At 42.8% G+C, this 72,089-nt stretch overlaps 3 protein-coding genes across 6 annotated transcripts in view; 1 reads left to right on the forward strand and 2 right to left on the reverse strand.

The window, feature by feature from the left end:
- The window catches only part of LOC147869188 (uncharacterized), a 9,527-nt gene extending 4,735 nt beyond the window's left edge, over positions 1-4,792 (forward strand). Inside the window, exons 8-11 of one of the 2 annotated variants that reach the window (XM_087327132.1) lie at positions 1-432; positions 463-957; positions 1,032-1,669; positions 4,176-4,792. The exon at positions 1-432 is cut by the window's left edge and continues 98 nt beyond it. In XM_087327132.1, coding sequence (XP_087183258.1) covers positions 1-432; positions 463-957; positions 1,032-1,669; positions 4,176-4,308 — 1,698 coding nt within the window. In that variant the 3' untranslated portion in view covers positions 4,309-4,792. Of the gene's footprint in view, positions 958-1,031; positions 1,670-4,175 lie in introns of both variants that reach the window. The other variant, XM_087327125.1, reaches the window with a different exon arrangement.
- A 2,291-nt stretch (positions 4,793-7,083) lies between these two features.
- LOC147869189 (transferring glycosyl group transferase) lies at positions 7,084-11,142 on the reverse strand. The gene is made up of 3 exons (XM_087327143.1): positions 10,743-11,142; positions 8,276-9,057; positions 7,084-7,616 (listed from the first exon to the last, which is right to left on the reverse strand). Exons 1-3 carry the CDS (start codon positions 10,917-10,919, stop codon positions 7,370-7,372), a joined length of 1,206 nt encoding a protein of 401 aa, XP_087183269.1. The 5' UTR covers positions 10,920-11,142; the 3' UTR covers positions 7,084-7,369.
- Positions 11,143-40,319: 29,177 nt separating this feature from the next.
- Positions 40,320-44,582, reverse strand: LOC147869190 (rab GTPase-activating protein 22-like). 3 transcript variants are annotated; one of them, XM_087327156.1, is made up of 5 exons: positions 44,307-44,582; positions 43,155-43,281; positions 42,184-42,233; positions 42,037-42,090; positions 40,320-41,878 (listed from the first exon to the last, which is right to left on the reverse strand). In XM_087327156.1, the coding sequence occupies exons 1-5, from the start codon at positions 44,456-44,458 to the stop codon at positions 40,777-40,779; spliced, it is 1,485 nt and encodes a 494-aa protein (XP_087183282.1). In that variant the 5' UTR covers positions 44,459-44,582; the 3' UTR covers positions 40,320-40,776. The 3 variants fall into 3 exon arrangements, with proteins under 3 accessions (XP_087183282.1, XP_087183290.1, XP_087183299.1); XM_087327164.1 differs by lacking the exon at positions 43,155-43,281 and having other exon boundaries at positions 44,307-44,557; XM_087327173.1 differs by lacking the exons at positions 42,184-42,233; positions 43,155-43,281.
- Between the last annotated feature and the right edge of the window lie 27,507 nt (positions 44,583-72,089).

Genomic DNA, 72,089 nt, shown 5'->3' on the forward strand with positions numbered 1-72,089 from the left:
AGTTTTTTCCGTAACACGAAAGGGCATTGTCGAGCACATCGTCTTGATGCTAGCAGTGTATGTTCTCAGATCAGTGCCTCTTTGTGCAGCTGCAGAACTAGAAATGAAGATGCCACAAGCACTATGTCAGAAAAAGGGGAGACTGTGGATATGGGTTCTTCGCGTCGAGAGCCAGAAAATGCATCAGAGCTGAGCCATAAATCATTTCATTATGATGATGGGTATAGGAATACAACAGATAATATTAACCTGGAAATAAGGCCAGCCAATGGCAGTCCTGTGGATTTAACAGTTGTCTTACCAGATTTGCATAAAAAAGAAGTTCAAGAGATATCTGATAGTGATGTCACATTAAAGAATGATGCACCCATCGATGTTGTTAAGTTTCAGAATCAGGATAGCATCTCTTTTATTAAGGACTCTTTAGATGTTCTAAACAATAGAACCCAGTTAGTGGAGAACACTAGCAGCGAGTACCGGAATAATACGGGCACAGTATCTTTGCCTTTCTCTAGAGAAAGAATCATCAACCTAGAAGAGCATAATCATCAACAAAGTCAAGAAGCAGGTCAAAGCAATAAATTGGAAACTGATGCTTTGCGTGGTGGTGAAATTACAAGTCAATTTCAACCCTCTGAAATTCGAGATACTGATGCAGACATATTGGAAGGGGATTATGCAATTCATTTGCATAATCTAGAAGCTGGACGATTATATCAGATCTCCCATATGCATGGGAACCTTCCTTATATGTATAATATGTATCACCCTAAGCATGTTCAACGAGGTTCTATGTGGGAAGGCCCGGGAAGACCTCTTCCAATGAATCTGGACCATTTCCCCCAGAATACCAGTGGCAGAAATAGTATTCCCGATAGATATATTTTGCCAAACAATATGTTTTTAGACGGGTTTCCAAAATACCAAAAAGGAACAGGGACTTTCTTTCCCAACTTGGTAAGCGTATTCTAATTTAATACATTGCTTTAGACATAGTTTTGTGTCGTGAATATCATTTCATTTTATTGTAGAAACCAAATTTTGAGAGGGACAGATATTTATCAGCAAATGGTAATAGAACTTCACGAAGATCAGTTGGTGGTGTAGATTCCTTTACTTCAGCTAATCAGAATGGAGCTTTAGCTTTTAGATCAAGGGGTCATTTTCCCAAAAAACGTGATGGATTAAATAAGACCAGAACCAAAATAAGTACAGATCTCAAAATTGGGGAGGAGTGGGAATCATTAACAGATGACTCAAGTGTTGGAAGTGTACTGCCTAGCCCAACTACCAATGCTGTAGAAGCTGTAGATAATTTCTCCCTGACATTCCAGAAGCAGATGGACCTCATTGATGCAAAGGGCTCGAGTGATAGATCAATTGGCATTGTTTCACCGTCAAGCAATAGTAAGGATCTACCTTTAGAGGAATTGGAATTTGGATCATTTGGGCCAGGGTTTTTGGCGAAAGGTTTACATGATGCCAATATTAACAAAGATGGGCAGTTTGTATTCCAATCTCAGCCACAACTCTTGCATAGTGATTCGTCAGTGCCTACAGAAGGTATTTCGATATTCCAAGCTCAGCTGCATCCTGTTAATTCTAGTACATCAGGGTCCAGTTCCAGAGAGGTTACGTCAAAAGGACATCATACTGATGAACCTCAAAGGTATGTTACACACTATCTTTACTTACAAATACTGACAAATAATAAATGTAACTTTGGCAGTAAGCCATAATCAAGGTATAAAATTTTCACCACCAAGACATCATTTTCAACGCATGCATGGTTTTATTTATTTCATATGCAAAGCATTTTCTAACATCATACATCCTTGTTCTCAGCAAGGTCCAATCCTAGATTCTAACTGTGTTTTTGTTTCAAATTTAGTATAACTTATAACTAAACTAACATCTAATGTAGTAAAGTGTCAAGATTTGTGTATTGCCCATTTATAGAATCCAAACGTTAAGTTAAAGGCTGAGGTTGACATCCTAATATCCTCATCTTCTTTACTATCTTCATCAGGATTAGCTGTGTTGTCATTTTTATCCAGCATAATTGGAAACGTTGAAAGTCTTTGCAAGCTCCACTGAAGTAATTTCTCCAAGGATCACCTCCTTTCTCAATCATTACATGGTTGCCTCCATTTTCTGGAACACGTTTTGTCTTGATTCTATCTGAAAGCCAAAAGTGTATAGTGAGCATTAAGAAACTTTTTTAATTGGGATTCAATCCTGTCTTATATTTATCTGAACCAAAGAGATGTTGAGGTCAAAACATATTTCTTTGAAAAAGCGCCCTTTTTGGGTATGCATATGAAGGTGGTATCCATCACGAATTGATCTCAGATTTTCATGAAATATGTGTAGTATTTGAGAGTTAGAAATATGACACACCATATGGATGATACCAATTGGAACTTAGAAGTGGCTCACGGTGGAAAACCCACATATTTAAGCGTGTATTATATTGTACTTAATCAAGAATTGGTCTCGATCAATGTGAAATAATTAAAATGACATCTGAGAATGAGAAACATGGCTCACTATGATGAAAAATACTTACGAACTCTCAATCAAGAATTGGCTTCAATCTCCTCAAATTGATGTAAAATGCATTATGGAGTAAGAAATAGGGCTCCCTATACTGCTATCCCCTCTCCTATGAGGCCCCTCTTTGTCTTTGTATATGCTGAAGGAAGAGCTCTAAGCATCATTGATCTGTGTAATCTATCAGGAGAGGTCTAAAAACCCTTTTTGTAACTAAATAATGATATCTTCCTCTGATCTCAGAATATAGTGGGCAATTGAATATATAATGCTTCTCAGATTCAACCTCCTGACGTGGTTCCCTCAACCTATGTGTACTTTGTCTTGTCTTGATCCTCTGCTGATGACATCACGTCCAGATCTGCACTATCACTGAGTAAAGAGTATGCTAAGATGTGATCAACACTGTCTTGGTTCCTCTGAAATAGTATATTAACATGGAGTTTAGATTGGAATAGAAATCCGATGTTACGCAGGCATCCCATCTTGAAGTACAAAATGACCATGCCTTGTGGCTAAGCATTTTGTCTAGTATGTGTCTTGCTTCAGACAGCATTACAGTGAAAAGCAGTGGACAATGGGCAGTAGGAGTTGGCAACAGCCTGGCTCAAGCCTGAACCGAACCGTTAAACCATTTATAAACAGTTTGGAAGTTTGGAGGTTCGGTTTCGTTCAGTTCAGGCTTGAGCCAAGTTAATCGGTTTGAGCTCGGTTTGGCAAGGCTCAAGCCGAAGCGAACCGTTTAAGGCCTAACCAGTTCCTAAACTGGTTAAGACCTAAATGGTTTTTGACCAAACCAGTTATAAAACTGGTTTAACGTTAACCAGTTTGGCGAAACCGATTCGGTTCAAGTTTGAAAACTCTCAAATTGGTTAAGGCTTAACCGGTTTGGTTTGGACAAGGCCAAACTGGTTAACTTGAAACTGAACCGTGGCTGATTCCTAATGGGCAGGCCAACTGTGCATGTAAATGATGAATAGGAATGGGATTGTGCCTGAATATTTAAATGAGCTTCATTCGCCCCAAGATTATACCAGACTTTGTACATGCATCTTGGAATGATAGTTAGGGTTGCACTGTACAATGATGAGGAATTGGATTTGGCTTCAGGTCTAATATGACCTTCTCAGGTAATTTTACTTCTCTTTAGTTGCATAGTTATCGAAATACAAAGGTACGTTGACAAGCCTCCGAGGTATCCATGCAAAAGATAAATGTGTATTTGATGTAGAATCTGTAACCATTGGGCCTCTCTTAAATGTCTGACTTCTTTTCTAGTGTTGCTATGCTACCACATCTCACCATAGACAGTAGTACTGTTCGCAACCAGTGTAAATTGTTTATTCATTATGCTTTGAGGATGTCATAGAGAAAGAAGGAAAGACCTATGTGACACAAGCGTTTTATACATAACTTAATCATATCTCACGTATCTGCAGATTCTTCAACAGTTCCCTTAATGCTGAATCAAAATCTACTTGTGATGCTAAATGGAATGTTTCTTGTGAAAAAACTTTATCTCCAAATCTTTCAAAGACTTTGAGAAATAAATGTACTAGTGTGTGTGTGGTGTCTTAAGAAGTAGTAGTTGGTGTCTGAAGCAGTGGACATGTGTTTTGCAGTGAACAATACACTTATGAGCTGAAGGAGGAAGATTTTCCTCCCCTTGCATTCCTTAGTCCGAGGGAATCATCAAATACACCAGTAAATCGGAGGTCATATCATGAAGCTTGTCTTATTGAGCATTCACCTTAGATGTGTGACTGAAATCTCTTTGGTGATCACTCTCACGTGTGTACTGTGCTCCAGACTTAATGTTCTCGATGAAGGTGATGACTGGAATATTGTATAGTATTTGCTCTCAGCAGTATGTGAAAGCTATGATGTTTGTATAGCCATTTTTAATATTTTGTGATGGCAAAGGTGCTGAACCCAGATTACATACATAGGCTTAAAAAAAGCTGTTGAAGCATTTAGATGGTAATAGTTGCAGCAAAGATTTTGTGTGAGGCTCTTTGTCTCACTGACCTGCCTTTACTGTGGAAAAAGCTCTGGTGAACATCTGGATTCATGTGTTAAAAGGAGCAATGTCAACACACATGCAGTCCAGCATAGATAAACAAAACATGCATATAAGTATTCAATTTGTGTATAGACAAATGTATGATCTTTTACAATGATCCATTATGTATGCATTATGATAATATTCTCCAAGTTTCCAATCTTGGTCTTTTGCAAACGTGGTCCATAATTTCATCATAGTGTCCATAGAAATCCACTGCTTTTGGCATTAAATCAAAGTTACAATTATTCTCTGTTGCACCTGACACATAGTCCACGCCACTGATCTATATAGAGAGCTCATATCTTGGAGTCTGAATTGTTGGTAATTTCATTGAATGAAGTTGTTAAGTCTCATCATAAAGCTTGCAAATTTGAGAGCAGAATATGGATTGTAGTATTCCCTTTGAAATGCATAAGGCATTATCCATCCATGTCGTTATTTAGGTACACTCTAATACTTCTAATTCATTATATCATCTCTTTTTAATCAAGTCTACTCATGAATTATATCATGAATTAGTTCCCTTGTACAACTGATGTATGCAGTGACAGTCCTGTGTAGCCTAATTTTTTAGGTTTGGTGGAGACAAGGGCATGTGGTCAGCCCAGCCTCTTACGTTGACAGTGGTGTTCAGTATAGTGTGCATATAATGAGAACTGTACACAAAAGCATTTAGTAAAGTAGCATTGATATGCTTGTATTAGTAGTAGCAAATAGGCCTCTCAATGAGGCTCCGTGAAAATACATGTCGCTCAGCCAGAATGTTCTTAGCAATCAGCAACGTTTGCTTTGAACTGAACTGAATAGCAAAACTGTGGTTTAATGGCTTTAACAGTTTAAATGCTTTGGTTTGGTTTAGGTTCAAGTTTTTGAAATCGGTTTGGGGGTTGAACAATTCGGTTTTGTTCAATCTTATCCTTTATCGGTTAGGGTTGACACCTGATTAAGTTTTTAGATATTTTTTAACATTTTTTTACCAACCTTTTCATTTTTAAGCCTACTTTTGACATTTTAGGGAAACAAAAAATTTTAATATAAAATTGAAAATTGAAATTTTTATATTGACCTAAAACCGAAACTGAATTGTGAAACTTGAGTCTTTATAGGTTAACGATTTAAACAGATTGAAAATCTCTAAAACCATTTGGTTTGAGCTTGGATTTTTTGTAATAGTTTGGTTTAAATGGTTTCGTGGTTTGGTTTGAGTTCCAATTTTTTAAACGGTTAGTTTCATACTCTTGAACCTAATCGAAGCGAACTATTGCTGATTGCTATGTATTTAGTAACGCTAGATTTCAAATATCTTGATGGATAGATTTTCAATTTGAAGTCATGCATCGCTTAGAAAGTTGGTGTTCAATGGTCTTGGATGAGCTTAGATTCAATCCATATAGTGATATGCCCCTATTGATGTTTTGCTTTGTGTTGCACTCAATTTCATTCAAGGTATAGTAAGGCCATGGAACCATCACATCATTCCACTTGTGGTTTCAAGTTTGGAAGGAAGCTCTTCACAACTTTGAGACAAACATAAGTCCTCTAACCAAAGCATTTTAATTGCCATAAATTTCAGCATTTTTATAATAATAATGCAATTGATTTCGTGCATCTTCTAAAATAAATTATGTAAGATTAGACCATCCAAGTAAAGCATAACCAATCATTTCTATACCATGTCTATACATGTATTTGTGCTTGTCTACATGTGGTTGTGCATCTATTAGAGAGAACTATATAAGTTCCTTTCCAAAGGATCTAAACGAAATAGTGCACATGGATAAGACCCTCGGATTTCCTGATCACTATGGTTTTGTGGATACACGTTTACTTCAGTAATACATGGCTTTTTTTGACACCATTTCCATACAGACAGTAATACACTACTCGCTACCTCTTTCTTTGTGCTCCTGCCTATCTTTCATTGATTTCCTGATTATTATGGGTTTTGTGGATACACGTTTACTTCACTAATACATGGGTTTTTTTGACACCATTTTCACACACAGTAATACACTACTCTCTACCTCTTTCTTTATGCTCCTGCCAATCTTTCATTGATATCCTGATGATTATGGTTTAGTGGACACATGTTCTACTTCAGTCATACATGGGTTTCTTTGACACCATTGTCATACAGAAAATCCATATCTTTCTTTGCACTCCTGCCTATTAGGTCTTTCATTTCTATGATAATTGCAACTTCAAAATTTTCATAATCTTATGACCATTTCACTGGAGTAATGAATGCATAAAGAATTGACAACAATATTGCAATTGCATGAATAGACGGACATGAATGACAGAATTCACCAAAACATTTCTGGCTTGTATTTAATATTCACATACTTTGGTTTATCCTTCCATCTAACATTGTAGATGTCTTTAAGTTCTTTGTCATATGGCAGAATAAAGATGTGCACATTTTGCATTCCCACTGATTACCTAATGTATCCTTGAAATCAAAATCCTTCTCAAAATTAGAATCCTTTAATGAATCCAAGTTATTTGACATGAGCGCATCCATTCATCTACTTTGATCTAATTTACCATCAAATCTGACAAGATGCTACCAGGGCTTGGTGATTACAACTAAATGGCTATAGCCAACAATGTGAAAAAAACTACATCACAATGTGAATCATTGCCTGTACATTGTTGACTTCAAATGGACGAATATTCATTGATAAATAAAAGTCAAAAAAATCGACTCAGCTAAAAATACATCAATTTGTTTTCACCAATTGGTTCTCTTCAGAAGCCAAATTTGAAAACACCAACATTCACATCAGTAGCAGTCTCCCAAAATGACACAGCTTTAGCTTTGCTCTTCCTTACTTTCTCCTCGGCTTTCCTCTGAAGTTCCTCAATAGATCCAGGAAAAGCTTTCTCGTATAAGCTTCTGAATTTGTCATGCAAATTCACACGATCTCTCGTCCCTGATACTAGTTGAGCTGAATTTGGTCGGTTAAGAAAATCTAATACATTGATTAGATTACACCTGGCATTAGTTCATTTCATGAAACAGGAGAAAGATGGAAAATTAGTCTGGATAAAGAAAGATTGCTGTTACACAGTCACTAACCAGAAGAACATGTTAAGACATACACATTGATTAGATTACACATGGCATTAGTTTATTTCATGAAACAGGAAAGAAGAACATGTTAACACATACACATGGCATTAGTTCATTTCATGAAACAGGAAAAAGATGGGAAATTTAAGTCTGGAAAAAGAAGATTAAAGATTGTTGTAATACACTAGTACATATTCATCCATGCATAGCTACTCCAATTAGAAATTCAGTTTTCTGGAAACAAGAAAGGAGAGATTATATTTCTCATTATCATGAACTAGCAAGCATTCATCAAACTCAAATGAGTGGATACTCCATTTAGAAAGGTTCCTTGGTTGCAGCAAATAAGTTTATCATGTAAAACATCCAAAAATATTAAATAATAACATCACGTCACACGTTTCATTTCGGTACGCATATTTTACATTTTCTATGTTCTTGGTTGCAGCAAAATAAGTTTATCATGGAAAACATCCAAAAGAATTATATAATAACAGCGAGTCACACATTTAGGTACAGATATCCACAGAGGGTAAAATAATCTATTTTATTCTGTATAAAAAAATCATCATATTCAGTACCTGCTGACATAATTCTGTGTGATTGCAATAGAATCTTCAAGATTGACCACCAAATGCCACCATCCATTTGGCACAAAGAGAACCTCTCCAGCTCTGCATATGCATTCTACTGGCCTTTTCTTCCAATGTTTAGTCTGAGCATAGAAATTCATAAACCACTCTGTGATGGAGACAGGAGAAGCCACCTCAGAACCATCTGAACTTGGATGCACACCTGGTGGATTCACATCAGGAGGAAAAAGAATCCATTTTTTGGCACCTTTTACCACGGCATTCCATGCAGATGTGCTGTTCGGATCAATGTGAAAAGATGATCCTGATCGCATTGGTCCAATAATAAGCCAGCGATAATCTGGTCTTTCTGTTCCCAAAATGGAAAACAAATCTTCCCGAAAGTAGATTGGAACTTTGTAGTCATCATTCAACATGGGTATTCTTTCTCCAAATTTCGAATCAAATAGGTATAATGGACGCTCTTCAGAAACAGTATCTGAATAAAGAAAATAATCATCCATTTTCATGTCCACAGGACCAACAGCTAGCTTGACATCACCAGATATTTTTATCAGATAATTTCTCGTCCATTTCTCTAATGCTGACCAGTTGGACAAAGCATCAGTAATTATTACTGGTTTATTTGGCTCTTCATACTCATCAACGAATTCTTGTATGGAAAGATTACTTCGTCTGTCTATGTTGTCAACCATTAGCCACTCATCTTTCATCTTCAAGTTGCTGCAAAGCCAGCTTTGAAAGAGATAATCTGAGAAAAATCCTGTCACCTGTTTTGATGCCATATGAATTTCCGATTGACAATTGAAACAATTAGCTATGAATTAGAGACTAAATGCAAAATGAGAATGTTCAAACTTTGATGAATGTTCAAAAATACAATACATTATTATCTTGGAATTAGTTCATTGAACTTAATTAGCACCAACAAAAAGAGAGTTTCTAAAAAAGTTCAAGGACCAAACACAACATCAAATGTATGAGCTCTATATGAGGCCTCTCACACTGGAACAAATTTATATGTTTAATAGTCCCGGATAGCCATGGCCCTGATTTAAGCTCAAACCAAACTGTGTTGTTAAGTCATTGAGGTTTGAGGTTTGGTTTGGTTTTCAAATATCATTAAACAATCTGGTTTGGTTTTAATTATCATTAACCGCTTGTTTTTGGTTTGGTTCAGTTCTAAATCTCAGGTTTATTGGTTTAAGTAGATTGGTTAATGGTTTATCTGATTCTTGCTAAGCCTTTTTTTTATTTTCCTAATGGTTTAATAGTTTGATTAATATTTTCTTGTTTAACAATTTAATTATTGTTTTCTTGTTTAACTTATTATTGTTTAATTGAAATTAATTTGACTTAAATGATTTGGTTCAGATTTGTGATTTCTCGGTCTTGAAACCCAAACCGAACCATTTATACATAACAAAAACCTCGCGGTTCAAAGATTAAGCATAAACGAGATGAGCTCAAAGGTAATGTAGTCTCAAGTCTCAAAGATTAACAGTAAATGACCAAACTGAAAATGTGGCATCTAGTTTCATTGGTTAATATTAGATGAACTAAACTCAAAGACAAGGACCAACTCAGAAGCAAGAGTTACCTCGAGCTTCAAGTATTCAGTTTAGGTTAACTAAACTCTAGGTCATGAATAAACTCAGAGGAAAATGACACCTTGAGCTTCAACGATTACGAGAAAATGAAATATTCTCAAAGCCAAATGTGGCCAACAGTTAACAGTAAATAACAAAACTCAAAGAAAATGCAATATCAAGCTTTATAGGTCGACACCAAGGGAAAGAAATGTTATGTATAAATGGTTCGTTTTGATTTTAAGTGCAAGAAATCCAAGTCAAAACTGAACAAGGGCCATCCATACCTAGCTCCACTTTAAAAGATTTCAAATAATCCCAACTAGTCAACTAAACTAACTGTTTTGACAAACAACATTACAAGCAATAGAAGAAAGAAGCAAAAACCGTCAATTGAGAGATCGATAATAAAGAAGCTAAATAGATCAATTTAACGAGAGAGAGAGAGAGAGAGAGAGATAGATATATTGATTATATTATCGTCTTCGGAGGTCTAATATGACCTATGATACAAAAAATATTATATTTCACGTAATACGTGTGAAAATCAATAGCGACTCTCAATGTTCAAGAACTATATTAATGAACGTTGCAATCCAGAGTGCACATTGTGGTTGTGAGAAAAATTCGTGCAAGGATTGGCTTGGTCGAAGATATTTGGAAAGCATGGACAAACATGATCAAAGATATAGCATTGTATCAAAGTATGATACGCAAACTCTCGAACTTGTTTAGGGCAAATTGTGTATAGTCGACCCCCACTCTCATCACTTGTGGCCCAATGCCCTGTCTCATATTGCAATGCATGTGAGCTACACTACTTAAAACAACATAAAACGAAAGGAGGAAACAAACAAAGATCTTACTTTGATAGGAGGCCATGGTAATGGAGCACAAGGAGAAGCAGAGGAAGCATAAGTACATCTCCAATCTCGTTGAAACCTGAAATCTCCTCCAAATTTCTCCAACACAAGGTTTCTCCACAAGAAATCCTGATGAGAGAAAACGTAGAAAGCTTTGCTAACACGGGAGAGCGAGACCATGTCGGACGCCTCCAGAAGTCCTAAGATGTCACAAAGCAACTCATCTCCCAGCAAAGAGAAAAACGACCCGAGTCCTGAATCTCTGATGTTGTGAGAAGAGGAGGAGGAGGAGGAGAAGAGAAGGTTTCCAAGAGGTTGGACCGTGCAATAGCTATGGAGATCCTTTCTATCCAGCTGCAGGATTTCTTCGACTTCACACGCCGCCGCCGCTTCCGCTTCCGCTTCTTCGTCGTCTGTTCCTTCTTCTTCTTCTTCTGTCGCATTCGATTCTGCTCTAGCGGTTTCTTCCTTCTTCCTCTTTTTCCTCGCCTGTTCTCTGCGTAGTGCATTCTTCTTCTTCGTCGCCGTCTTCATCCCGCTTCTGAATTTCTCCTCCATTTTGCAATTTGCGAGCGAGCGATGGAGCGAAGAAAGAATGAAAGGAAGCCTTCCTTCCTTGTTTCTTGTTGCCTTCTTTTTTCCTGCGTCTTCTGCTGATTTGATTCATTTTGTGTGTGGAAGAAGAAGGTTTCCCAAAAATTACAGAAGTAACCACGCTGTCATTTTTAAGCTACCTCTCCTCTTCATTCATATTTGTCCTACTACGCTCTGGTGACTGCTCTCTCTCCTCTTTTCCTTTCCATCATTGTTCGGGTTCCTCCAAGAGTTCTTAGGTTTCCAAACCCACGTCGCATTATCATGTTGCCATTGATTGACATGTGGGCGTGAAACCACATCCAAACCAGCATACATACAGGTAAGCTTGATTTGTGTGTGTGTGTGTGTGTGTGTGTCTCTCTCTCTCTCAACGATCAAGCTTACATACAAGTAAGCTTAATTTATGTGCATATATGTGTTGAAGTAGGTGGGATAAGCGAATTAGGAGAATGAAGGTGACATACTGGGAAATTCCCCAACCGAATCTCATATGAGACAACTGGAGTAAGCTTGCTTGCTGCTTCGGGGCTACCTACTTCTATAGCCAAGGAACTGGTGAATGATGGAACCTCAGCAAATTGAATCGGTGAACTGGAGGATTATTGTATAATAGTCTATGCGGGCTTCTTTTTGTCTCAGTTTTAAGCAATCATAACTTGATTTGCGATTGCAGAACACTCATTAAGATTTTGTACAATCAAGCTTACATACATGTAAGCTTGATTTGTGTGTGTGTGTGTCTCAACAATATTCTTCTTTTTATCTTCTCTTTTCTATCCTCGAGATCCTCAACGTCGCGCTACCTATGGATAGAGACTTGGTGCCTCTATGTGACACATGCAATGTGATCTTCCCAACAATGTTGGCACTATGTGAATCCCTCACGTTCGAAGTCTTTTATATAACTTTCACTTTCTGTCTTCCTAATCCACCATGCTCATTCCTTCCACATAGACCCATGTGGAGCATCTGATCCTCCACGTTCTTTTTCTCTAGAATTATAGTGATCCCTACTATCTTTGAGGGCATGTCCACCTCCCCACTTGAATACAACATCCCTTCATGCAAAATGTTTGGGCCTCCTTGGCTCTTCCATTATTCGGACTGGCATTATGATGACTAGACCTTTTGTCAGTCTTTATTCCTCCTTTCACCTCCAATGGCCGAACAAGTGATCTTCATTTCGCTTCTTTAGTACTATTTTCCTCACTATTTTTCTCTCTAGGGCTCATGGTATGGTTTGGGGTTAGAGTGTTGTTTATGTCTAGTGTGACGTCGAATCGATTGTCCTAACTCATCTGATGTCATGAAAATTTGCGAGAAGGGTTTGAAAGTTATGTTGAGAGATCAAGCTCAACTTAGTTTAGTTATTTAGTCAACCATGTAACTTACACCTTAAATAGAACCTTGTAATTAAGTGGGATACCCTAGATCCTCCACTCCTAAGTACATTTAATATAGGACTTACACCTTAGTACCTATATTCTACTCACACATGTGCACCTTTGCACATGAGATGTATATATACCTCATTGTGGGTATTTTTGTATTTGATGATGATAATCGATGATGCTAATTTAATATAGAGTTAATCATCCCCCATCTCGTGTTGTTCATAATTGTATCTTCCTCGTTCTCTTCCTCTCTCTCTTCCTCTCTCTCTCACACACACATATATCACTTAATCTTTCGCTTATCTTAATCACATAATTAGGTACTAATTAACCCATAGTTAATTACCTCATTCTTAACAAGTTACAATAGAATCATGAAGGTCTTGGATCAAGAAAGATTATGTGTTAGCATAAGCATCTAAGTGTCGTAAACGAACCTTTGTATTTGAGAGCCCTCGTCAATTGAGGCTCCTTTTATGGATAGAAGCTCTCTTCATTGATAGAGATCTCTTTTCATTAATAGACCTCTCATTGTTAATAGATAAGTCACTTCATCATTAGAGTTCTCTTCATGGGCAACAACTCTTTTTAACAATATCTCTATATTGGTGATAGGACCTTTGTAAGTAGGCTACTCAAGTCTTATCGTACTTCATTTTCATAGTTAGCCTTCATTTGGTGCAATGCCACCTGAAAATGAAAATTTGTATAATCCCACCCAAATCTAATGACGTCAATTAGACAAACTATTATGGATCATACTAATGATGAGCAAAAAATTAGAGATTAACGAAAATAATTTAGGGAAAAGTACCAAGATACCCCTGGAAGTTCGACTATTTACCAGAATGCCCCTGGAAGTTCCAAATTTACCAAACTGCCCCTATGTCCAAAAAAATACACTTTATAAAGTAATTATACACTCAAATCTACAAGCCCTATTTACCACAATACCCTTCAAACACAAATTTCTTTACTTAAAGGGATTCTTCCGAGGGTATCCTGGTACTTATTCTTGGAACTCATCTGCTCATCATAATCATCATCCTTTCCTTCCATAATTACCTCCTCAGTACTTCTGCCTCCACGTTCTCTGCACCTCTGAGGATCCATGGGAACGATTTCTGCACACAAGAGATGATGTTCCAAAGTATATAGAATGATATACAATTACCTGCAAGAACCGATGCCAATCTTCGAGAGTTTCTTGACGAGAGGGGCGATGAGGCTGGCAGTAGAGAAAGGAGAGAGGGGAGTGACAGACAGTACAACGGTGAAGAGGAAATAGAGGTTTGCAATTGGCCTGAATTGCTCGAACAGAGCTTTGGGAAGGAACGTCACCAGGTTATACTTTGTCGTAGACACCCAGTTTGAAGGATAAATAGGAGATTATTCCCACATTTTGAACTGTCCTTACCACCATAACGCTTCACAGGTTTTCGAACATTCTGTTCTGATAATTTCCCATCTGGTGATGGGAATTTCCCGATCGATACTAGCCTCGAGAATCCTTCTGTTTTCCTACTGATTTGATGGAGCCTCCCTTGTCATCTGTAATGGAGAATGGTCTCGCACACGAGAATTTATGGAGTTTGCTCCAACTCAGTTTCTTGCTGGGCTCAGTACTTTTAGTAATTGATTGTAACGATGGTGATTCTTTGATTTGTTGGTCTTGATCTTCAACCAATTCTGTAGCAGCAACACTAGTATCGATGGCGATCAAATCTTCGAACTTGATTAGCAACGATGAATTAATGAAGGCCGATCAGGTCGCAGATGATGTTCAGAGTTACTGCAATGCTCTATGCTTATAAAATGAGGAAAGCTTGACTCCTCTCTGAAACAAAATCCGACAGAAAGAAAGGGAGAAGGTAGGTCGGGGTTTGTGTAAGCAGGATGAAGTGGCCATAGCCGAGAGAGAGAGAGAGAGAGAGAGAGAGAGAGAGAGAGTGCAAAGGTAGGTTACTTTGGGGGGGACAGTTATGACGATCATAATGTAGAAAGAAATTGTATGCATCATCATCATTATCACTCTGAATCGAAGGAGGAGGAGCAGCAGCAACAGAAGAAGAAGAAGAAGAAGAAGAAGAAGAAGAAGGAGAAGTATGGTTTGCTCTGTTTTATTCTGCTTTTGTGTTTGTGTTTGTGTGTGGCGTGTGTATGTTTGTGTGTACGTGAGACTTGTTTTCGTGAAGGCAATACAAACAAATGGCCCTGCGCGCGCAATAGTAATAGGGGTATTCTGGTAAATAGGGCTTGTAGATTTCACTCTATAATTATTTTATAAAAGTGTTTTTTTTTGGACATAGGGGCATCCAGGTAAATTTGGAACTTGCAAGGGCATTATGGTAAATAAACGAACTTCCAGGGGTATCCTGCTACTTTTCCCAATAATTTATTAAGGGTGCTTAACTACACTGACCACCATGAAGTGAAGGACATGAGACAAACATAAAATACCATCGATGTTCAATGTCATCAAATATTGCCTTAAGTTATACATTGAATGTTGAGTAACAAATATGAACAAGTGAGTTTGGCCTCCCAAATATTACCACTACTGCCCCTACAAACCTAAAGCTTTCTACCCAAACAAAAGAAGGGAACTTTAAGTTCCACAAATACCCTTAAAATACCAATAAAATATAAGCCTACATACTTAGGTTTCCTAAAGTATATTCCCCTTCTAAATTATGAATAAAGAATACACACACATAAGACACACCCTTACACATAAGCACATGCACAAAATTACACATAACCATAGACATGCACATATAATTACAAAATTGCACATAAACAATTTCGCACGTTGCCGTAAAGATTGTGGTTGTGTGTTGCAACCACCAGGGTTCTGTGACTCGGGGATGATTGGTATGACAAGGTGTAATCGTTGATGATGCGATGGCAAGAAGGCAAGATAGATGTGACGTTATCGCAAAAGAAATTTATTTGTAAAAAAAAGACCACTTACAATATTTGTTTGCCAAAAGTCATTTTGCAAGACTCAAACTTAACTCCTCTTTTGGAAGAAAGGGTTATGAGGTAAACCACTTCAACCCTTCTATTTCTCTATTGATTTAACTTTCTTTCACTTTATATTTACTATTTTTATTTTACAAAACTTGCTTACAAAAAATAATTTGCCTTGGCAAAACTTGAACTCACAACCTTTATTTGAACTCTGCAACCCGCCCATTCTTTACCCTCGCAAACTTCTTCACTCGTTTCTCGTTTTCTCCTCCTCCTTCACCCACCATGGGAGGGGCTTTTATACGGGGTCAACCACCTTCCCACCCTCCTTGAGGCGATTTGTAAACCACCTCACATGAGTGGTTCCCTTTTTTTTCTTAAATAATTTTTTATAAATTCAAATTACAAAAATACAAAATGGTTCTTATTTTATTCTGAACTCCCCTTTTTGATATAATTATATTTTTGTCTACAGTAATCTTGAAACTAGCATTGATTCTGATGAATATGGAAGATGTTATGTTGCGGAAGATGAGGACATGTAGGTTAGTGTCAAGCAAACAAAACAGTAAACTAGATGAGCAAATATGCACAATAGACAAGAAACAAGAATCAAGAGCAGTTGCACTTAGTTAAGCTCAAAGCAAACTCCTATTATTCCCTCCAAACTCTCTCTCTCTCTCTCTCTCTCTCTTGGTGAAAACACACAATTATATTAATAAATGTGTGTGAAAAACACTACTTACAATACGTGTGACAATGGAGTATGGTCACACACTAACCACACTACACTACATGGGTAGTGGAACATGTTGAATTGCCAATAGGCAAGACGAACACTCCACCGAGGAAAGAATTTCCACTTGTTCCAATAAAGAAAATTGCCACATTAGTACTCCCTTCAACTTTCGTAGATATGCTTTCACTCCATGTCTACCATCGAATACAAAATTGTTGCGCATGTTCCAATTATGACGCAATCCCCAATATCTCAGAAATAGGAAAACAATCTCCATCTCTGATTTTGGGCCAGCCTGTGTAAATTGTGCAAACACCCATTGTCTAGGTGTCAAATAACTCCGTGATAAAACTTGCCAAATTTGAGAAATGTAACTCCAAATTTGACAAGCAATTGGACATTGTATAAATCAACGAGTACTATCTTCTATCTGAACTGTGCAAAAGAAGCAGGTACCCGTTGCTAGTCCACGACGCTTTAAAGCTAATCCCAAAGGCAATCCTCCGATCAAAACTCTCCAAATGAATACCTTTGCAACAAGTGGCAATTTAGAATGGCAACTACGTTGTAAGATCTGCCACCACCCATGATCAGATTTGTGTATTTTCCATTCTTCTTCAACCTTAGATGATAACCATCCAAGAGACTCAACGGAACAATGATACAAAAGATTAGTAGTCACTTGTAACAATGGTGTTTGACCCCTTAAACTCCAATCAATCCACAATTGTTCTCCTGTTTCTAGAGGTAAGGAACCTTGCATCAATGCAATATTCTGTAGTTGTTGCCAAATAAACCCATAATTAGGCGGGATGCGTAATAATTGTTGTGCTTCAGTAAACTCCAAAATTCTTTGAGATGGAACCTCAACTATATCTCCCACCTCTTTGACCCCCAAACGAAACAAACGATTAAATTGAGAACGCAATCTCTCCTTTCCTGGCCAACATAATAACCGAGAAGACACAAGTAACTCTTTTTGCAAAGAGTTACAATGCTCTCTACTAGATGATGGTTTCCATATACATAACAAGAGTGCTTCTTGCCATAAGGTAACTAAGTGTTGAATACATGAAGAACCCGGAATCCTAAGTGAAATACATCCATTCAGTAATTGCCACCATGAAGCCTTAATCGTTGTCCTCCCATGTGTTAAACCCTTGTTCTCAATGAAATATCGAACAATAGATATCCATGGTTGTGAGTTTGAACACATGTCTTGTAATAATGAAAATCTACGAGCCATCATATGCATAGATAAGTTCAATATTCCAACCCCCCCCCAATCGCTTAGGGGTTGCTAGATGATTCCAAGCAATCCATGCGATTCCCATCTTATCCCTCTTCTTCCACAACAAATATCGAAGAGGTTGCAAAACAGAATTCAATGTCTTCTTTGTCCATGGCAATAATCGCAAGTAATATAATATCATGGGTTCCATAATACATTGTACAACCTTCAAGCGAACATAAAATAACCAGGATTGTGGCTTCGAATACATGAACTTATCCCTCAACTTACTAGACATCCATTCAATCAATTGACCATTTGTAGCATTCATTCCTAATGGATAGCCCAAGTGTCGAAAAATAGAGCCTTTCTTCACCACGGATCCTTGCCATCCTAAACATTCCAAATCCCTTTCAGTGCATGATATGAGACTAAACTCTCTCTCTCTCTCTCTCTCTCTCTCTCTCTCTCTCACTTACAACAACTTAGTTTGACTTTCTATAGTTAAGCCCTAACTAGGTCGTGTGTTCACACCAGAGATACAAATGGGTAGAGTCAGCCTTTTATGCCAACATATTCTTCCTTTCCAAACTCCGATTTACGAACCAAAAAATCGTACACGCCCCTTATTGAAAGTTCCAGATGGAAAATGTCTTTCCCAAGATTTTTAACATTGTTTTGATATCGTGAAACCTCAGCTTCACGACAATGGCACAAACACAAATAATTTCATGCACATAAGCATATCAACGCGCACTTACGAATTTTCACATGCACACATAATTAAACACAAAGAGGTGGATAATTAAACATGTACACACACTCACACTCACCTACCCTAGTGGTAAGTTGTAAGCCTATTAATACTAAGCCTTGGGTTAAAAGGCCCAAATTTCTATACCTTTCTATTATACCACTTATGATCAAACTTGATCCACCATGTTGAAGCTTCACACTTGCATGTCTTATGATCTGAGTGCAAATAGGATGAAATCTTTACATTAAGGTGGAGATGTAAATAATGTAAACAATAATTATTGGTTGGCTCGCTTATGGCGAAACTAGTTCGATGTATACAATATCAAAGGTATGTGCATGGATTGGAAAAAATGGTAAGAGAGCTAAAGGACAAACTTGCTTTTGAAAACACTACATTGCACCTCAACACCTTGATATTACTTGAGTATTAATGGAGGAAAGTCACTTGAGAGCCAAGGGTTCATATTGAATCTCCTGAGCATTTCAAAATTGTTTTCATATATGGTACCTCCCAAGCATATTCAAAGGTGCACGAAGAACTCGGGGTGCAAAGTAAATATATGCTTCCAATTTCCCAAATCCATGAGAAGGTTATAATCATAAAACATAATAAACATGTTCGTGGAAGCATTCAAACGTTTGGAAACAAACATGTTTGAAAAGGGAAAAATGCATGTTCCTTTTTGTAAGGAATCGACGCTTCGATTAACCTTCACCACTCGGCCACAACCGAGTAAGCGCGAATCGATGCAGCAGAAAATAGGAACCACAGAGAGAAACACACGAATACACAGGGATTAACGTGGAAAACCCTAGACGGGAAAAACCACGGGAGTACAAGACTCCAAACCAACACTATACAAAGAGAAGTATACAATGGCGAGCTGCAAGGCGACGACCTTGAGCTCGCTGTCCTCGCCACAGGCGGCGGAAATACACAGAGGCGTCGTCCTCTTCCTCTCTCGCGCTCTATCTCTCTCTCTCTCTCTCTCACGGCTGCTCCCTCTTCACTCCTCTTGAGTGGAAAAACAGAAAAAAAGATCAGCAACAATAAAACAGTTTGCCCTAAGTCATATTTATACATATATGACTTTGGGGCTATTTACAACTATAGCCTCAGGGGCCCATAGCAAACATATTCACGGATATGTCCCTGCATCCGGATCGCTCTCCGGGTACATTCGTCATCCGGCTCCGAAGCCGGGGTCTTCATCATCCGGTTCCGAAACCGAAACCGGGCTCGTCGGCATTCATCTCCGACATCCGACCATCCCATCCGAAGGGACCGTAATCCCAACAAACTCCCCCTTCACTTCGGCATGGGATGTCTTTCCAATCCGATCCTCTTCCGGCATGCTTCCAGCTTGTCGGGTGTGAGCACCTTGGTCAGCATATCCGACCCGTTCTCGTCCGTGTGGATCTTTGTCAGCACGAACTCCTTGTCTTCTATCCTTTCCCGGATCCAGTGATATCTTCGCTGGATGTGCTTCGTCCGGGAGTGATAGGCCGCGTTCTTCGCAAGGTGGATTGCACTCTGACTGTCGCAGTAGAGTCGGTACTCCTCCTACCGGATACCGAGCTCTCTAATGAAGTCCTTCATCCGTATTATTTCCTTGCCGGCTTCAACAGCTGCCATGTACTCCGTGGTTGACAACGCAACCGTCTTCTGCAGCCTCGACTGCCACGAAACGGCTCCCCCTGCATACGTCATCACATACCCTGATGTGGACCGGCTGGTATCTGCGTCAGCCGACATATCCGAATCGGTGAAGCCGTCGAGTTCGGGCTTACCGGATCCGAATCGGAGGCACACGTTTGCCGTGCCCTTCAGGTATCGGAGTATCCACTTGGCCGCGTTCCAATGCTCTTTGCCGGGATTGCTCATGTACCGGCTCACCACTCCGACTGCATATCCTATGTCCGGTCTCGTACACACCATGGCGTACATCAAGCTCCCGACGGCTGAGGCATACGGCACTTTCATCATATCCTCCTTTTCAGCCTTTGTCTTGGGACTTTGCTTGCTGGACAGCTTGCAGTTTGCCGGGAGGGTCGATCCGACCGGTCTTGCTTCCGACATGTTGAACCGGTGAAGCACCTTCGTCACGTACTTCTCCTGTGACAGCCACAACTGCTTCTTCTTCCGGTCCCGGATGATGTGCATCCCTAGTATTTGCCTCGCCGGACCCAGGTCCTTCATTGAGAAGGTTCGGTGAAGAGCCTTCTTCAGCATCCGTATCTTGACCTGGTCCCGTCCGACGATCAGCATGTCGTCCACGTACAGGAGGAGTATTAGAAAGTCTCCTCCTTCGAACTTCTTCACAAACACGCAGTGGTCGGACTGCGTTTTGAGGTACCCTTCGTCGGTCATGAAGGAGTCGAACTTCCGGTACCATTGCCGGGGAGCCTGCTTCAGTCCGTAAAGGCTCTTCTTCAACCGGCATACCAGGTGCTCCTTCCCTTTCTTCTCGAATCCTTCCAGTTGCTGCATGTAGATCTCTTCATCGAGGTCACCGTGAAGGAATGCCGTCTTCACGTCCATCTGTTCTACCTCGAGGTCCATGCTTGCCGCTATGCTCAGCACCGTCCGGATGGAGGTCATCTTCACTACCGGGGCAAATATCTCGTCGAAGTCGACGCCCTTCTTCTGCTGAAACCCCTTCACCACGATCCTGGCTTTGTATCTCGGGGGGTTTCCGGCATCTCCCGGTTTCAGCTTGAACACCCACTTGTTTCGAAGTGCCCGCTTTCCTTTCGGCAACTCCACAAGTTCATATGTGTGGTTCTCATGCAGGGAATCCATCTCGTCCTGCATGGCACTCAACCACCTGCGGCTCTGGGTGTCATGTTTTGCTTCTTCAAAGCTCTCCGGCTCCCCCTCGTCGGTTAGCAGCACGTGCTCTGGTTCCGGAAATCTCCGGGGGGCCCTTCTCTCTCTTAGAGGATATCTCCGTTCCGGAGCTTCGGTAACCGGTTCTTCCGATTCTTCTTCATCCGAATCCATTTCGGGATCGGGGCCGGTTCCGGTATCATTTTCATCTTCTTCGGCCGGTTCTGTTTCTTCACCGTCTTCGGCCGGATCCTCGAGTGCTAACCGGTCCCTTGCCGGTCGGGACTGCTCCTCGTAGAGTTGATCCTCACCGGTCGACTTGGAGCTCTTCATCTTCTTCTCCGACTCCCAGTCGGCGAGTGTCTTGTCCTCCATGAAGATGATGTCTCGACTCCTGAATATCTTCTTGTCGATCGGGTCCCATACTCGGTAGCCGAACTCGTCGTCGCCGTAACCGAGGAATATGCATGGCCGGGTCTTTGGATCTAGCTTTCCTCTCCGGTCCTTTGCCACATGCACGTATGCGAGACACCCGAACACCTTCAGATGCCGGTAGGACACTTCCTTACCGGTCCACACTTTCTGCGGCGTGTCTCCGTCCAAAGGTACTGAGGGTGATCTGTTTATCACGTATGTCGCCGTCGACATTGCCTCAGCCCAAAACCCCTTGGGTAATTTCGCATGTGCCAGCATACTCCGGACCCTCTCCATTATGGTCCGGTACATCCTCTCGGCCAGCCCGTTTAGTTCCGGCGTCTTCGGCACAGTAAACTCGAGCCGGATTCCCTTCGAGCGACAGTACTCCTGGAACTGCCCCCGGTATTCCCCTCCGTTATCCGCTCGTATCGCTTTCAGCTTCTTGCCGGATTCCCTTTCCACTCTCGCGTGGAGTTCTTTGAAGACGCACAACACTTGGTCCTTTGTCTTCAGCGGTGCCGTCCACAGCTTCCGGCTGTGATCATCAATGAATGTTACGAAGTACTGGGCTCCGCCATGTGACTTCGTTTCTACCTGACACACATCAGTGTGCACCAACTCCAATGGTGCGCTACGTCTCGTCGGTGGCCTTGAGTGGAAGGAGGTTCGGTTCTGCTTACCGGCCAGGCAATCGGTGCACTTCTCCAGGTGCACATGCTTCACTGGAATAAGGTTGTCTTCTGCAAGCCTCTTCATCCCCTTCTCACTCATGTGGCACAGTCTTTTGTGCCACAGCTCATCGGCAGTGTCGGCTGCCACATTCAGCTCTTCCGGACATAACCGGGCATTCATCAGGTACAGTGTGTTGTCTTTCCGGGCCCGAGCCACTATCAGGCTCCCCTTGCTGAACTTCATTACGCCGTTCCGGATGCTACCTGTGTAGCCTTCATCGTCTAGCCTCCCGGCCGAAATCAGGTTCAATCGAACCTCCGGAACGTGTCGGACATCCTTCAGCAGCATTTTGCATCCGGTCGGGGTTGTCAACCACACGTCTCCTATGCCGGCAATCCGGCACGTACCTTCATTTCCCATCCGAACACAGCCATGCTCACCGGCTGTGTAGGATGAGAAGTATCTTCTCTCCGGGGTCAGGTGGAACGATGCTCCGGAATCGACCACCCAGGTCGTCTCATCGCCGGCAATGTTTAGTTCACCTTCTTCGGTGATGAGCATGATTTCTTCCTCACTTGCCGCGAGTGCCGTTGTTCCTTTCCGGTCCTGCCCTCGCCGATCCGAACCTCTCCGATCCGTGGCTCCCCGGTATGCACCGTTTCTCTCCGGTGACTTCTTTGAATCGGTGTCGTCGGCTCCGTTGTCTTTTCGGTAATGCCGACAATTCTTTCGGAAGTGCCCCGGCTTCCCACAGTGGAAGCATGTGGGCCTTCCTCTTGACTGCGACCGGGTCCCCGACTTCTCCCGTCTTTGCGGACTCCGGTTCCATTGTCTTCCCCGATCCGATTCGGTAAGCAGCGCCTTCGAGTCGGAGGCCGGTTCTTTATCTCTCCGACGCGCTTCTTCGTTCAAAATACTTGTCTTTACCGTTTGTAAGGACAAGTTATCTTCGGTGCAGGAGGTGCTGAGAGTCACCACCAAGTTCTCCCAGCTTTCCGGCAATGTACACATAAGGATGATGGCTTGCATTGCATCCTCCAACGGGAACTTGATCGCCGCAAGCTGATTCACGAATCCCATGAACGTGCTTACGTGTTCCACCATACTCTCGCCGTCCCGGTACTTGAGTCGCCGTCCCGGTACTTGAGATTCACTATCTTCCTCATCAGGGAGGTCCGGTTCAACGCATTCTTCCTCTCATAGAGGCCCGACAGCTTCCGCCACATCTCATATGCGTTGGTGTCGTTCGCCACATGTTGTAGAACGCTCACGTCGACGTATTGCCGAATGGTTGCAACGGCTTTCCGGTTCAGAAGCCTCCATTCCGACTCAAGTACCCCCTTCGGTATTTCCGACCTGTCAATCGGTTCGTACAGGTCCCGAACAATCAGAAGATCCTCCATCTTGATCTTCCAGTCGGCGTAATTTTGCGCATTCAGCACCATCATCCCCGGCTGCCCGCTGCCGCCGCCTTCCATTTTCTGCAGCAGCTCGCTCTGATACCAGTTTGTAAGGAATCGACGCTTCGATTAACCTTCACCACTCGGCCACAACCGAGTAAGCGCGAATCGATGCAGCAGAAAATAGGAACCACAGAGAGAAACACACGAATACACAGGGATTAACGTGGAAAACCCTAGACGGGAAAAACCACGGGAGTACAAGACTCCAAACCAACACTATACAAAGAGAAGTATACAATGGCGAGCTACAAGGCGACGACCTTGAGCTCGCTGTCCTCGCCACAGGCGGCGGAAATACACAGAGGCGTCGTCCTCTCCCTCTCTCGCGCTCTATCTCTCTCTCTCTCTCTCTCACGGCTGCTCCCTCTTCACTCCTCTTGAGTGGAAAAACAGAAAAAAAGATCGGCAGCAATAAAACAGTTTGCCCTAAGTCATATTTATACATATATGACTTTGGGGCTATTTACAACTATAGCCTCAGGGGCCCATAGCAAACATATTCACGGATATGTCCCTGCATCCGGATCGCTCTCCGGGTACATTCGTCATCCGGCTCCGAAGCCGGGGTCTTCATCATCCGGTTCCGAAACCGAAACCGGGCTCGTCGGCATTCATCTCCGACATCCGACCATCCCATCCGAAGGGACCGTAATCCCAACACTTTTTTTTCCTTTTTTGTACTTTAATTTCAAGAGTCTCTCTCTCTCTCTCTCTCTCTCTCTCTCTCTCCCATGAATTGTGTTGACATGTGAATAGAAGGAATGGTGGGGATGTGATGGATTCTTCTTCTCCGGCGGTTACTTCTTCGTATCAGAACATGACCAATAACGTTATTCATTCGCCATATCGTGGCAACCATGATTTCTCCAACCATTCTATTGTGCTTCTTGATCCTCCTTCTTCCCACAAGGTCTACGACTATGGCTATGGCAATATTATTGACCATGATTCAATGTTCCAAGGCTTTTGCTACATCTCAGCCTCCTCCGTATAATAACACCGCCAAGAAGTAGGCGGTGTAGAAGGAGAAGGTGAAGAAGAAGCATGCGGGGATGAATCAGAAGAGCAATAATGGGGGATCTATGGGGAACTCTAGGTAGTAGGTGTGGCTCATGATCGTGGAGAGGATGAGGGAGGAGTTCCTCAGAGCCAAGGACGTGCACAAAGCTAACATTAATCTCAAGAACATCATGGTGATGAGCAAGAAGAGTAGAAGCTTGATCCGCCATGTCGACGAGAATCAAATGCCAGAATAAGATGAATCATAGTCATGGTGATCCTCATAATCAGATGAATCATAGTCATGAACCATGGTGATCCTCATAATCAGATGAATCATAGTCATGGACCATGGTGATCCTCAGAATCAGAATCAGAGTCATCACGATGATGGCGGTGATCAAAACAATAGGAAGAATCTGAGGAGGACAAAGAGAACAAAGGTGAATGGTTTTGGGAATATTGCCATAGAAGCTGAAGCTTTAGCTCATAACACTTCCTGCCACTCTCACACGCTCTCTGTCTCACACTCTCTCATATGACACAACTAGGAAGAGAGCCTTAGTCCTTCAGATTAAAGACTTAGAATCTCAAATCACATTATTTAAGAAGAGACCGATTCTTCGAGGATTAGGTGGAACCCTATTTATCTAGATAAAGACCTCACTAAGATGCAAATTGAGCGCTGCAAAAGTTGTATGCCATGAGTCAAGCAAGCTCGTAAAGAAGGACATCGCGCTTTTTATTGGGACGGGCGAGGGATAATAAATGATCACGCTACTAATTGATGGTGTCCGGCCCATGTGACAAAAAACACTCTGGACACACCCCGACCGCCGAGAGGAGATATTAAAGGTATCATATATACTTTTCTTGGTAGAAACACACCAAAGCCCAAATAGAAAACTCCCACAAGTCGAAGGATTTCATTGGGAGTCCGTATTTAGAAAAACCTCACGTCGACGCACTACCAGAGGATCTGGAGGTGTTGCAATATTGTTTCGGAGAGAGCTGCATAATAGGATAGAAATGCTAAGGACAGACCCAGATGCTTGTTTTATGTGGGTGAAAGTCTTCACTAACAAGGACCAGGTAGTATTTTTCGCCATTTGTTACTTTCCTCCAAAAGGATCCCGTTATAATATGGTTGGAGAGGCGAGGTTAGTTGATGAAGGAGTGCACATGGTCTTTCTCCATACGAATCTTTATTGGATGACACAATCCGATATTCTTCCCACTGAGAAATCTTCCTTGTAGAAGATTTCAATGTGAGAACCCAATCCTGACAATGCACAATATTTTAGATGAATAGTGTCGAGAGAGATCGAGAGAGAGAGAGAGAGAGAGAGAGAGCCCAAATGGATGTAGCTTAGTTGGTAAGGTTGCCCAATGGAGACCAGGTGGTCATGGGTTCAACCCCTACATTCCACAGTGGCATCTAGTGAAATAGAGATATATATGAAGTATATAATAGAGAGGTGAGGAAAGTGGGTTTCGAACCCAAGACACAGTGCTTGTAGTGTGTTATAGGCAAATTAAACACTTGCCCCTTCCTTACCAGTTTACGTTGCATTAACTCTCTTTGTATCTTATTCTGCTCGGATGACAACACACTCGATGCAAGCTCAGCTCCTGGCGTCCCCTTAATGTCCTCATCTTCGTTTGAGCTTGATGAGTCAGAGTCTGACATTTTAGTCATCTTCTTTTTTGTTGGCCTTGATTGTACTTTAGATGCCCTTTTCGAGGCCTTTATTGGGGAGGGCAATGACTCCCTTAGAGTTACATGGCCTTGTATATAAGGCCTCAAGGTAACAATAAGGTTTTGTGAGCTTTCTAGATCTTTTTTAAATGCTTCTGGCCCACAAGATTTCTTTACTAGAAGATCTTCAAAAAGGAACACTTTACGTACCCCCTTAGAGCACTCTATCATTACAAGTATGTTGGCCGAATCTGAATCTTCGTAGTCAAATCGTAGAATACGGCCATACATAAACGCGGTTTCATTTTCAAGTTGCCCCTCACCCTTCTTCTTTGTTGTATACAACACGACTTTTTTCTTTGAGTCGACGTATTGCATACACCATTCCTTGTCCATTAGATCACGGTCAGGAAGGTCTTCACCACCAGTAGCTGCTAATAGTTTTTTTTGGTTGACCTCATTGGGTGGTTGAGATTTTGTCTCCTCGTTAAAGATAAGCTTTTTTCCTCTCTTCATGTTCTCGGGAGCTATTAGGGTCTGTGTTTCAATTGGAGAGCCCTGTATGCGGAGCTTTATCTTCTTCATAGGTCGGCCTGACAAGTTCTCAAACGACCTATTTAAGAAAGGACATGTGAAAACATAAGTTAGGTGGTCATGTAGATTAAGGTTGTATATTAAAATACAAATAATTAGACGAAGACAAAAACTAGCAGGCAATTTGTGGTAAAACTATAAATATCAATCATGCATTGAGTGAACATGGTAGTCCTTTATTTAGAAATCCATTCTAGTAAGGGCTATTCAACTTAGAAAATATATATCTTAATAAGTATACAAGGATATATATTATCTTGAAGGGTAGGTATGGATTATATTGATTCCATATCCATATTCTAGAGAATTTGCATATCATAGACTTGATTTTGGTATCGTAAACGTAATTTGTGGGTTATTTTCTACTATTTTAAGCTATACTAGGTCATAAAACCTCTATAATTAAGGCCCCTATTTGTTACAAAATATGACAAATCTCCATAAAAAAAGTCTGATTTTGACAGAAAGTTTGATATCTTTTCACACAATACTAAATTGTTGCCCCAAAGACACAATATTCCTCTTTGAATTGTGTGTTTTATACAGGAACTCGATACGCCGTATCGTGTTCCTGTATATAGTTCGTGTCTATACATGAACTCGATGCATGGTATCGAGTTCATGTATCAAACACATACTTTACACAGGAACTCGATACGGTGTATCGAGTTCCTGTATAAAACGAGAACTTTATACAGGAACTCGATACGCCGTATCGAGTTCCTGTATAATGTTTGTGTTTTATACAGGAACTCGATACGGCATATCTAGTTCCTGTTTAAAACGTATAATATATACAAGAAAACACAAACTGTATACAAGAACTCGTTATGTCGTATCGAGTGCTTACAGTATAAACACGAACATAATACAGGAACTCAATACGGCGTATTGAGTTCCTCTTTAAAATACAAATTGTGTATAGGAACTCGATACGCCGTATTGAGTTCCTGTATAAAACACAAACATTATACAGGAACTTGATACGTCGTATCGAGTTCCTGTTTAAAACGCAAACATAATACAGGATCTCGATACGGCGTATCGAGTTCCTCTTTAAAACAAAAACTTTAAACAGGAACTCGATACGCTGTATCGAGTTCCTGTATAAAACACAAACATAATACAAGAACTCTATACAACGTATCGAGTTCCTGTATAAAACCTAAACTTCAAACAAGAACTCGATATGCCGTATCGAGTTCCTGAGTGCTAAAACGTATTTACAAAAATGTCCACAGTGTCAGAGGCTTACCTGGAGTCCTGGCGCTCGATTTTCTTTGAAGACATGGTTGATCTTGTTGATGTTTAGGCTGAGATCTCGCTTTCGTGCTTCATGCTCTATGTGCTCTGTTTGCTCTTGTGCTTCGTGTGACTGAAATATGACGAGGTTTTCCTATTTATAGGGATTGACCACAATCGTTAAAGTAACCATAGTCACTTTAACCAAGGTTGGCAAGCTTGAGGTTAGTTAGTTAGTAACCATAGTCACTTTGACCAGAGTTACTTATGATTGCATCAATGATTACAAAGTCAAACTAACATATTGATGATTATTTTATAGTCAAAATAACATACAATGACTTTGAAGGTCATGAAGGAAACAATGATAGAGGTTCATGAATGAACCAATGATTGATTACTCAAAGCAACATTTTTATGACTCTTAATTGCTTTGTATTAAAGATGTCGGCATGAATGAACCAATGATTGAAAATTCTTATATTTAAATTGGTGGGCATGAATGAACCAATGATTGAGAAGTTCTATATTAAATATGGGTGCCATTAATTAACTTTAATCCAACATATATATGGCTTCATAATGATTGTAATTATATTATACTTGATTTAACTTTGTACAGACTAGTTTAAGTAATTATTAATATGTTGAATACAATTATATCTTTATGCGTTTAATATTAATATGTTGAATAATGTCTTTATGTATTGTATTAATATAATATTAAATAATATAGACATTATATTGAGGGAGCTTCTGTTTAGAGAGGAGTTTATATTTAGAGAGGAGTATATGTTTAGAGAGGAGCTTATCAGTTTTTTGCCTTAGCCTAAGCACATAACTTAAAGAGCTTTGTGTGGACCTTAAGCCACGAGTGAAGACTCACCATTCTCGATTGAAGAATATTGTTTGTCATCAGACTCTTCGTTTTCTACCGAAGAGTATTGTTTGTCGACACACTCACCATTTTCTATTGAAGAATATTGTCTGTCGACAGACTCACCATATTCTTTCGAAGAGTATTGCTTGAGCTCATCTTCACCTACAACGAATGTGAATATTGACACGTGTGAAGAGTTCTCTATTGAAGAATACGATATTAATAAAGATACGGAGAATGAAGGTAGTGCCAATGAAACATCGAATATCATGGGCGATGGTCACAACAAAGAATTGGATAGTAACAAGGTTACACCAACTTCTATGCAGGAAGAGAAATCTGGAAGCCCTATGCATATTAGAAGAATCCCACGAAGAATTCGTCTGGCTAGATTTAACTTGGTGACATCAGATAAACAGATTGGATTTGATGTCAAAAAAACATGTTGTGCCCGTGGTTGTATGTCTATGATTGGAAAATCAAAGTTGCGAGAATTAAGGCGATACTATTTTTCGATGACTGGTGATGAGCAAGACACTTACCTCGGGTCACATATGTAACTAGTGTCTGACAAATGTACGGGGATCAAAGTATCATTCAAGTATTATATCTTCCATGCGCAACAGATATGTAGAGTTGCATTCAAAATTGCGTTATGTGTTAGTAACATGCGGCTACATAGAGTACAACAACGTCTACTTAGCGGGAATCAGATGCTCAATTGTAAAGAGGTTCCAAGTATGAAAGGTGCAATTGGAAGACATGCTATTGGTTGGATGAAAAGTTACGTTCAGTTAAATTGTGAAGTAATGCCCACTATAGGTAGGATACACCTCTGTGATAATTACACACGTCGGGAAGTTTATGATGTCTATCGATTTGATATGGTGGGCTCACGTAATAAGTTTTTCACATACAACCAATTCACAAGATTATGGAGAGCTTGGTTTTCAAATGTTAATCATTCCACATAAAGTACGCATGGGGTATTGCTCCATTTGTGCAAATATTAAAAGTTTGGCTAAAGGTGCAAAGACATCAATGGAAAAGGATACGAGTAAGAAGTTACTACAAGAGCATCGTGATGCACAATCGTTAGAACGAAAGAAGGCGATGCATCATAGAGAGAAGTGTTTGAAGAGGCCCGAACAATACATGTGCTTAATGATAGATGGCATGGACCAGAAGAAGACGTCCTTGCCACATATGCGGAGGCTCCCCAAAGACGTCAAGTATGTTGGTCAACCAATGATTGTTTAGAAAAATGAAAGTCAATTTTCTTTTGGTTGGCCACACACATGATCATATAGATCAGATGTTTAGCACATTCTCGAGACAGTTGTCTCGGCATGATGCTTTCACATTACCTAAACTATTTGATGTCATTTGTGATGCATATACACCACGCCCAAAAGTGTTACACTAGAAGGAGGTATATGACTTTAAGAGATATATATCAGATGGGGGTGTTGGGAATGTTAAAGTGCTTGCCCAGTTAAACAATATAAGCTTCAATCACATTTTTATGATAAAGAAAAATGAAATAAGTGGTTCTACACTTTTGTATGCTAAACAATATTCATCTTCTACAACATGGGAACTTGAAGGTGGTTGCCAGATATTACTCTGTATGCCGAGTACAATTGTCCATGGAGCTAAGCAAATGCCAATTGAGAAGAAAGGACAGTTGCAAAGTGACTTGGTATCGGAACAAAAACGGTTATGGCTCCAAGCCTTAGAAGAAAAAAGAAAGCATATTGAGGTTGCCAAGAAATATGGCGCACAACAAGACACGTCATGGTGGGATGTATTTTATAGTGATAAGAAAGGAATTATAGACAATTGTGTATTTGGTCATAATTGGAATTTGGAAACGCCATTCACATGGTCGCTGCAACATGATCATGTAAATAAAACTCCGGAGCAACCAACAAATGCGATTAATGAAAGTTTGGTCCATCCACAACAAAGAGACATTTATGTGGGACCAAGGATGACCAAAGCAGTTAAAGCTAGATGGCAAGGCAATTTGCAAGACCTCACGGCGGGGATGTTGATTGCAACGCCAGTTGATGAGAACTCACATGGCCACCAATTTTGGGTTGGTAAAATTCTAGAAGTGCTAATGCATGAAATAGAAAACACGATCAAGTCTATAAACGTTCATTGGTACAACACTAGAAGTGCAAATGCTTTTATAGGTAAGTATACATTGGAGATGATTGAATGCCCAACAAGAAGGGGAGGTAGGAAGAGGAAGCGAAACATTCGTAACACCTCGACCCTTGATATCTCTAATGTGGATATCATTGTGTACGACTTCACGCTTACAAAAGCCGAACGATTAAGGAAGTCAACAATAGATATAATAAAAGAAAAATTACCAGGTCTACAAGGTGGCTCAAGTCAAAGGCAAACGAGATCTGCTACATATAATCTAGAGTCAAACCATTTGGTTTATGGCGAAGATAATGCACTGATTGGTACATCCGAGGATGACGAGGAGGAATCGTCATTGTATATTAGTTATAGTAGTGATTCTCTGTAAAGGAGTGATCATGAATGTATTTTTGGCTATTAAGTGTAACTACATTCCGCTTGTAACAAATCAAGTAATATAAAAGCATGTGTTTTGAATTCTTATGATTTCTAATAAATCGTTTCTTATAAAATAACATTGGTTGTAAAGTTTGTGATATAAATTGAGAATGTAACTTTTTGAAATTCCTCTTTTTTTAGTTACTTCTAAATCACGAAAATAGTGGATTTTTAACCTTTTTCATAGTATGTTTGAACATGTATGATACTGGTATCAATGTGTTTTGTAAAATCATTGAAAAAGACCTAAAATCAACCAAAATTTTCCATATCCTTCCATTTATGCGCGATCCTTCCACTTGTGAACGCGAACGTGTTACTATTCTAATTTTGCGTAGAGACCATATTCTCAAAGTCGACGTAGTACCTGACGAACATGTTCATCATGCTCCTCTTAGGTCTTCGAGTAGATTAAAATATCATCCAAGTAAACTATAGTGAAGATATCGAGAAAATCTTGAAAAATATTATTCGCCATATTATGTTGGAAAACTGCAGGTGCATTCGTGAGACTGAATGACATCACAGTATACTCAAAATGTCCATAGTGAGTGCGAAAAGTAGTCTTCCATTCATCGCTCGGACGAATCCAAACTAGATTATATGCACCGCGACAGTCCAACTTCGTGAAATATTTTGCTCCACTGAGACGTTCCAAAAGATTCAAGATTAACGGTAGAGCATATCTATTCCGGATAGTCACTTTGTTTAGCCCTCAATAATCCACGACCAACTGAAGAGTCCCATTCTTTTTCTTAACGAAGAAGATAGGTGCACCAGAAGGGGATCTAGAATGCCGAATGAATCCGTTTGCGATATTCTCATCAATATATTCCCGCAAAGTCTCTAGCTCTACATGGGAGAGATTATAAATTGGGTCTCATGGAGGTTCTTTCCCTGGTTGTAAGTCAATAGGGCAGACGTATGGTCGATGCTCCGGCAATGTATTGGTCTTCACCTTATCAAAGACGTCTGAGAACTCTTTGTATTTCTCTTGTAGTTTAATGTCCGCTTCATGTAAAGTGGATGATGGAGTTGCTACTATTGCGAAGACGAACATGGCCTCGTTCCCCCCTTCCTCACGCAACTATCGTAGAGAGATGGTCGATAACTTAGGGGATCTAGTATCACATGTCAGAGATTTGAGGGATGTGGGGTTTGTGCTTTTTTCCCTGGTCTCCTCAATTGTTCTTTTCATGCAATCAATCTTCGGGTTATGGAGTTCAAACCAAGGGAGACCTAGAACTATTGGGTGTTCCGGACTGCGAATAATGTTGAAAGAGAGCTCCTATTTTGGCCGAACTTACTCGTTTAACACATCCTCTAATTGGCTCAATCCATCGAATCTATTCTCATGGCATGGACTATGAGGCTTAAGTCTTATGTTATTAGAAGTAACAATGGAACTCGAAGTAGGGTTGTCATGTGCATTTACTTTGTATACTTGACGTCTAGGTTTATGTGGGTAATTATGGCTATATGTCCTGGACCGCCACAATACAAGCATAGGCGATGCAATCAAAGGCGTTCCTTCTCAGCATTTGATAAAGGCCCATGATGTTGTGTTGACTTTATTTCCATCGGAGTTGGGCCATTCCTTGTAATGGGTCTAGAAACTAGTGGAGGTGTTGCGACTATGGAAGCGTAAGTTTGTTTTGGTTGGCGGAGTAATATTTGTTGGCGCTCAGAACATACCTCAGATAGGCGATTATCACATCGCACGACTCGACTAATGGTCTCTGTAAATGGCTTTGGATCTTTAGGGAAAGTAAGAAGAAGATCTTTGACATCATTACGCAAACCTTGACGGAATTGATCCATTAAGGCCGCCTCATCCCAAGGGATCTTGCATGCCAAGAGACAGAAATCAGTTGCGTAAGCCGGCGCGGGACGATCTCCTTGTCAGAGCCTTCGAATCTTGTTTATCATTGTCCTAGTGTCGTCGGTGTCTCCGAAACTAGCTTGAAACTCCTTAACAACTGCCTCGAAATCCTCCAACAACGGCGATTTCTTCTCGAGAAGTGGTGCGAACCATGCTAATGTTGTACTGCATAGCAAAGTTCCCACTAATCACACGCGAGCAACGTCAGTTGGATACGGATTGGGATGTAGCTGAATAACCAGACGAACTTGATTCAAAAAGCCTCGAAATAAAGACCTCGTACCATCAAACTTGGCGGGGAGGCTAATCTTTGATTCTTTAGGGGAGTTCTGAGCCCCCGACGCTTGTTCTCGTAATGATAATATAGTCACCTCGAGTTGGTGAACCCGTTGTGATAACTCTTCATATTGTTGAGCTTTTTCAGTGCTCACTTGTTGTAGGTCCCCAAGTAGTCTTTGATTTTCATGCTCTAATGCCACAAATTTATTCGCGTGCATGTCGAGCTCAGAAAGAACACGCATATACTCCTATTTGCTCAAGGACTCCATAGCTTACGAGGGGATAGGAGAAGGAAGAAGAGAACTTGTTAGGGTTTGTGGAAGAGGAAGAAATGAAAAAATTGTTTCAAACTATCAAGAGAGAGAGAGAAAGAAAGAAAAGAAAGAAATATTAACATCTTCTTAAGGCCAAAATTGGCCCATGAGACAGTTGGTTTACAACAAAATGGGTATTTATCCAATCGTCAGAACTAAAATATTATATTGTAGAGAGAGAGAGAGAGAGAGAGAGAGAGAGAGAGAGAGAGAGAGAGAGAGAGAAGTATAGTGCTAAGACAAAGAAAGAGAGAGAATTGAAAGGGAAATATTATATTGCAAAGTAAAACGGATTACAAGGAGTGGGCAACAAAGTGCTATAGAATAGCATTGAACCAATTTAGTTTTCCGATGATTGATAGATCCCTATTTATAAGTAATATAGAACACTCTAGAATATTCTAGGTCATCCTAGAATGTAGAGTAATCTAGAAGGTTTTTAGAGTATTCTAGAATATTCTAGTGTATAGAACACTCTAGAATATTCTAGGTCATTCTAGAATGTAGAGCAATATAGAATATTCCTATGATATTAGATTATATATTCTAAAAACTATACATATAAGAATATTAATACAATGGTTAAGGATTTGACATGTGTATAACAAAGTCGTGGGTTCAAATCCTTTCGAGGCATGATGTGAGTGTAATGATCCTTTTGAGGCATGATGTGAGTTTTATCATGACAAATAGAAGCCTAGAAATGGTGTACGTTAGGCACCACACGTAGATCAAAAGATCAAGGTGCGGGCACCACGACCTTTGGCCATCATCTTCTCGAACTTGGCAGCCAACATCAGATGATCATATATAATGGTTTAGCCAATTGGCCAGGCTCACAAGAGCTCACATGTTTCCCACATGGAGGAGGGGAAATCATAGTTGATTATCTAATAGGACGCCCTGAAGCTATCCACATGATTAACTCCTTCCGGGTGGCCCCATGTCCTATTGGTGCAAACCGTAGTTTCTTATACTTTGAGCTAAAATGTGATATCTGCAATGTCACCAACTCTAGTCGACCAAGCCATCACACCACAATATATTTCACACATGAGATCCTTGACATATACTCCCGACATGTTCAGGCCCATCTCTCCTCTCTTGATTCCTCCTTGCCTTTAGAAGGTCTTACTACGGAACTCACACACATCCTTCACTCCACAACAATTAGCAGTTCCCCATATATGAAACACTTCAATCATGGTAGAGAAGGGTCTATGCCACATAATAGATGGTATGATGAGGATTGTAGGGACTTACATAGACAATTGAAAGTATCACAACTCAGTGGTACTATCACCTCAGTACAAGCCCGCAAAGAAATGTGCAAGATGACACGTTGTAAGAGATGAGTGTGGGAAGCATCCCAATATTGGGAACTCTACCATATGCTCATGAGTAGCGATTGCGCCATTATGTGGAAGAGACTACGAGAACCAAAACCACAAACACTAATCGAGGATCCCAACACTTGGCACACATATACAGAGAGACTTTACCAAGTTCCAAACCAGCCTCCCATTTCAATGCCTTCTACACCCCGGCCTACCATGGGGACACTTTTCACAACCTCTAGGGTCATGAAGGTCACAAAGAAATTACAACATAGGAAGTCCATGGACCACACAAGATTGCGAGCAAAACACATCATATATGCGTGAGAGTGGCTAGATCCCTTTCTAACTCTAATCTTCAATCGAGCCCTCACCAAGGGTTTTTCCACCATAGTGGACTATGAACACAGTGGCCCCCATACATAAAGGAGGGGACCCCAAGGACCCAAATACATATAGGACCATTATGATAGGCCATACAGTCGCTAAATTATACGGTGCAGTAATGGAAGCAAAGCTTAACGATTATATGGAGACCTTAAATGTTCGAGCACCTGAACAGGTTGGCTTTAGACGAACCTTCTCTACAATTGATCATATATTCACACTTAGATGCTTAATTGACCAGACAAAGGCTCGTAAAAAGAAATTATATTGTTGTTTTGTGTACTTCCACAAAGCCTTTGACACAGACCCTAGAGAACGGTAGTTTGATAGGCTTAAAAGCTTGAAGATACCTGATGTCATGATTTGGGCCATCTACTCACTATATGAGCAAGTCTCAGGGTGCGTACGATGCCTAGGTGGCCTATCCGATTGCTTCACTAGCACTATTGGTGTAAAGCAACCCCTATCACCGACTTTTTTGGGATCTACATTGAATCTACATTGATGAGATCACAGATGTTATTGCTCGTAATGGAGGCAACGAAGTAGTCCTTGGGGGTACATAGGTTCGTATCTTGATCAATGCATATGACATAGGTTTGCTCTCTAAGTCCGAACACAACCTACAAAGGCACATTAATGCCTTAGGTGACCTTTGCACACAAAGAGGATTGGTAGTGAACCTAGGGAAAACTAAAGTCCTTATCTTCCACATATTGGTTCAAGTTAGAACTAAGTGTTAGTTAACCATCTCCCATATGCTAGTTGAGGTGGTTGGTTCATATGTATACCTCGGAGTGACTTTCTATGCCCGCTCAGGTAAGGTTTTGATGGACATGCACCCCTCTCACTCTTAGAGAGACAATGCCACCATGCATACTTTCAAGAGGCACGGACTAAGGGGTGGCTCTTCGACTCATTAGTGACCCCCTCCCTCATGTATGCATCAGTGGTTTGGGCTCTAGGGCTACCATCTTTCATGTGGATGCAATTGGAGAGACCATTGGTGATGATGCTATCACGCCAACTCCGAAACAAATCGACAGTACCACATGGCATTATACTTAGAGTTGAGTTCACTTTACCCCCGATTTTAGTAGAAGCACTCTTTCAAATTGTACTCTTTATTCATAGGATACATAGCCAAATACATTATAGGATATCTCATCAAGCTTTTGAGGCATCTCGATCACCATATGAGTCCGGCAATACTAGCTCATGGTATGGCATGATGGTGAGTTGGCTTTTTGCAAACGATCTAGCCATTAATAACCTACCACCCCTTAGGTACAAACATGTGATTGATAACACTTTAATCTATCATGAGGACCGCAATAAAGTAATACGTCAAGAAATATGGCAAATTTACAGCTAAACTGTTGTACTATAAGGAACACTTCATGCACTTCTCTAAGTTAGGTTTTATTACACGACCAAAATATCTAGATACATTCTTACCAAATGCACTAAGGGTTGCCATTGGACAACTTAGAATATCATCTCACCAACTTGAGATTGAGAATGGTCGTACTACTGGCGTCCCTAGAGAGGAAAGGATATGTAGATTATGTCACATAAACACTGCAATGGCTTGAGCAAGGATCAAGATCCATGAACATGGTTGTTATTGAGTGTTGTCGGCAACAGACGACGAGTCTACAAAAGGATTTGCTACCATCTATGAGTGCACCACCAACAACCAATGTGCCAAGAAGAGGTTCAATTTGTCATAAGCAGTTACTAGTTTGTGCGGTAGTAGGAGTCATGCTCGAACTTTTGCAAGAACTGATTGGTAGATCTCTAAAAAAGACCAAAATACATGTCATAAGACTACAAAGACATGTTCATCATGCAAAGAGGTGGTTGCCAATATATGAGACTGAAAAGGTTCGGTGTTTGAATTGTGATGGCTTGACATTGACTTCAAGGGACTCTAGTGTTGATTGCTCCAAAAATTGTGGGTGTATTTTGCCATCCTCAGAACAAGAGCCATGATCTCTGACTTTTTATTAGATCTTGTGTTTTTTTAGGTTATTGGTGTCTAGAGTTTTTGTATCTGAAACTACAAGATTTTGATCTCTAAATATATATAACTAAACTTTTTTTATGGTGGCTGAAAAGTTATGACTATAATGTTTTTGGTGGCTTGGAATTTTTATAGTAGCTGAAATTTGAGAATCATTTCAATCGGAAAATCTAGATTATTGGTCTCTCATGATCTTTGACGTTTTTCATATTGTAGAATATGTGTGATCTTTGAAGCTTTTCGTGACTGAAATTTTTTTATCTTTGACGTTTCTAGTCTCTTCAAAAAAAAATGGTGGCCAAATTTAAAATTTTGGATGGAATCTGATAATTAAATGTGTTTCCAATTATCTCTAACTTTTTGCTCACATTCATGATGGCTCAAGTTTTTGGTGAGTGGAGTTTTTATATCTAAAACTCATAGATTTTGACCGATGAATATGTTTTTGAAAATTTTTGGTGATCTTAGAAGTTTTTGAAGTTTCCAGTCTCTTTAGAAATTTCAGCCAGTTAGATGCAGGTAGCTAGGGTTGGACCAGGTTAGAGAAAAGATGGTTGGGTTAGCAACTTTGGGTCAGTTAGACGTGCGGCGGCATTGGGACAAAGTCGGGTTAGACGTGATAGTCGGATTTAGATGTTGCAGAGGTTACATAAAGTCGGGTAAGAATTTCCCAACTACCTGGGTTAGACATGATAGAGGTTGGTCACAACCGAGTTAGTTATGGGCACACACTTTTTGTAGATAATGATATTATCGAAACACACCCTGCACTGTCCGTGAGCACAATTCTCTCACATGCCTCTTTATGATTTGGTAGCAAATAGACACAACTGTGTGTGTGGCACAGTTGTTAAAAAATGGATATTCTTTTAGAATACTCTTAAAGTATTTAACATGTATTCTACATTTTAGAACTACCATTTGAAAATGTCTCACACATTTAACATATTCAAAGTATTCTAGAATCTACATATTTAACAAGTCTATTGCGTTCCCTGAAAATTAAAGGAAAAAAGAAAATTGACCTAAAAATATTTGTCAAATGTAATACAAACATAAGAAAAAAATTCTATGTATCCTAGCGTATTCTATATATTTAATGTGTTTTTAAAAATGGTTGAATACTTTTTAAGCCCTTAAAATACATATTCTACGTAAATTGTATGCCAAATATTTTACCACAATGGTATATAAGCGACGAAATTTCAAATTTTTTCAATAGCACTATTGGTGTTAAGGTAGGCTACTCACTATCATGAAATCTATTTGTTCTACACATTGATGAATTAGAACTTTTTCAATGGTTTGTAAAGGAAGATGACATTGAAAAGTTGTCATCAAAAATGTGGTCATCATGCTTTTGTTGTACACACGATAGGGTGTTTTTTGCAAGTTCTTTAGGAGGATCCCGCAACTTTCCTAGGACTTCTTTACCAAAACCTATTCTACTATCTTCTTTCAATCTCTTTGTAGGAATTTCTTTTCTGTCAAATATATGTTGTCTGGTTACACGAGGAACTTCTCCTTGTACAAATCTTCCAAAAATATACCCTTAAAACATTGCATTTTATTTTCAGATCTATGTAGACTTTCTTGTCACACATAGCATCAGGATCAATGTTCATAATATGTAGGGTGTTGCATACAAAATGAAGGAAGCAAAAATAAACAAACACTAGTATTAATCAACATCACATGGTCATCACCTAGTTCAAACCTGTTGATTGGATAAAATTGCTTAGTTTACCTTAATAGTCGCCAAATTAGAGACTCCTCTTTGCAACTTTGAGCATTATCCTATTTGCCCTCTTCCAATCTTCTCACTTCCGTCTTACAATCTGACCAAAAAAAAAACATCTCCAAACTCCTTATCTCTTAAGCTAGAGCCCCGAATTCTTTAATGACTTTTGATGCATGAACTATGCTAAATTTCACAACCACCGAGACCTCCTACTTTAATTAAGATTGTCTAGACCAATGTCACATGAATCATCTTCTCTCTCAAACCATTCCAAAGAATATGTTACAAAGGAAACAATACAAAAAATCCAAGCTTTGCATAAATGATCATGGTCAATATTAAGTGGCTAGAAATACAATCATGTGAATGAATTGTAACCATCTCATATTGTGGATGTATATCCCAATGGATTTTACATAATCTTAAAACAATGATGGTCGCCTAGACCCACGTCACAAGAATCATCGTCTCTCGTAAATCATTCCAAAACCATTTGTTACCAAGGAAACAATTCCAAAAAATCCACCTAGCAGAAATGATCATGGCCATTGTTTAAGTTGCAAAAATTACAAACATGTGAATGAATTGTATACATCTCATATCGAGGAAGTATATCCCAGTGGATTTTACATAATCTCAAAACAATGTCGATTTCTTGGATAACATTCTCTCATAAGACCAGAGATTTTGAGAAGACTCTCTAGATTTACCCATATGCATTCTCCTTTAAGATTTTGGAAAGAAAACCTTAAGGCGCCTCTTTGAAGAGAGTAAGACTCTAAAAAGCAATTCATCCACTGGGTTGAAGGCTTCAAATGTAGTACAACCACTCTCAGTTTAAAGCACTTGTTTTTTTAGCATACTGAAGTTGTTGCGGCAATAACAACCCACAAAAATGATTGTGAATGTATGCAATGTAAAAGATGCTTCAATTATAAGAATGTTAGCCAAAGTTAGTTGAAAATGTGTTAAGTTGATTAATCCTCAATCTGGAACCCGGCCATGAATTGCAGATAACAGTTCACGTGCATCATCCAAAAGAGTCCAAACATCTAAATGACCAGCCATATTATGGCATTCCTTAAGAATCTCATCTAAGCCTTTACATTTCTCGAGGATAACTTTTCTCCTTTGACGAACTGCAGCCACTATTACATACAAGATTAAGTCATCAGTTAACAATTGTTTCCTCCTTATCTTCCATGAAGAGGATTTAGTTTGACCCAGTGCCACAGCCTTCTTCTCTGCCCATATAACTTCCCATAAATAAATAGTTTGCTCAAAGGTAAGTTCTCTTCTCAACAAGACCACTACCATCCGGTAAACAAAGAAACAATCTTGGGCTTGAGTCCTCTCAAAGTGCGAATGCAAACCTTGGTCCCCTACCTTGAAGATGTTTGATATTTTGCCGAGTTGTCGACGGATACCAACCTCATCCCTTCGGTAGTTATGACGAGCTGAATTCATGAATTGAACGAAGCACCAAAATGCTTCACAATCATCATCCAGAAGAGCTACAAAGGGTGAGAGGAGATCACTCATACCTTGACAATACCCTATCTCTGGGTCAAAGAGTGCATAGGCTTCTAATATGCTTACAAGGCGAGCTGCGTGATGCTGTCGGCATGGCTCTAAGTGTTCATCATCTTTTAGACCAACATTGGAAGCAAGCTCCCATGCCATTTTGTGAGTCACATTAGCTTGACTAGGAGAATAAGGAATCCATTCAGCATTCATTCGTACAGCATCCAACCGAATGATCCTTTGCCATGTCATGAAATCCTCAGGTGCGTTAATCCATTTTCCTCCTTTAGGATCGACATTCTCTACTTTGTCCACCATTTGTGCAGTAGGAATTTTGCTACTTTGCAAGGATGAGTCTTCTTCTTTACAATCATCATCTCCAAAAATCTCTTCACTGCTATCTTCTTCTGTAGAGACAATATCATCTCTTTCTAAGACTTTGTTCTTTATTGAATATATCTTTTCTGGTTGCACAAAAGAAGAACTCGAGTCCTCAGATGAATCTTCCAAAATGTTTTCCCTCAATGCATTGCATTGCAGTTTCAGATCCATATAGACTTCCCTGTCAAATGCAGCATCGAGATCAATTTCTGTGATATTAAGGTAGTACATATGAAAAAAAGGGAGCAAAAGTGAACAAACATTTGGAGCAATAGAGGACCTACAAGAACATAATTTGAGAAGAATTTCATTAAGGTTAAATTGAGAATATCAAAGCACCTTTTCCTAGTTTTTTCTGCCTCTCGCTCCATTTGAGTACTATCCAACTCATAACTGCAAAAGAATAAGAGAATAGAAGATTGTAGACACTCATTATAAATAGATTTCGGTTGAAAATTTATCCTCAAAACTATTAATGAAACTCACAAGCCCAAGAGAAAAAGCCAAACTTCAGCTCGGATACTTGGATCAACACCCTGCATATGTCAAAGAGACACACACATATATCCCATCAGGAGCATTTGAAACAAGTAATTTAAGGAAATGTAATAAACCCTAATTTTGTTAGAATCCTTTGTGAATACTGCAAGTTCAAAGTGAGCAGTATCTAGATTAACCAGCCTCTAAACTTACTATCACAACTAGTTAATACATATACATATACATAGTGACAAAGATATAGATATAGATAAAATCTATTACATACATACAATAACTAGTATATAGTTAAAGATTTAGATGCATACATACAATAGATAGATAGATTATGTGAAGAAAACAATGTTCATATATACATACATATGTATATAACTTGGATTAGATATACACTGGTTAAACATCTCTTTCTCTTAAAAACTCACTAATTCAAAAATGCCATTCCATCATTTCATCAAGATTTTCTCAACACTTTCATTAATTCATTCACATTTGAAGTAGTCTACAAAACTGATTAAACAGACTGCTTCAGTATTTTCACAAACATTTCCATAAAGAACTTTCACAAACACAAGCAGATATTTTTTCATTTAGAGAAAAATGCTGCAAGTTTTCCTTAATACTTATTGAGATACCCCCAAGTTTTCCTTATTTCCCCAAATGTCCTTTGCCAACACCCTCATATGTGCTATTTGAAAAGCTATCTGGTAAATTCACTCAATTTTCCTCAATTATACATTCTATTTCAGAAAGTACATGCGTGGTTTATCCCCCTTTTTTCTCTATTTTCAGGGCATTCAGGAAATAATGAAAACTTAACAACATTTACGGAAACAAAGAAAAATTCAGGCACTTCTGTGTTTCCCTTGTCATTACCTTTCATTTCATTTTATTCTATCTAGCCATGCAAAGAAGGTAATCTAATACAAAATGACGCATTCTTGCAAGAAATTTGAACTCACTCCAAAACGAATTTTTTTCAGAATCTTGTGGGGATTGAGCAGGCGCCCTGATTCACACTCAAATGCAAGTTGCCATTGTTTCGGTGTGAGTAGACTTCTTCTCCTTCTCCTTTTATTGAAAGGAGATCTAGAGACATCATATATGCAGCATGTCAGCCTATTCAGCTCAATTTGAAATAGCAAGGGTAATAGAAAATTGAAACTAAAATGCAATCAACCCTCTGATTCCCACCAAGCAAGAAGATAATAGAATGCAATCACACTTTTAAGACTAAAATACAAATCTAAAATTAGCCTTCTGAGTTGAGCTGTGAATAACAAGGGCAAAAGAATCTTTAAAATCCAATTACCTAACCACCAAAAACCCCAATAAAATCTTCTATCCTAGCCAACTAAAACCAATCAAAATGTAAACAGCCATTCTGCAGCTAAAATCATAAATATAAAAATGCAATCACCATTCTGCGATTAAAATGCACTCAGTCTTCTGAGTTTAGTTGTGAACTTGATGCAAACAAAAACATTGAAATGCAATTGGCTTTCTCAATCACCGGAAAAGATTCCCAGAATGCAAAACGAACCTCCTGTGTTTAGTTGTCTGAACCTGAAGGACAACAACAAAAACTTCAAATGCAATCAGCCTTCTGAACCCCTAGGAACACCTAAAATGAAATCAGCCTTCTAAACTTGGTTGTGAATCGAATTCTATCAACCCTTCAGTACCCCAAATAGTGAAAACAAGCCATATAATAGTGAACCACAATGGAAAACAAAACCCTAAAACTGCAATGAGCCTTGTGATTAACAAAAGGGGGAAGCCCTAGAAATGGAATGAATGTCGTATTAATCATTAGGAAAGAACCTGAAAAAGGTAATTAGCCTTCTAAGCCCTAAATTTTGCTTTCTGTCACAACAGTGCTGTCATTAACTCTACAACTCATTTCAGGTCTTCACTTTAAATGCAGAGAAAGATCCCTAAAAGTGCTTCAACTCTGAGGCGATCTAGCTCGAGAGTGAACAATCTACTCTATCCAGATCTACAGAGAGAATAATGACCTAGTTCTATAGGCTCGTTTTACCTCTCTGGTTTCCAGAGATGGAGAGAGAGAGAGAGAGAGCATTGATCCAAATAGGGAAAGAGAACATAAAAACCTGCGGTTGTAAATAGCCGCAGCTACTGCGACACCAGCGAGAGCAGTGATGGTGACACCAACAGCAACAGATAAATGACTGTGTTGAGTGGGAGGAGGAGGAAGAGGATTTGGCGATGGCGATGGCGATGGTGATGAAGAAGAGTTGGACATGGCCGCCTGCTGCAGGGAAGGGAAAAGAGGAAAGCTTCATGGAGAGAAGACGACGAGGTCTCATAGAAGAAGAAATCCTTGGTCGGAAGTGACAGGTATGATTTTTACGGAGAGGGGGGAGATCCCAGGTATGGCAGACAGACAGACAGAGATCAGCAGAGCTCTGCTCTGCTCTGCTCTGCTCTTCTCTGCTCTTCTCCGCCTCCGAAGAGGAAGAAGAAAATGATGACTGAACAATAATACTAATACTAATACTAACGCTTATACTAATACTAATACTAATACTAATACTAATACTAATGCTAATCATAATAATGGAATATGAGTAGATAAATAATTAAATGAGGCGTATAGCGGGGGGGGGGGGGGGGGGGCGTTTATTTAAATCCCTGAAATGCCCCTCCCGGCCCCTTCTTCTTCTGTTTTGGATGGCCACGGAGGCCCCAGGGAGGAGAATGAATGTCCACGAAGAAAGACATAAAAAGGTTGTGGATGGATATGATATGGCCCCCTTGCGGCGGCATTCCCATTCTCTTCATGCATGCACGTACATACTTGATGCTATTGTCATCCATGAATAAATATATATGCTAACGTCCCTTAACATGCCCTGCATGTATCCCTCATATCTCTATGAATTGCCCTCGCGGTTTTCATCTTAGCATTCGTTTTAGCTCACCTTGAACATAAAAAGATTGATTTTAGAGTTGTTCGTCAAGATGTGCTACTACTTTGAGCTTTACTTCAATTGGTAGAAGCAAGTGTTATTGTGGGTTCTGAGTTATCTCACGCAACTACATCATGTACCCCCTTTTTTGCAGGGTTCCTCTTCGCTTGCCCGACTCATGTGTTCTCTTTCGAGTTTCTCGCGATAGTTCTTTAGATCTTCTTGCATGCAAACCCTTTGTTACATGCATGCTGCTTAGAAGACTGCATCAAGTGCTAAAGTTATATGATATGCCTGGACATTGAGCGTTAGACGGTAGAACAAGGGAATGTTAGGGTTGAGATGAACATGTGTACACCATGAGGTAAATTATACAACAAACAATTGTACATTTACACAACCTATACTATGTATATATGCATGCTAGAGTTAGCATAAATATTATGTGTGTGGAAACCTCATATTTGTAAGTGTGGCTGTTGAGGGACCGTGCACATGGGCCATTAAGTCATTAAATAAAAAATGGTGGCCAATTAAATTATCGTGGTTGGCTAGCTTTATAGTGGTGGTGAGCCAAAATTGAACGAGGGATTTTATCATTTTCCCATGCGTAGTGTTAGTAGCATGACACATGACTCACAAAAACATCAACATCGCTAAGGACTTGAAGAATAAATGTAAGTCTAGGAAAACGGGGGACTTTACAACTTCAAGTAAAAATGGCTACCTCAATGAGAAAGGGGACAAACCCTTTGTAAAAGATTTATCAAAGTCGCTTTTTGTGACTTTTTGTAAATGGCTAGAGCTCTCTCCCTCTTTTAATCATTTTATTATAGTGACTTGAGTGATTAGCGTAAAGTGCTACTTAGCCAAATCCCGATTACTCCTCCTTTGGTACATGTGCGTATTCTTTTATTAATTGAGACGTGGTTACCGTTACTTTTATATTGTTTGTCTCTTTATATATGTGTGTATCTTGACATTTTAAAACTTTATAAGGAAGCTATTGGCTTCTTAACCTGAATTTTTGCAAGGAAATATGAGGGAGAGTTCATGAGGCTAGGGTTTGCGAAGCTAGTAGCTTGATAGAGATTGACAACCACTCTCATATACTTCGCCACTATTAGGGTATGAGACGGTCAGAACCCCTCAACCAACAATATAGGTGTGGATGCAAAACTCTGGCAATATGAAAACTTGTGCTCAGCATGAACCCCTCAAGTCAACATATCTTTTGGCATTGCTACTAGGGACAAAAAGGCCAACGACTTCAGCTTTTGTGACCTCTTGAGGCAAGCTCTATCAACCTTAGAGGAGTCTACGAAGTTGAGAAGAGAAGGTATATGTATGATCATTCGATGTTTTTAGTTCATTTGGTGTAATTTCATTCCTTGTCATTTTCATTATTTTTTTAGGGGAGTATAAGAAGTCAAGAAGAAAAGGAATGTGTGTGATTGTTAAGTGTTTCTTGCTTGTTTGGTGTAAAGTTCCTTGTCATTTTCATTACCTTTCTACTCAATCATGTGATTACTTTTTACTCATCACCCATTTTTATTTGGCAATGATTAGTTCGCTCATCATCATGTTTAATTTTTGTTATTTTTAGTTTTATTTATTGTGCTTTTGTTCATGAATCATGAGTTTTACTTATTCATCTTTGGATTTTTCTCTCATTTATTATTTAATTATAATTAGCATTGTTAACTAGATTCCCCTCAACAACCAAAGGGGAGGGAGAAAGTACACTTAGGTATTGAGGAATTTTTCGGAATCCTTAAAACACGTATAAACACTAAGTATACAAAATTTAAAGTTGTTAATGCCTCTTCTCATGAGTCCAATACACAAAGGGAACACAAGAGCACAACACACAAGTTGTGAACACACGAGCTCCAACATATGAAGAAAACACACAAGCTCCAACACATGAACTCCAACACAGGAGCTCTAAACTTATAAGCTCCAACACTCAAAGCCTCGTGTAAAATAAAGTAAATAAAATAAAATAAACATTACCTCATAATTAATTTTTTATATATACATACTTATATATAGCTCCATTTCAAAAGCACACACATGAACACAATAATACTAATAATGAACAAATAAATAGTAATAAAAATGTCACAACTTAAAGCCTCATGGAGTGACCTATTTAAATTTAGGCCCGTCTTGGACACAAAAAATGAACCTAACTGAGTTCAACTTGATGAGGGTCATGGATACCAATTTCCAAAGCAAGACATATGGGGGTTGGCTAATGCCTAGGGAAGCACTTGAGCTAGATTTGAATAGAGGTCAACATGCTAGCACCTCTTATACCCTCACACTAGAAAATAATGACCTAGGCATAAACCACATAACTTTTGAACATGACCACATAAGCATCCTCAAAGAAATCAAAGCCATTGAAAAAGAGATTGAAATCTAGTCCGAAACCATAACCATGAAGAGAGGAGTCTTTATAATAGAACGTAATGGAGACCCCCCAAAAGGAGGTTGTGAAAAGGCCTATAATTGAACCCCCCAATTGGGTTCATCATCTTTTCAATGAGCCCATCCTCTACCCTGAGTGTTGGTACAAATTATACCACCCCACACAAAAACTCTACAACTCATCCCTACATGACCACATAAGCATCCTCAAAGAAATCAAAGCCATTGAAAAAGAGATTGAAATCTAGTCCGAAACCATAACCATGAAGAGAGGAGTCTTTATAATAGAACGTAATGGAGACCCCCCAAAAGGAGGTTGTGAAAAGGCCTATAATTGAACCCCCCAATTGGGTTCATCATCTTTTCAATGAGCCCATCCTCTACCCTGAGTGTTGGTACAAATTATACCACCCCACACAAAAACTCTACAACTCATCCCTCCACACTCCCCATGCCCCTGTTTGCACCCCTCTCCAATACATCCATGAATATCCCACCTAGCACCCCTATAGATACACAACCCCTAGTACCATTCACAATCTCGAGTACCATTCACACCCCAAATGGATACATGGCACCTATAACCATTCCCTCCCCTTAAGAGAAGGACAACCTTCTTCCCATTTACCCCCTCTAGAAAACACCCCCATAGGTGTAACCCAACTAGAAATAAAACCACCTCACCCCATAGGAATAGACAAAAGAAATGAAAATGGCTCCCATTACTTAACCCCTCTACATACCTCAACATGCTATTAGGCAGACAAACACTCTCCCAATTAGAAAATACATTCGCCAACCTCTTTGCACACAACTTTAGCTCCCCACCCATTGCTCTCATACCATGTTAAGAAGGCGCTACGACTCTTCTTAGTGCAACAACAGACACATGATATGCAAGATCGTTTAGTGTTCAAGAGAGAAAGAATGGGGGAAGGAGACACACCTCTGTAGCAGCCCAAAAACCTTCAGTTTCATTACACAGAAAAACCTTTATCGTCTGTTTTCTTACTTCTCTACTCGCTCTCACTTTTTACCTAAGTATATTGGTGACTTACATATTCAGCTAATTAGCTGTGAGTAGCTAAATAGTTGTGAGTTGCTAAATAGCTGCGAATAGCTAAATAGTTGTTTTACCTATATGTGTAACAGTAACTAATTTCCTAATAGCTACTACGGAAGATCTCAGTTACCAATAAGCATCACATTGCTTTTGTTGAGCTTGTTTCTTAACACTCCCCCTCAAGCTCAACTTATCCACTCTTGAGATCATCTTCAGTCTTCTTTTCTTCATGCTTTCCAACTATCATATCAATGCTTATAATTCCCATCATGTCCCTAAATTGTGTATGTTTTTCTATGCTTAGTCCCTTCGTAAGAATGTCTGCCACTTACTGATTGTACTCACATACAAGTTTACAATAGATCTAGTTCTCCATCAATCACTTTTTCTCTAACAAAGTGATAATGCACTTCAATGTGCTTTGTTCTTGCATGGAAGACTGGGTTTTTGCGAGCCGAATACTACTCATATTGTCACACCAAATTGTGACTGCACCATCTATATACTCTCCCAAATCAGTAAACAATCTTCTAATCCATATTTCTTCACAAGTAGTTATTGCAGCTCCTCTATATTCAGCTTTCGTACTTCATAATGCAACAATAGCTTATTTCTTGCTACTTCATGAAATAGCCGCACTTCCCAATGTAAACATATATCCACTTGTGGATCTTCTATCAGTTTGGCTTCTGTCATGATATAGCACGATATGGCCCCAAAAGGATTTGAACCCATGACCTTGTGTCACATGGGTTGAAGCCATACCATTAAGCTATATATTGTAATACAAAGAATATTATTTCCATTTATTATTTCACTTAGGAAATCCATGTATATTCTAGATTTCTTTGGAACATTCTAAAGAGAAATGCATGGAATATTGCTCGGCCACAACCGAGTAGTAAATCACTTCTATAAGAATCAAAACATAGAAATGGGAAGTGGAGAGTACACAAGAAAAATTACATAGGATGTTTACGTGGAAAACCCTAATAGGGAAAAACCACGGGAGCCCACAGACTCTGAACTATCAATATGAAGAGAAGGGGTACAATCAGAGACTCGGAGGCAATGACCTCGAGCTCTATTTCTTCACATAGTGGCGGTTACAACAGAGTATCGCTCTGTATCTTTCTCTCTCTCTTCCTCTCCCTCTCTCTCTATACAACAGTTATAGCAATATGACAACAACACAAATCACCCACACTAAGGTGATTGCCCTAAGTCATATTTATAGTTATATGAACTTAGGGCCATTTACAAATATATAGCCTCAATGGGCTTATTTAAGACATATTTACAAATCTGTCTTCTCTTCCGGTTCTCACCAAGTCCACCGATCCGGTTTCCGGATCTCTTATAGTTCTCACTAGGTCCTCTTTATTCATCACCAGATCCCATCCGGAGAGACCAATTTCCCAACAATCTCCCCCTTCACTCCGGTATGGGATGTCCTGTAAGTCTGATCCGCTTCATGCATGTGTCCAGCTTGTCGGGTGTCAGCACTTTGGTTAACATATCCGACCCGTTCTCCTCCGTGTGGATCTTCGTCAGCACGAACTCTTGATCTTCAACTCGGTCCCGTATCTAGTGGTACCTGCGCTAAATGTGCTTCGTTCTGGAATGGTATGCCGTGTTCTTTGCAAGGTGGATGACACTTTGATTGTCGCAGTAGAGCCGGTATTCTTCTTGCTGGATCCCTAGCTCTCCGATGAAGTCCTTCGTCCATAATATTTCCTTGCCGGCTTCCACGGCTACCATGTACTCCGCCTCCGTGGTTGACAACGCAACCGTCTTCTACAGCCTCGACTGCCACGAAACGACTCCCCATGCATAGGTCATAACATATTCGGAAGTTGACCGGCTGGTGTCTACATCAACTGACATATCCGAATCGGTAAAACCTTCCATTAGGGGTTTACCAGAGCCGAATCGGAGGCACATACTCGAAGTGCCCTTCAAGTACTGGAGTATCCATTTTACCGCATTCCAGTGCTCTTTTCCGGGGTTGGTCATGAACTGACTCACCACTCCGACTGCGTATCCAATATCCGGTCGAGTACACACCATTGCGTACATCAAGCTCCTGACCATAGAGGCATATGGAATCTTCATCATATCCGCCTTCTCTGCCTTTGTCTTCAGGCTTTGCTTATAGGATAATCTGCAGTTTGCTGGAAGTGTCGATCTGACCGCTTTTGCTTCTAACATGTTAAACCGCTGAAGCACCTTTGTCACATACTTTTCCTGTGACAACTACAATTGCTTCTTCGACTGGTCCCAGATGATGTGAATCCCCAGTATCTGTCTTGTTGGACCCAAGTCTTTCATTGAGAAGGTTTGGTTAAGGGCCTTCTTTAGCATCCATATCTTGACTTGGTCTCGTCCGACAATCAACATGTCGTCCACGTACAAGAGCAATATCAGGAAATCTCCTTCATCAAATTTCTTCACAAACACGCAGTGATCGGCCTGCGTCTTGTGGTACCCTTGATCGGTCATGAAGGAGTCAAACATCCGGTAACATTGCCGGGGAGCTTGCTTCAGTCCGTATAGGCTCTTCTTCATCCGGCACACCGGGTGCTCCTTCCCTTTCTTCTCAAATCCTTCTAGTTGATGCATGTAGATCTCTTCTTCGAGGTCTCCATGTAGGAATGTCGTCTTGACATCCAGTTGCTCTACCTCGAGGTCCATGCTTGCCGCTATGCCCAATACCGTCCGGATGGATGTCATCTTTACTACCGGGGCAAAGATCTCATCGAAGTCCACTCCTTTCTTCTGCTAGAAGCCCTTCACCACGATTCGGGCCTTATGCCTTGGTGGATTTCCGGCGTCTCCCGGTTTCAGCTTGTACACCCCCTTATTCTGGGGTGCCCTTTTTCCTTTCGGCAACTCCACCAATTTGTATGTGTGGTTCTCATGCAGGGAATCCATCTCATCCTACATGGCACTCAACCACTTGCGGCTGTGGGTGTCTCCCCTTGCTTCTTCAAAGCTTTCCGGCTCCCCCTCATCGGTTAGCAACACATGCTCTGCATCCGGAAATCTTCGGGGGGCTCTTCTCTCCCGGAGAGGATATCTCCATCCTTGGTTTCTGATTGCCGGTTCCTCCGTTTGTTCCTCATCCGAATCCGATTCGGGATCTTGTCCGGTTCCAGTGTCTTCTTCTTCGGTCGGTTCGGTTTCCTGTCCGTATCCGGCCGGTTCGTCGAGTGTCATCGGGTTACCGGCTAACATCCGCTTTTCAATAGATGATCCGGAGTTCGTTACCTTCTTCTCCGACTCCCAGTCGGCAATGGTCCTGTCTTCCATGAAGATTATGCCCCGACTCCGGAACACCTTTCTGTCGACCAGATCCCACACCCGGTGTTGCGGTAATTCGTGGTTGCATGTCGGATCCAGGTGGGACCACTGGGGTCATGGACCAGGAGGGGAGAAGTTGCTGGGAACCCGAATCCTCTGGAGCTTGCCGCATTGCCGGCCGGTTCGATCTCAGATACTCTCCGGACACGACCGGTAGCCGCACGGGAAGTGAGGGAGCGCACCCTTGTCATTTCCGCCCCTTCCGCCCGTATGTACAAGGGGCCCAAAAGAGGCATGGGACACGGCTCGGTCAACCGCACCCGCGCACACACACACACACTCACATATACACACCCGGTTACAACCGGCACCTCTACACCGGCGACCACACACGCACCTGCTCTTGGACCCTACGCTAACCGGACACACACACACACCTACACATGCAACGCTCGCTGTGATGCTAGTTCCACACGGAGAGGAAGAGGGAGCCTGCATCCTAGGGCCGGTCGGGGAGCTCGCAGGCTCGTTCGCGCGACGGGACCCTCGTGTAGGGCAAGCCTCTTCCAGAACGACCACCTCCTGTCGCCAAGCCACCTTTAGGGGAGCGCACGGGCTCGCTGAACCAAGTTGGGTCTTGCTCGCCAAGGAGGGAAACCTGCCAACGAACCACCCAACGCGGGGGCTCTTTACAAGCGACGGGATCCAACACCCACACACACGTAGATTTTCCAGACCATGGAGTACTGAGGACCAACAAGTAGGAACTCAGGGAAGGCGTAGACAGTCTGCATGTTGCCCGCCACAACTAAACACGCCACCTACGCATGCACACAAATGACACTGAAACCCTAACAGAGAATAGAGACCCCACACACACCAAGATGAAACCCTAACAGAGAATAGAGAAAGATGTTATACACAGAAGTTTATTCACACTAAACGAAACCTCAAAACGTGGAACAAAACTGTTTGGGACCCAACTGTACAAGAAGCGCACCCTCCATTTTATAGAACAAGGTGAGGGTCGTGACTATGTGGGATAAATCCCGTGATACATGGGATCGTCCGTCCCAACTTTATTGTCGCTCGGCGTCATAAAGGTGCCCCCATTTCCCTATATAAGTTTTACAAGAGTGGGTGCACATGGCGCACCTTGCCGATTCCTCTGATATTCCCCGGTTTCTCACCATGGCCCAGAATCTTCACAACACCGGTAACCAAACTCATCATCGACGTATCCAAGGAATATGGATGGGCGGGATTTCGGATCCAACTTTGCTCTCTTGTCCTTCGCCACATGCACGTATACGAGACACCCGAACACCTTCAGATGCCGGTAAGACACATCCTTACCGGTCCATATTTTTTGCGGTGAGTCTCCGCCCAAGGGTACTGAGGGTGATCTGTTTATCACATAGGTCGCCGTCATCAACGCCTCAGCCCAAAATGTCTTGGGTAACTTGGCATGTGCGAGCATGCTCCGGTTTATCCTTTCGGCCAGTCTGTTTAGTTCCAACGTCTTCGACACAGTAAACTCGAGTTGGATTCCCTTTGACCGACAATACTCCTCGAATTGCCCCTAGTATTCTCCTCCATTATCAGCTCGAATCGCCTTCAGCTTCTGGCCGGTTTCTCTTTCCACTCTTGCGTGGAGCTCCTTGAAGACGGATAACACTTGGTCCTTTGTCTTCAACAGTGAGACCGACAACTTCCACATGCAGATCCTGTAATAGTCGTTTCAGCCAAATGACTTCACACGTAGCGACAATCACCCCTCGATATTTGGCCTACGTGCTCGATAGTGCCACTATCGGCTGCTTCTTACTGCTCCATGTGATCGCCGCACTTCCCATTGAGAATGCGTATCCAGATGTGGATCTACAATCGTTGGCATTTCCAACGCAATCGGCATCCGTGTAGCCAGCTAATTGTTCGGCTACGCCCGCCCGATATAGCAACACCATGTCCTTAGTGCCGCTGACATATCGCAATATCCTTTGTGCACACTGAAAGTGTTCGGCCATGGGCTGCGACATAAATTGATTAATCAAGCTGACCGGGTAACTGAGATCTGGCTGAGTGATCGTCAAGTAGATTAGGCTTCCGACAATCTATTGGAACCGTGTCGGGTTGCATGCCTTTCCCGAATCTTGGTGAAGCTTTACGTTTCTATCCAGAGGGGTCGAGATGGGCTTACAATATGCCATCCCGGACTTAAAGAGCATATTCAGCACGTAGTGATGCTGGCTGATCAATATGCCTTCGGGGATGTGGATCACTTCGATCTCGAGGAAGTAATGAAGGTCGCCAAGATCCTTCATTTCGAATAGTGCCGCAAGCTGAGACTTTACGTAAATCATCAACATAAAGTAAAAGACAAATTGGTCCATGTCCACCTTGCTAAACGAACAACGAAGAGTCCGATCTGGATGTCGTAAACCCCATTCTACACAACTGTTGCGTAATTAAGGGCACCCCTTCCCTCACGAGTGCTCACTAGCCGGTCGACGGCTACTACCATGGCTTCTGCAAGCTTGGAACCCCTCATCTTCAACTCCTTTGCCGCCTTCTTTCACGTCGGGTTCACCAAATGATATCGTGTTGTTACGCTCTCGTGTGTGAAATGAGGCGGGATTACGGGGGCCCTGAACCAAGGAGCGTGGGAAAGAAGAGGGAGAGCGACTCACAGAAAAACAAGGAGAGAGACGGGAATAGAAGATTCAATTACAATGTCAACAATGATTACAACTGGCAAACCGGCAACAGACCCCAAACGAAGGTCCCACGCACACACACGGATGACACAGAGAACACATGGTGGAGCCTCTTCTGGAAGCACACGGGCTCACACGCAGCAAAGGCAACCAACACATAAACGTAGCGGAGAGCAACGGTTGAGGAGGAGAGAGCTCGGTTCCCAGTCCGACGGCACTTCACCCTCTCCAAAACGCGATATCTATATTCTTCTTCTCCCCTCCCTTTTATAGGTCGCCGAGGAGACCGTTACATCAAAACATATCAACTTTATTCTATGTCCTTTTGGACAGAGATATGCATCGATTTCCTAGATAATTAATACCATTCCTAGTACATATGTACATCAGCCGATCTATTCCTAGCTATGTACAATTCCTAAACACACACACACGCGAAAAGGATTGGGTCACGCCTCCTCCCCTTGATTCCTCCTAGGGGCGGTTTTCTCCACAACATCCACCCCCAACAAACCGCATGTCCATCGGTACGTGCCAGGTAGGAACAACCTTGGCAGAAACTGGCCCTAGATCACTTGTCGTTTTCCGAACCCTCGCCTTCCCTGATTCGGGCATCGCCGCCGCCATCGCTCACCGGGTTTGGTTCGTCCTCGTGCCGCTTCTTGAACATCTTGACCCTCTTGCTAGCCACCGGTACCGTTATCCACGTCCCATCGAGCTTCACGAGATGATACGTGCCGTTGTCGTTTGCGCTTGTCACTGTGTAGGGCCCGAACCATCTCCTCGCAAACTTACGCACCGGCTTGTGTTGATTATTGAGGCTACTGTCGTACACCAACACCCAGTCGCCTTCCTCTATCTTCTTCTGTCTCAGCCAGTGTGTTCGGTCGAACCGGCCTTTGTTCCTTTCATGCGCCGTACGTAGCTTTGCCATCGTGTGCTCCATGTCCTCCGGTCGTCGCTCGAGCTACCAAATCCGCGCCCACGAAGTGATCGTCCGTTCCACCGACATAATCGGTTTTTGCCCGTACATCAACTCTGCTGGCATGAACCCTGCCACCGAAGTGTGTGTAGTCCAGTCCGCCCACAACGCGTTGTCGCGAAGTTTTGTGCACGTGTGTTACTTGGGCGGGACAACGGGGGTCTTGGACTAGGGAGTACTCAAGGGATTGAGAAGACCCAAGGTTTGCTTTATGACAATACTACTTCCTGACCCCTTCCCGAGCAAGGTCTCATTGCCCTTTGTTTTGTGAGGCCGGTGGCTCTCGTTGATCACGACTCGTCGACCTTCTGAGATCACCACACGAGCCAAGTGACCAAATGGGTACAAGCAAGATGAGCACGCAACATGAACGCACAAGGGGACGATAACACAAACACGAATGTCCGTATGTCTTTATGAGGAGGAGAGGTGCATGGGCACACTCGAACGCTCCCTTGTCACAAGACGTCGAACGTACGAGGAAGACACAAAACACATGCACAAATGCTTGTACGCCTTTATGAGGAGGAGAGGTGCATGGGCAAGCCCGAACACTCCCTCGTCATGAGACGGCCGAACGTACAAGGAAGACACAAACACATGCACAAAATGCTCATACGCCTTTATGAGGAGGAGAGGTGCATGGGCAAGCCCGAAACAGTCCCTCGTCACGAGACGTCCGAACGTACAAGGAAGACAGAAACACACACACAAAATGCTTGTACGTCTTTATGAGGAGGAGAGGTGCATGGGCACGCCCGAAACGCTCCCTCGTCACAAGACGGCCGAATGTACAAGGAAGGCACAAACACACACACAAATGCTCGTACGCCTTTATGAGGAGGCGAGGTGCATGGGCACGCCTGAAACGCTCCCTCGTCACAAGACGACCGAACGTACAAGGAAGACAGAAACACACACACAAATGCTCGTACGCCTTTATGAGGAGGAGAGGTGCATGGGCAAGCCCGAACGGTCCCCTCGTCACAAGACGGCTGAACGTACAAGGAAGACACAAACACACACACAAATGCTCGTATGCCTTTATGAGGAGGAGAGGTGCATGGGCAAGCCCGAACGGTCCCCTCGTCACAAGACGGCCGAACGTACAAGAAAGACACAAACACACGCACAAAATGCTCGTACACCTTTATGAGGAGGAGAGGTGCATGGGCAAGCCCGAACGGTCCCCTCGTCACAAGACGACTGAACGTACAAGGAAGACATGAATAAAGAAAGAAGGAGAGAAAGAAACACGAATGATATCGACCAAAGAGATAAATACATGTTCGATTCCAACGCAAGAGGACCCTTTATAAAATAGGGTTTTGTTTACAATGACAACTTATAGTTAACCACAAGCTCAATCAAAACATAAATATTAAATGCCCTTAGAGACAAAAGCAAATCCGAACACGGCGAAGATGAACACGCGAGCACCACCAAAATGCCAATCCCAACGAACCACGACCACCCGAACGGCGAGCACACGGGCTCGTAACGACAAACGGGGCTCGCAACGTTGAACCAACGAAGCTTGGGCTCACGAGCACTTCGAGTGCCTACGCGAAGAAGACGAGCACGTGGCGATGGGGGGATGAAGGGGTATGAGATGAAGAGAAGTGGTGAATAAGGAGATGAAGAGCTTCGAAGGAAAATTGGCGATAGTCTCCTCCTCCCAAAAGAGCCCCCCTCAACCTCCTTTTATAGGAAAAAAAGGAAGGGGGGGTCGCCAAATTTGTCTTCAATGAAAAAGGAATAAAATTCCTTAAATCACGTTGTACTATAAGTCCAAATTCAAACCGTGCACCTCTAGCTAGTAGTCAATGTGACTATCCACTAACCCACTAACTCTCTCTTATATAATATATAATTCTATCTCTATAAATTTATAGCTTGTCTCCCCTCTACCTTTTATCTCTCCTCTCTCTTACTTTTTGCACGAGCTTCTATACCTCCTTTTCACCCTTTCTTTTCCTTTTTATGTTGCATATGCACAATTAATCGTTTTTGTGTGCACACACATTGCACATGCACATTTTTGACCCCCCCCTTTTGCCGGTTTTCGCACTCTCGAGCACGCCACATCACGACAACATAGGGTAGAAGCCGTGGCCAATTCCCGACCTGCCCTTCACACGCTCGTACCAAAGCCTTCACGATTGGTCCGTGTCCGCGTTTGCCTCCGGATTGTATGCCGTCGTGAGGGAGAGCTTGACCCTTAACCGGTCGAACAACTCCTTAGCTTCGTGCGCGTCTAGCTCTCCCCGATCCGCCACGATTTTCCCTACGCATCCGTATCGGCACACTACCTCTTCAATTAGGAACCGACACACCGCTGCAATCGTCTTGTTCGTTAGTGCGCGGCCTTCCACTTGGTTCGTTAAATCTTCCCGCGCAAGCACCAGATACAACATCTGCCCTACTCCCATCGGCATTGTCACTAAGTCCACCATCCATTTGAAGTGGATGGTTGACGGGTAGGTTGGGTGTAGCTTGTCTCGATGCCGGATCGTGGAGTGCATCTGACAGTTTTCACATGTCGTCACAAACTGGTAGACATCCTGGTACAACCCCGACCACCAATACTTTTCTTTCAGTTTCTCGAACGAGGCCCATGTCCCGCGATGTTCGGCCCAAGGACTCTCATGGTACGCCATAAGCAACTCGTCCTGCTTGTCCTTTCTCGCTACTACGCAGAGTGGGACACCGCCTCGTTTCTTAGGGTGGCTCCATATGTTCCCGTCCCATAGGAAGAACCAATAAGCTTTCTTTCGGATCCGGTTAGCCTCTTCTTTTGTCCATGTTGCGTCTGGTGTCATTGTCTTCAAGAACCTACTGATCTGGAGCCACTCCCCATCGTACTTGCCTTCGTGGAATTCGTTAAGCGTCGGAGGCCTCCTCTCCCTCGTTATGTATACCGTCTCAAAGAAGTCTATGCCGACTTCCTCGTCCTCCAAAACCATGTCTTCCTCGTCGTCGAACCGCGATCTCGAAAGCATGTAGAAGTCTATGCCGACTTCCTCGTCCTCCGAAACCATGTCTTCCTCGTCGTCGAACCGCGCTCTCGAAAGCATGTAGGCCATGGCATTGTCCTTCTCGGAGATGTGCCGTATCTCCGGATTTAGGGATTTGATGTACGCGATCCACCCGAGCATTGCCAGGTCCGGAGTCGCGCATCCGAAAATCATATTGTTAGCCAGCCGGCAAGGAGTGAAGGACAGTCCAGAATATGGAAGGGCAAAAATAATCGGAGGCTGTTATTAGGATATTAAATAATTAAGTAGATTTTAGAGAAGTGAACGGACGGACCAGAATCGGTATGCCGATCCGGATCCGGACCGGTTCATATTAGTGTGCTGGTTGGCACCGTTTTGTAGGCAGAGCCGGTGATCTATAAAAAGGCCCGGTTACATTGTAAATGACGACGGAGAATTAATAAAGCTCTAATTCCTTATCTATGTGCATTGATTACCGTTCTGTGCTAATTACTTTCTATCTTACGCGTGTATTAAGATTAGGGTTCTGTTGTTTAAGTAACTGATTAAGGTTGGATTAATTGTTGATCTAACTCTGTTCCACCATAACACCCTTTGGTGAAGTGTCTTCTGTAGACACCCTGTGTTAGGCTATTGTCCGGCCCTACGGAGTAACACAGTTTTTGGTGACCACAATTCTTGCATAAGTAGCGAACAACGGCAGGAATGGATGACTAGACCGGCGAGCGGACCGGTACCGGATCGAGCGAGAAGACTCGCTTTGTGGCTGCGGAAGCGAGAGGCCTTCCAGCAAGCGGCGGAAGAAATTCGTTCGGATCAATCATTTTCCAAAGCGATCCGGCGAGTGGCTGAGGATTCACTCCGTTTGCAACAAGATTTCCACCCCGACGAAGGAAGCAGCTTGAGTAGTCTTCGGGAAACGGAATCCCTGCTGCAGGCATTAGTTGCAGGAGGCGATTTCGAACCATTTTCGGCCTTTGAATCGGACTCAGACAGCGAATATAGCGCTCATTCTAATTACTGCAGTAGTCACGACACCCCAAACAAACCGGCGGACGAGGAATTGAATACCTCACTGACACCGGAACCAAAATTGAGAGAGCTGGAATCTGAAGCAGAGGCGGAAAGACCTTCCACAGAGGAAGAAAGACCTCCGATAGAGGAGGCGGAGAGACCTCTGACGGACGAGGAAGAGCGACCTCCGACACCACCAGCCCGCGTTCCAACATCGGAGGACGACATGTTGTTTCAATATCCCAAGTACCGGGATGATCCGGACGCAGAGGCCCACGTCTATGCATTTCAGCAGACCTGGGAAACGAATCATGTGTCACAATGCTTAACCGCAGCCGAAGCAGAACGCTCAAAGATGGCGGAGTTTGGCATGATCTTGGAGGGGCCCGCCACTAGATGGCACCTGACATAAGATCCTAGTACCGTAACGACGTTTGAGGCCTTGAAAACTAAATTCTTACATTTTTTCACAAAGAAGTGGATCAGCGAGAAATGGTCGGCCTATTCTATACAATCAGGCAGGAGCCCACGGAGAACATTCAACAATTTGTAATCCGATTCCAAAGAATGCACAGCTAACTCAGTCGGGCACCACCAGAGGAAGAGACTAAGGTGATATTCCTTGTAGCACTCTGGGAACCCCTACGAACAATGTGCACAGTTATTGATTTCCGCATGAGTTCCGTCGACCAGGTCATAGACCGAGTCAGGGAAATGGAAAACTCCAGCTCATGGCTGACGATGGGGGCACTCCAAAGAATGTTACCGACAGATGAAGACCTCCGCTTTCGACAAGAAGTTCAATGTATGACTTGCCTGAATGACGGACATTCGGCGCTGTAGTGCACCATGCGTTCTCAAGGCCTGCTTTGCCATTCCAGAAACCACACAATGAATCGGTGCGAGTATAACTTGCTGAATCGGCAAGCACCCCTAGTTCGGCAAATCGAACCACGGGGCAACCAGGAGGAGGAAGAAGAACGTTGGGGGTGAGAAGAGCGTTACCGATCGACACAAGATGTCCGGTACGGTGATTGAAGAAACGCTTATGACCGCGACCGGTATGATAGATATGATAGATATCGGAACTGTTGGGAACTCGAAGTTCCTTATGTCCGACGCTCGGCCACAACCGAGATTCTTTTCATACACAGAAAAGCAGGTAATGAAACGCGACACAAAAGCAAGAGAGAGGAGAAATGGTACACAGGAGGTATATGTGGAAAACCCCAAAAAAATTAGGGGAAAAACCACGGCAGCCCACAAGCTGCAAACTGTCACTATGCAGAAATATACAACAGTGAGATCACTGAGGCAACGACCTCGTGCTCTCAGATCTTCGCCACAGGCGGCGGTTACAACAAAGGCAACGACCTCGTCTCTCTCTCTCTCTCTCCGTCTCTCTATACAGTTACGCGCTCTGATTTCTTCTTGCACCAACAAGAAAGGAAAAATGACAAGAATGACAACAACTAACTAACTAAAAGTTTGCCCTAAGTCATATTTATACTAATATGACTTTTCGGCTATTTACAAATGTAGCCTCGATGGGCTCCATCCGGCTCTTCGCAGTCGGGTACTCTTCATCCGGCTCTCTGCAGTCGGGTACTCCTCATCCGGTTCATACCGGGCCTACACCATTCGACTCTCCGCAATCGGGTACTCCTCATCCGGTTCATACCGATTCTCACTTCCCATCCGGAGGGACCTATCTACCAACAGGAACTATAATGAGGAACGGAATGAGCGCTACAACCGGGATCACTCCCCAGGGTACAACCCACAAAGGGAGGACTATGGCAAGTACGACGACCGGCTCCGATAGGATTTTCGAAACAAAAAGCAGTTCAACAAAAAATGGCATTTCAATAAAAAAGGGGGTCACCAATGGGAGTCGGACCAAGGTACATCAAGCAACCAACTGGACCAAGGCCAAAAACTTCCCACAGGACCTCAACCGGGTGGCGGGGCGAAAGCAGAATCCAGTAACAGTCGGAAGGCATACTGCCACTATTGCCGACAAGAGGGACACTACAGTAACCAATGTCCGGCGAAAAGCTACGATAAGCGACCAACGGTAAACATGGTGGTAGTGGACATACAACAAGTGACCACGAGGGCAAAATGGAAAGCAACGGAGTGGGAAACCCAAGAAGCCATCCGGAAGCAGGCCACCGAATGGGTAAAAAAGGCAAACGAGCAAAATGTGGCAGAACTGGAACAACAAAAGGAGAACCTAGAGGAGACAACTGGCAATGGCCAAGCGGAAAACGCAACATGGCAGGCATTGCAAGAATGCCAAATCACGTTGCCATTAGGTCGGCTATTGCAATAAGTACCTCGGTTTACAGAAGGACTGAAGATGGGAATGACTGCGGTCGACACGACACCGGCTCCAACATTTTTTTCCAATCCCGAGGAAGGACCGACGGTAGTGGACACAAGCAGTCCGGCTATCACAACCATCGTCAAGGGACGAGAACTACCCGGAATGATTATAGACGGAGGATCCAACGTGAATGTGATAAGCCTCCGAACTTGTAATACCCTAGGAATCCAGGATTGGGAGCCGTGCCCGTTTTGGCTCCGGATGGCGGACACAAGATCAGTAAGGCCTACCAGATTGATACGAGATTTGGAAGTGATTATCGGAGGTCACGCATTCCACATTTCGGCAATAGTCCTCCAGCTCAATGCACAAGGAGCATACCCACTATTGTTGGGCTGGCCATGGTTAAAAACAATGCACATCAAGCAAAATTGGCGGAAAAACATCATCACTTTCCGGCATGGCAAAGCGAAAGTACGGGTACCTACACAACCACGTTCAAGTACCGGAAAGGAGCTGACACCACTGTATGCGGAATGTGTCAACATGCTTGAGGGATTGACGGATGAGGAGGTCGATCAGTACTTACAATAGGAGAATCCAAAAATTGTACCCTTATTTGAAGTCGATGTCGCCGAAGCAGTGGCCCCATACATCATACTGGAGGAGTCCGGTGAAGAACCGGATAAGGAGGCCATCAGAGAGTTACGTCAAGTGCAGGAAGCGTTGGAGAAGGAATTGGCAGTATCTCAACGCGTAAAAGCCTCTCAGCTTGAAGAGGTAAACCTCGGCACCGCAGAAGACGCGAGACCGGTTCACATCGCCAAAGAAATGACTCCCGAAAGGAAGACGACAACGATCACCTTATTAAAGGAGTTCCGAGACGTGTTCGCATGGTCTTACGAAGACATGCAGGGGCTAGACCCTCAGTTGTATCAACACCAGATACATCTGAGTAAGGACGCCAAGCCGGTGGCGCAACGGCGCTACTGGATGAACCCTAACTATGCAACAAAAGTAAAGGACGAAATTGACAAATTGTTACGGGTAGGGTTCATCCGACCGGTCAAGAAGGCAACATGGTTGAGTCCGATAGTCGTCGTACCGAAAAAGAACGGAAAAATCCGGGTATGTGTCGACTATCGGAAGTTGAATGCGGCAACGGTAACTGACGCATTCCCACTCCCGTTTCGGATGGAGTCCTGGATGCGGTAGCCGGTCACGAAGTGTATAGTTTCCTGGACGGGTTGAACGGCTACAATCAGAACCGGATGCACCCCGAAGACCAGGAGAAAACCGCTTTTGTTACCGAATGGGGAGTATTTGTCGCCGTAGTCATGATGTTCGGACTTAAAACGGCGCCGACAACCTTTCAGCGAATCATCATGGAGATTTTTGGAGAATTTATTCCAGCATTCATGCAGGTGTTCTTAGACGATTTCACCGTGTACAACCAGGAAGGGGAACACCTCCAATACCTCTGACTATGTCTTGAGAAATGTAGGGTTTACCGGTTAAGCCTTAACCCAACAAAATGTGTGTTTGGTGTGTCAAGCGGGGCATTACTAGGCCACATCGTTAGCAAGGACGGTATTGCAGTAGACCCGGACAATGTCAAAGCAATTTTGGAGGCACCGGCACCCACCACGGCGAAAGCATTGAGTCGGTTCCTAGGACAAATCTGGTGGCATAGTCGGATGCTCCGGTATCTAGCAGACCTGGCCACACCATTGCATGCCGTGGTGCATCGGACACCATTTCAATGGACGGGCATAGAAGAAAAGGCTTACCGGGCATTAAAAGTACTACTATCACAAGCACCGGTGGTGCAACCTCCGGATTGGTCTAACGAATTCCACGTATTCATAGACGCGTCTGACATAGCAATAGGGAGCGCATTAATGCAGCTTACCGAACCTAAGTGGTACCGGCCCATGTATTATGCCAGCCGTAAGCTGTCACAGGCGGAACGGAATTACTCTACGACGGAAAGAGAGGCCTTGGGCATGATCTATAGCATCACCAAGTTCCGACTCTATTTGTTGGGGAGGAAATTTTCCTTTCATGTAGATTATTCGGCGCTACTGTACTTGGTCTCGAAAGCATCACTCACGGGTAAGCTGGCTCGGTGGACGCTATTATTACAAGACTTTGAGTTCGAGATATTCCACCGGCCAGGCATACAACATGCGGTTGCGGATTATTTGAGCCGGTTAGACTCCGGAGAAACTAGGGACGGGGTCGCAGATGAATTTCCGGATGTAGATTTGTTTAAGGTCACAACCGAAATGGCAACAGATGGCACGATCTCCGAGGAGGACAAGTGGCTCACTAACATGCACCAATTCCTGAGCACTGTTTTACCTCCAAAGGAGATCAACAGAGACGAGTGGAAAAGATTAGCAGTACAAAGCCAACACTTCTGCCTACTACAGGACACACTGTACCATAAAGGCGCGGACGACATATGGCAGTGCGCGATGCGCAATGACGAAAAAGACCAAATACTACGCGAAGCACACTGCGGTGTTACCGGAGGGCATTATGCTAGGGACGCTACGACAAGGAAAATATGGTAGAGTGGCCTATGGTGGCCAACAATGTTAAAAGACGTCGTCCATTATGCTAAAGAATGCAATTTGTGTCAACGGATGGGCCAACCAATGGAACAGGCAAGAATGCCTCACCAGCCGGTGCTGCCATTGGAACCATTTTAGAAATGGGGGTTGGACTTCGTCAGCCCATTTAAACCACCAGCAATGAGAACCGACAACCGATACGTGATTGTCGCTACGGATTACTGCACTAAGTGGGTGGAGGCCAAAGCACTACGTGACAACACCTCGACATCCACGACAAAGTTTTTATATGAATGTATCTGGTGCCAGTATGGATGTCCTATCGAGCTAATCAACGACCAAGGAGGGCATTTCTTGGGACAAGTAGTGGAGAGCTTGATGACATTCTATGCGGTGGTGCATAAGCGAAGCACTCCGTATTATCCGCAGGCCAACGGATTAGCCGAATCCACAAATAAGACACTACAAAACATCCTTCGGAAAATCGTCAATGAGAACCGGACGGATTGGGATACAAAGCTGCATAGTGCACTTTGGCCTACCGAACAACATATAAGACAAGTATCCGGACAATGCCTTTCCGATTGGCATTCGGATTGGAAGCGATAATGTCGATCGAATTCCAGGTTCCCAGCTTACGGTTACAGGTTAAGGAACGCCTGAACGAGAAGGAGTCGGAAACCATCCGGCTAGCAGCACTATGCGAACTAGAGGAACATCGGATTGCCAGCTTGATGCACATGGAACTGGAGCAACGGAGAAGGAAAGAATTCGTCGATCGACACCAGAAAGGTAACGAAAAAAGGTTCGGGATTGGCAAGCCGGTACTTGTATTCTAGACCCGGATGGGTAAGATGCCGGGGAAGCTACAGTTTCGGTGGACCGGACCATATTGGATTACACAGGAGTTCAACAGTTCATACTAGATAGGAACACTCGCCGGTGAAGTTATGGTTAAATGGGTGAATGGGTTTCAACTCAAACCATACTATGGACCCATGCCAAAGAACCCATTTGAGCAGACAAAGGTTGACACCGCACCGGACACCGGTAAGCACGACGAGATGATAACCGGTCAGGCAATCGGCAAGCATAATCCAGAGACAGGTCCGTTTGGGCCGAATACATATTAACAATTAAAAAAATAAAATAAAATAAAATAAAATAAATTTGACTCAAATCGAATCAAACCCAAACTATGTGATGGTGCGGAGCGAACGACCACATGCAATGAAAAGGAGGGGTGAATGGGCACTTTGAAAAGCCAAGTAGTGGGCTATTTATAGCACATTAAAACGCCGCCACGTGGCACATCATTGCCATTATAGTACACGACATTCGCTGCGCAAGAATCGAGAAAGGCGCGAACATGTAGAAGGAAAACCTACACCGCATGGAGGCCTTCTCATTTCGTGAACAGAGAATCACAAACGCACACAACCGATTGAAGATAATTAGACACGAACACCCAGAGCCCCCTAATGCACCTACCTCACCAGCAACCACCGACTCAGAAGGAGAAATGGACTGCATGACGCTCTCAGAGATAGCCAAGAAGTGGTTAAAGCAACACGGGTTGGAAGGATTCTTGAGGATCATGGAGGCACCACCACACAAAGAGGCGGAAAGGGTTGTCAAAGCCATCGACACAGAAGTAATCACAGAGGAGGCCATCCGTGCCCTGACGGGCCTACCCGAGGGCGGCATCTTCACCGTCGACAACCCTACCCCAGAGCAGCTCACGAAATACTTCGGTGAGTATTCTCTGGCCAGCAAGGCATATCGCACATAGGGCGGCGAGGATGGCTTATTTCGAGAGATTGCCTGTGTACTGCACGAGTATGGCCATGTGTACCCTTGACCCCCGGCAATGCCTAGGAACAGAACCGGGTGAATTATCGCCACATATGAAGGCATACAGGTGGACTAGTCGGTGTTGATCGCCGACGGACTGCGCGCGACCATCGACTCGGTAAGAGGGAAGGATGGAACGAAAATATGGTCGGCGATGGCGCAATGGCTCACACTGTTAGCACCACCAGTGGAGCGCAACACGGCAAAGAAGCGGGGAAGAATAACCGAAGGGACCACCAAACCGGCTTCGAAACGGCAAAAACTATAGGCTGCTAAGGCAAGTAAGGGGAAAGAGGCCGAGACTGAGAAAATGGCGAACCAGCGGCCTAGCCAGGCGAAGAGCAGGAGGCAACACCGGCACGGCCAATAAAAATTACATTTCGCCAACCGGGTCAACAGGAGCCAGATCCCTTGGCCATGAAAATGAATCTGGGGACTCAGGAGGAGGAAACGGCGGAGGAGCCCAGCAAGCACTTGTAGCGGCGCCAGAAGAAGAGCACTATCGACCATGCCGGCAAGCAATCGGGTCTAGAAAAGGATAGGACGCCGATGCCCCGCACTGAGGGCCCAGAGCCAAGGGTGGAAGCAGAACCGGTTCAAGGAGAACCGGTGATAGAGGTCCCTGCGCCACAGTCTCCGCCAGTAGGTCAGAACATGACAAGACCTGTGATTCAGGAGCCGGTGATTCAGTTGCCTACCTCACCGACACAGCAGGACCAACTAGAGCTAGCATGGCCGACTCAGGCACAACCAGAGCCGGTACTGCCATGTGGTACCTAGCCAGAGCCAGAGCTGGCAATTAGACGAGATCGGACACTGGCAAGTGCAGAAATCGGCCAACCCTCCGCACTGACACATCCACAAGGCACCAGCAGCCAATGGCTGCGGTGGATCGGTGAGCAAATAGCCGGAGTGGTCCATTATATGGAGGCAAAGGAGAAAGCACAAGTGGACCGGTTGCTAGCCACAACCGGAGAACTAGAGAAGGCCCGGTCAAGGATCTAGAACTTGGAACGAGAAGTAGAAATAGCCAAGGAAGAATTGGCTAAGAAGGTCATCACAGGACCCCAAGAGCAGGAACCGGTGGCTCCGGTACATGTATAGAATAATAAACACCGGAAACTGTACATAATAATACGACCCCGGTGCCGGGAACAATCCAAAATATAAGTACAATGCAAGGGCAAGAGCTTGCCATTCTCAAAGAAGACCTGACCGCACAGGAAGCATTACGGGCCAGGGAAAGAGAATTACGAATGGCGGCGGAGGAGGAACAACGGAAGATTGCTGACAATCTCCGACAAGCAAAAGATAGTCTGCGGAAGGAACACCAAGCCTATGACCGGCTTAAGGAAGAGAAGGAGAAAGTGCTGCAAGAGAAGGATAAACTCCGAAGAATGGCGGAAATGGAGATCGAGAGACTCAAAGAAGAGCTTCGGCAGCAAAAAGATAGGGAAGACCGAGCTCGCCGCCAGATCAATGAGAAGCTGAAGTAGAAATCAGAAGAGTTTGACCGCCTGCACCAGGATTATAAACATGTTGAGTCGGAATACAAGAAGCTTATCACCGATAGTGACCGACAACAGGAAAAGATGTTCGAGCTCCGGAATGAAGTGCAAGGAGCAGAGACGGCACTAACAGAAGAATGGGCTGAGAAGGAAACCATCCAAGCTGAAGCGGTGAAGGAACACATGGAACTCCAGATGCAACATCAGGGGGAAATAGAACGCGTTACCATGGTCTTACAAAGAGTGTAGACAACGTATTAGAATCAATTGGTGCGCTACAAGGACCAGGAAATGGTAACGGCGAACCTGATTAAACAGTTGAAAGATGACTGACAGGCCGCTGAAGATAAATCAAAGATGGGGCTGGAGCGGATCCGGTGCATTGTACATGCATGGAATAATCAAACGAAGCGGTTGATTGGAGACAACTCAGTAGTATGGTGGTCAAAATGGGTGAAGCACGCTGCCGAGTTACAATTGCTGAGGGTGGACGCGGAAAACCGGCAGAAAGAAGGCGATGAGTTCTATAAACTGGAAAAGGAAGACTTTGCTGCTGTGAAAGACGAATTGGTGGAGAACTTCGTAGCCTTGGTTGATGAATAGATAACGGTGGTCCGGCAACTAGTGGCACAATTGGACGATGATCGGCTGGATAACCAAATTCAGTTTGAAAGTTACGAAAAGGAGAGGCTACGGCAAGAGGCGACGAAGAGCACGACAACAATCAATCTCAGTGATGAAGAGCCATCGTCGGACCAAGGGACGGACAGAGCCAAGGCTGGGACAAGCCAACCGGATGTAACATAGGAGGAGTAGCCAAGGGAGGAGGCGCCACAACAACCACCAGCACAACCATTGGAGGAGCAACGCCCAGAAGAGCCGGAGACCACGCAACAGCAGGAACCACAACAACAACCAACAGAGCGGCAGCCGGAGAAACTTTCACAACCAACGGAGCAGCCACAGGAGGAGTAGCAACCAGAGCAGTAGCAACAACAGGAGCAGTAACACCAGTCCAATCAGCCTTCCAAAGAACCCTTAGAGCCCCTCGATCAGAGCATTCTGGACATTTTAGACGAGGATTGAAGACCGGATAATGGGATTCAACGTACAAGGTACTGTCCCACGGGCGTGCCATGTATTAGCCAGCCGGCAAGGAGTGAAGGATACTCCAGAATATGGAAGGGCAGAAATAATCGAAGGCTAAACTATTAGGATATTAAGTAATTAAGTAGATTTTAGAGAAGTGAACGGACGAACCGGAATTGGTATGCCGATTCGGATCCGGACCGGTTCATATTAGTGTGCTGGTTGGCACCATTTTGTAGGCAGAGCCGGTGATCTATAAAAAGGCCTGGTTACATTGTAAATGATGACGGAGAATTAATAAAGCTCTAATTCCTTATCTCTGTGCATTGATTACCGTTCTGTGCTAATTACTTTCTATCTTACGCGTGTATTAAGATTAGGGTTCTGTTGTTTAAGTAACTGATTAAGGTCGGATTAATTGTCGGTCTAACTCTGTTCCACCGTAACACCCTTTGGCGAAGTGTCTTCTGTAGACACCCTGTGTTAGGCTATTGTCCGGCCCTATGGAGTAACACATACCGAGAATCGGTAGGCAGTCCGTCTCGATTATTACCTCCGTCCCTATAAGATAATCTTTGTTGGCCTTAACTGCCGAAACGATACCCCATAGTTCGCGCTTAACTTGGGCATATCTTCGCTGTCGCTCACTGAGAACCTTCGTCCCGAACCAGATCGGGAACCGCGCGCCGGTCTCGTCCTCCTGATTGATCACCCATCCGATCCCGGTCGGGCTTGTGTCAACAATTACGAAGATGGGGATCTCCTTGCCATAAACTGCTTTCCTGAAGGCCGGTGCTGCAGTAAGCACCTCCTTCAGTCTCCAGACCGACTCCGTATGCTCCTTGCCCCCACAGGTGACCGACCACTAGGATCTCCGATTGGCCGAACGCCGATTTCTCCCCGGAGAAGGTGAGCCGTGCGTCCTCCAGCCTTTGTAGCACCTTCTCGCAGTCATTAATGTGGTCCGCAACAAATCTTCGGCATCCGTCCAGCCCAACCGCCTCGTCCTTATCCTCCATCGGACATCCTTTGAATGGGATGTCGTCTAGGAATGACATGGTGATGTCCGGGATGCAGTCCCTCAGCACCTTGTTCATCGCATTCACCATGTGCGCCACCAAGTTTGTCCCTCCTTGTGGCAGGGTACGCATCCACACTAAGCCGGGAGGGGTCCGCATCGTCATGATATCCCTGCTCTCCACGGCTAGTTGGAACTGATCGTACCCCGAGTACAAATCACTGACTGAATAGATTGACCTTTCGGCGAAGGCTTTCGCGAACTCGTCTATCGTCGATCTGATACTTGCATTACGAATGGTCACCCTATTGACCGGTTGCAGGTCCTGAATGAAGCGCAACGTGCCGTTCTTCTTTGGCACGGTAAACCACCGATTCGAATATGGGGCGTTCAACGGTTTGAGAATGCCCATCTCCACCTTCTGCTTCAGTAGTTCCATCAACTTTAGGATGTGAGCTTTGGGTACCGGAATCAGCTTGAGATTCCACAGCACATGCGGCATCGTGAATATCACCATCGGCTCCACGATCGTCGGGTCTACGCACCCGATCTCCTCCGGCGAGAATGCAAAGGCTCTCCCATGCCATCCGAGCATTCTCTGAAACCGGTTCTCCTCCGCCGGCAGTAGAAACCCACCCCCACCGACCTTGAGCTCTCGTGTTCCCTTGTGTTCCGGGCCCTTGTTGTTGCATCGCTACGATGGTGGCTTCGAGTTGTTGCACGCGTAACGCAAGTTCCCCATGCTGTTGTTGCGTTTGCCGCTTTTCTAAGGAGATTTGCTGAAGATCCCCCAGCAACCGTTGGTTTTCTTGTTCTGAAGCATGGAACTTCTCCTTCAAGCATTGAAATTCCGAGAAAACATATTGATATTCTTCAATGCTAACAGTGGCCATGGGATGAAAGAAAAGAGGAATAAAAGATTAGTAGGAAATGAGAGAGACAGAAGGTAGGGAAAATTGGTTCAAACTGTCATGAACAGTACTGAGACAGAGAAGGAATTAGTACTAAACGAAGGATTAGTACTATGAGAGGTGTGGAACTTCTTCGAGAGAAGGAAGAAGTGAGCGAGACAGAGAGAAAGAGAGAGATCGAGAGAGAGAGAGTGTGTGTGATGATAAGAAAGATATGTATTATATGAAGAGAATATACAATGGTGGCTAAAAGGCTTAAGAGTGGCGTTGAACCAATTTGGTTCAACATAATGCCTAGTGCCCTCTTTTATAGTGTTTTCAGGAGTAATCCTGAAGCTTCTAGAATGTTCTAGAGAAATCTGGAATATACACTAATTTCCTATAATAAAATGTAAATGAAAATAATATTCTACGTATTACAATAGATGGTCTAATGGTCAAGAGCTCGACCCATATAACCTAAGGTCATGGGTTCGAGTCTTGCCATATCATGACACTATCCCCCCTTTAAAACAACGAGTGTCACGAGTCGTCTTGGATTGAGGACCCGGTTTGTGTGGATATTGACGATGGAAGTCTTCAAGAAGAGCACGAGCATTGGTTACATTCTCGATCGGTTCTCAAGTATGTTCGCTGGGGCTATAGCCTAGCCAATCGACTAGATAGTAGAGCTTGTTGCGAACAATCTTGGAATCAAGGATGACGACAACCTCGTACTCCGGCCCATCTTCAAGCTCGATCGGGGGTGGAGGTTGGATAAGACGTCTTGGGATGGTGCTCTCGTGGTAGGGTTTGAGGAGAGAACTATGAAACACCGGATGTATCCGAAGTTGAGGAGGTAGATCGAGACGAAAAGTGACATCATTAATCTTTCCAATAATACGGAAAGGACCTAATCGCCGATAATCCAATTTCTCACATGGGCGAGTAGTCTTGAGGTGTCGTCGTAGCAGCCACACCCGATCTCCAATATTAAAACTGGATGGAAGTCGATGACGATCCGCGTAGACCTTGTGTGTTTGTTGAGCTTGCTGGAGATGAGTAGATAAATCCGCTTGTATCTTGCGTAACCGCTCCAAACGATCCTCCGCGCACGGATTTGTGGACACCTCTGGGGTTTCAAGTACACTCCACCGGGGGTGACATCCCCTATAAGCATAAA

The sequence above is a fragment of the Azolla caroliniana genome, unplaced genomic scaffold (assembly GCF_043228905.1).
Source record: "Azolla caroliniana isolate FFs.n. ecotype wild unplaced genomic scaffold, voAzoCaro1.0.p SCAF_1, whole genome shotgun sequence".
Taxonomy (NCBI): Eukaryota; Viridiplantae; Streptophyta; class Polypodiopsida; order Salviniales; family Salviniaceae; genus Azolla; species Azolla caroliniana.

Coding starts and splice junctions, on each gene's coding strand:
- LOC147869190 (XM_087327156.1), bottom strand. CDS start 44,458: ATGTCCAACTCTTCTTCATCACCATCGCCATCGCCATCGCCAAATCCT. Junction 43,282..44,306: donor GCGGCTATTTACAACCGCAG/GTTTTTATGTTC, acceptor TGATGTCTCTAG/ATCTCCTTTCAATAAAAGGA. Junction 42,091..42,183: donor TGGCTTTTTCTCTTGGGCTT/GTGAGTTTCATT, acceptor ATTCTTTTGCAG/TTATGAGTTGGATAGTACTC.
- LOC147869189 (XM_087327143.1), bottom strand. CDS start 10,919: ATGGTCTCGCTCTCCCGTGTTAGCAAAGCTTTCTACGTTTTCTCTCAT. Junction 9,058..10,742: donor TACCATGGCCTCCTATCAAA/GTAAGATCTTTG, acceptor GCATCAAAACAG/GTGACAGGATTTTTCTCAGA. Junction 7,617..8,275: donor ACACAGAATTATGTCAGCAG/GTACTGAATATG, acceptor AACTAATGCCAG/GTGTAATCTAATCAATGTAT.